The 71,218-nt window shown below is 50.6% G+C and overlaps 1 protein-coding gene across 4 annotated transcripts; it reads left to right on the forward strand.

Moving 5' to 3' along the window:
* The first annotated feature begins 2,509 nt into the window (after positions 1–2,509).
* TRIM29 (tripartite motif containing 29) lies at positions 2,510–29,729 on the forward strand. 4 transcript variants are annotated; one of them, XM_090027481.1, is made up of 9 exons: positions 2,510–3,590; positions 9,566–9,661; positions 10,559–10,792; positions 11,162–11,360; positions 16,705–16,788; positions 21,410–21,499; positions 23,345–23,446; positions 24,319–24,398; positions 27,259–29,729. In XM_090027481.1, the coding sequence occupies exons 1-9, from the start codon at positions 2,733–2,735 to the stop codon at positions 27,319–27,321; spliced, it is 1,806 nt and encodes a 601-aa protein (XP_089883607.1). In that variant the 5' UTR covers positions 2,510–2,732; the 3' UTR covers positions 27,322–29,729. The 4 variants fall into 4 exon arrangements, with proteins under 4 accessions (XP_089883607.1, XP_089883609.1, XP_089883608.1 ...); XM_090027483.1 differs by having other exon boundaries at positions 24,322–24,398; XM_090027482.1 differs by having other exon boundaries at positions 23,348–23,446.
* The last annotated feature ends 41,489 nt before the right edge of the window (positions 29,730–71,218 follow it).

A 71,218-nucleotide genomic window follows, 5' to 3' on the forward strand; every position in this document is an offset into this window, starting at 1 on the left:
CCAAGAGCTAGGGCTTTACCAGAAACAGATCCTGCACGAGCTGGCAGCATTGCGTGCCACTGGTTATGATGCCAGCAACAACCTGCTGCTGCTACAACAGTGCTCCCACGATTGCTACTGATGAAGGAGCTGAATTAGCCACGATGGTGGACGAAGGCAGAGAACAGATGTTACCCGACTTACTGGAGGGCCCCGATCCTGCTGAGGAACCATGTGGGTAGCTCACGTTGCCTTTGCAAGAGCAGGGCAGGGTCGTCTCGGTGAGGAGAGAGCACCAGGCCGGATCCTTGAACACAGTTACACTGGAGCCTGTCCAGACTAACTGCACTCACCTCGGAGGTGCTTGGGATTTACATTAGCGTAACCAGGATCAGCACCTAAGCCCTTAATTTGCTTGCACTGCCTACCGAGGCCCAGACTCCATTAGCACTGGTGACCGCACAGTGGTGGGAGCTAAATTGCCTTTCCCTGAGCCAAGTCCCCACGTGCTTTTTTTCTTCTCCCCCTTCACAAGCACTAAGAAATGCTCTGTGGATTTTCCCCTCGGTACACGTGAGTGCAGACTTACTCCACCTGGAGCATTTGTTAATCACCTCGAGATCTGCCGAGGCTGCTGCTGGGAAAGAGCAGCTCAGCTGAGGAAGCCAGGAGGTGAAGGGAGGAAAATTCAATCTTCTCTCCCTTAATAAGATTTGCTCTGTAAAAAATGGTATTGGCCTTTCGTACACTGGGGGCTGGAGTCCATGCAGGGAGGGCTTGCTGTCCCACTAATAAAAGCCTGGTATTTAGAAACCGCTGAAGGGGCCTCTTGCTCACATCCATTAAACAAAACATGGCCTGGGTTGGGCTTCTCACAGTCGAGAGCTCCTGCTCTTCAGGAAGAGGCTAAGAAGGGTGGAAACCCAGAGGTGGAAGTCTGCGACGGCAGAGAAGGGCACTTTGGGATCTAGGAAGCCTTTCTCCTTATCAAGGGAGCAACTGTGCTGCTTTCCAATGGGCTCTCCCTAGCCCCAATTCCCTTTGCATGGGCACAGTTCATGCCATGAAGCCAATTTCAGGACCCAGACCCAAAGTTTAGACCGTTCAGACCAAGGGCTGTGGTTCCAGCTGTGCCAGGGACCGGGTGCACCCTACAGACCCGAGCCCTCACTTCTTGCAGTTTGGAGAGCTCTAATAAATATATTACAAGGCACTAAAAGGCCAATCCCACTCTAAAGCAATATCCCCTTTTTATTACATAATTCAACTAAGAAAGTCTTCGGGATGGCCTGTCCTTTCACTCCCTAGCTATAAACCAGGAGCAATTCCACTGATAGCAATGGAGTGAAATCAGAGCTGAGATGGTACAAGTGCCTGTTGGCCTCTGAAAGTCACCCAAGGACACGGGGGCCTTTTGCCTTTGCAATGCTTGCATCTGCACCTAGCGGAGATGCAAATGCTGGTTGATCACAAACATGCCGGTACCTTTCAAAGGGGTTTTCATTGAAACAAGAAGCAAACTGCTCTATTTGATCTGAATCAAGAGGAAACAGTGTAGATGCCTTCACATTTTCCATCCTCCTCCTCTTTTCTAGTGGTGGGAAAACAACAGGGAAAGAGCATGGGGAAGAGAGAAGAAGCATCTCCAAATCCCCATTCCTTTTCTTTCAATTATTTTTCTTAAATTTCATTTGGGTGAAAAGGTGAAAATTAAACGGGAAAAAAAATGCTCAACCCTCTAAATGATTAATCCTTTCAATTCGCCCCGCAAAGTATTTCCAGTCGCGACCGTCAAGGTCTGAAACACCGCGCATCTAGTCACCATCCAGACCCACTGCAAAGCCCTTTTATTGGGGTGAATATGGGGGGCAAGCTGGTGTATATGGAAGTGAGAGTCTTCTCCATGACAGCAATACAGTAAGGTGGACAGGGGCTTTTAAGGTCCATTGGTCACACGATTGACGGTCACATATTCCACTGAAAAGTAAGTGGCCACCATGCTTTGGTTAATGTTTACTCTGCTTCTCCTGTGTCCTCCTGGTTGCTAAGTTCATCACGGGACACCTAAAACTGTGGACGGCTGAAGCTTGAATCATACCAGCATTGCAAGCACGTGACAAGGGTCAATCACACCCAGCGCGATCCATTCCCCTTCCCCTCCCTCCACCCCTCAGCGGGCTGGACCTTGGAGATCCCAGCTTAATGCATGTTATTCTCCATATTCGTTTTAATTACGGCCCTAATTATTTTTGTGCATGGGCATGACCCACTTAACAAGCCCATGTTGTGGATCTCACGCCTGCCAACCCTGCCTACCTCTCAACGGCGAGAGGCAATTAGGGACGACACAAGCAGCAGAACTGGTTGCTGTGGCTTAATGAAAGTTATTTTTTTAAAAAATCCCTATGCGTATAAACAACCCTTCCCCCTCGCCAAAAACCTGGTTCGACAGGAAGGTTCCTGGGTGGGGACGGCATGAAATAATTGCCAGCACAGCTGCGAAGTCTAATCTTTTGGTTACTGTCTGTCTCTGCCTCAGCCCAGCACAATTCAGGTGCTCTCCTCCCCCTCCCAGTACATCCAGGTGTGTCATTTAGCAGAGCCTTGCCTCCAATCCACCTCCCTTCCTTGCAGAGAGACAACTGGCAAGGTTAATTCAGAGAGAAGAGCCAGTGGAGAGACCTGCCCTCTTCTCAGGGGCTGAGGAAGGAGCGAGGGTGAGAGGACAAGCGGTGGAGAAGAGCCAGCTTGCAATGGAAACGGGGAGCGCAGCCAGGACCAACGGCACCGCTGTGAACCAAGAGGATGTGAAGAGCCCGTCCAGCCCGAAGCAAAATGGAGAGGAAACCAAGAAGTCCACTAGCCCCAGCAGGGCCCAGGAGACGGTGAAGAGCACCGGGGGCTCGTCTCTGGAGACGGGGCAAGTGAAGAGCTCGCTCTTCCCCGGCGGGGAATGGAAGAGGCCCATCATCCAGCTGGTGGAGTCCGCCGATGAGAAGCGGTCGAGCTACTTCAGCGTGGACTCGGGGGACGCCAAGAAGTTGCCGTACTCGGGAGTGCAGCTGGGAGACTTCAAGAAGCCCCCGCTCTCATTCACCGAAAAGGTGGACTTCAAGAAACCCTTCCTGGCAGCAGAGCTGAAGAAGAACTTCTTGGCCAGCGATGGGGAAGGAAGGAAGCCACTGTTTCCTAGCTCGCAGTTTGGGGACCTGAAGAAGCCGTCTCTCCCTTTTGTAGAGACCGGAGACCTGAGGAAACTCAACTTCAACCGGCCCGAGCGCGTGGCCGGGTCAAGGCCCAGGGCGAAGCTGGAAGATGTCCTGTGCGACTCCTGCATCGACAACAAGCAGAAGGCCGTGAAGTCCTGCCTGGTGTGCCAGGCGTCCTTCTGTGACCTGCATCTCAAGCCCCATCTGGAGGGCGCCGCTTTCCGGGATCACCAGCTGCTGGACCCCATCAGGGACTTTGAGGCGCGGAAGTGCCCGGTGCACGGGAAGACCATGGAGCTGTTTTGTCAGACCGACCAGATGTGCATCTGCTACCTCTGCATGTTCCAGGAGCACAAGAACCACAGCACGGTCACGGTGGAGGTCGAGAAAGCAGGGAAGGAGGTAACGCTCCTGGCTGCCCTCTCCTATTCTTCTTTCCCTGATTCAGTACTAGGTCACTGCCTTTCTGCTCTCTCCCAGCGACTAAGAGACTCCGCGGGGAGGCCAAGGGTGCAGGGCATAGCAATCTTGCATGGACTTTGGGTGTGGTGGTTTGGCGTTCAGGGGTCCGGGCCCTGTTGTTCTCGCTCCATACTTGGGAAAGGCAATTTAGACCTGTCGTGGGTGTGGGCGTGGAGGAGGGTCTCAAGGTGGGTAATGTGAAAATAAGGTATTTAAAAAAGCCGGGATTGCGTCTGCCAAGCAAAACGGTGGTGCAAATGGTGGTGGCAACGTTTCTGGGCTCATTTGCCTTTTGAGATGATAACGTTGAACCCCAACTATGGAAAGCCTTGCTTGACACTGTGTTAGGGAAGGTAACAACTGCACTGGAGTACGACTGCAAGGTGCAGAAGCTCACGGGGCTGGAGCTTTAATGCAAAGGCAGTCTGCCGAAGAGCGTAGTGCCCCCAGGCTAAACACAGACCCTCTGGCCTTTGATTTGTTTGCCTGCTGCTTGCTTTCTGGACATGGGTATTGTTGCTATTACAAGAGCAGTCTCCAGACGGACCAGGGCTCTCTTGTACAAGGTGCTGTATATGTATGTTGTGAGTTTAAGAGACGAGGCAGAAAGAAGAGATCACCCTTCCCCATTTCACACGTGGGCTCCCCTGGCACAAGTAGGTCAAGGTCACATACAGCCTGTGGCAGGATCTGGAGGTGGTGTCAGATCTCCCAAATACCATCGCCGCGCCTCCGCCCACCAACCCGTCCATTTTGGGAGTGTTGTTAGATCCGCCGACGCCACGGTGAGCAGATGATGATACAGATGCTTGTATGGGCAGAACAACCAGTTCTTCAGTAACCCCAAATACAGAGATGTGATTTAATCCTTCCCAAGGGAAGGAAATCCCTAAACCTTCTCAGTAGGGAGGAAGCAGAGCGGAGTAGAAGGCTGCCCAATTTCCATGCCCTCTCACTCCCATTACCAGTATACTGTCCTCATCTGCCTGCTCTTTGCAACCAGCTTTGTTACAACTTGCTCCGTATCTCTGCAGCTCTCTGCATAAAGAAGCCCCCGCTGAAATCCCTGCAGGGCTTATTTCTTCTGCAGTTAATTTCATGCCTCCTCGTTCACACGTTTCACGCCAGCTCAAGCAGCTTGGTAGCATCTGCCTTGCGTCCATCCCCTTAAACGTTGCATCTAATCTCTCTTAAATCTGTCTTTTCCAAAAAATACAGGCCACCACGTGTGCCTCTAACTCATGGTTAACTCCCGTCTCCAAACGACGCGAGACTTCCTGCCTGCAAACAGGGAGCGGGGCAGGAAAAAAAAAAGCTGTTGCTGGAGACCTATCCAGGGCTTCCTTTGATGTCTGCTCTCTTTACGTTCTTTCTTGGCTCTCATTAATATTGCACCCAAGTCCCAGAGGGATCCCAGAGGCATTCCTGAAAGGTGTTATTTCTCCTGATTCCATGCTTAAGGGGTCTGGGGCGTTATCAGGATGAATCACACACGCACACGTTTCTCTAGACTGCAGCGCCTGGTCACGTTGCAGCTCGAGGGAGTTTTGCTTGTGCGGAAGTCGAGTAGCATGGCTGTCATCCACGCACGCAGGCTTGGCCCGGGACCCGATTCCTTTGCTCCAGGGTGAACCACAACGAAGCCTGAGCATTGGAAAGTACCCACATGAGCAGTCAGCCTTGCTTGCAAATTGGAGAGGTCAATTCACTCAAACGATGCTAGGCCCATGCACTGGAGTCTGGGATGCGGTCGCATGCAACCAGGCTCTTACACCTGTTGTTTCAGGGCAAGGGAGCTCTGCAAGGATCTTCCTTTCCCTGGAATCCATTGAGACTTTATCCTAATTAACACAATCCTCTGCAACACATGGGGAGAGTTAGATGGCTTCGCTGCCAGCATGCCAAGTGGATGCTCCTCTCAGGCCAAGAGGGGGGTCAAACCCACATGGCCCACCTCTCCAGTGGCTTCCCCGATGGCCAGGCAATAACTAGGTTAGGGTGAGGACATGCTCCATCCCGACTGTGGATGTGCAGAAAGAAAGGCCAGAGAGCGGGCCTGACTCTGCCGCCCAGTGCCGAAGGCGGTAGTGAATGGCTCTTGCTCCCAACACTCTTTATGTATTTTATCCTATGACTTCTTAATGCAATCCTCAGGCCCCCCTGGGCTAATCTTAAAGTAAAGCATAAAACCTCCTCAGGGCCAGGCCATTAAAAAGAAAAATAAAAGGGCAAAGCCAAGCAGACAAGCAGGTTGCAGTGTAAAACGACGAGGCCTCAGCAATTCACACACACACACACACACACACACACACACACACACACACACACACACACACACACACACCCCCCCCCCCCCTCCAGCAAAACTGATCTGCCAGCCCAGTGCTTCCAAAACAGCTTGTGGAAAGGACCCTCCAGCTTGTGGAAAGGACCCTCCATTCATCAGCTAGTTTTGCAGGCATGTCTTTCATACAAGGAAGCGTTTGGAAACACCCTGCAGCCACAGATCTGTAAATAGCACAGCCTTGCTGTCCTCCAGCCTCACACCGGGTCATTTCTAGTGCTTTGATTTTCTTTTGTTCTTTACAGGCAAGTTTGCATTGTCTTGTAGGCTTACTGAGGTGGTTGGAACTGGACGTGCAACGACTGGAGCTGGATATTCCGAGTCTCAGCGAAAGGACTTCTGAAGGGAAGTCTTTGAATGGGCTGAGCTGGGCTTTGAAGTGAGCAGTTCACTGAGGGCCCCCGGGAGCTTCCCGTCTCTGCCCTTCCTGCACTGTTCCAGGCTGTCTGGGTATGAAGCACACAAGAGCATAGTGTTGTGCCCGGTGGAGGAGGTGGTTGTTTCCTCCTCATGGCTGCAAGGTTGGGAATGATTGTTTTGCCTCCACTGAGGAGCTCTGTGCTTCCCAAGCCACCATTGTAATTTAGGGCTATAAATACTAGCCCAGCAGAGAGACAGGGCAGGGGGGATGCATGCTGTACCAGGGCTGTTAATCGTAGCTTGAAGGCTGAGTAAACAGCACCACTGCCAATGGTGATTTGAGCAGCTTTGCTTCTCCAGAGTTTGCCCAGGGCCGAGGGGCAAATCTGTGACTGCAGGACAGACTGAGAAGCAAGGTGAAGCATCTGAGTTTCAGGGACAGGGTCCCAAGAGGATGGGATCACCTGGGTCCTATGTCTAATAGGACGGCAACATGATGCCCGCATAGCAAAACTGAGTTGCATCCTGAGGCAAGACCCACTATCCACCATCTCCAAATACAGGCTCTTGATGCTGGGGCTGCTCCAGTCAGGATGTGGGTCGATAAATTAGAAAGCCATTCTTATATCTCCCTAACACCACTGCCCATCATCTGTTTCCCAGTTCTCAACAATGGACGGATTTTCTCCCTTTCCTCCTGCCTCTTGTTGCAGCCATTTGAACTCTATGACTTAAGAGATCTCCCTCAGGCCAGACTCAGCCTTGCTTCTAGCCATTTTGTATGCCCCCCCCCCGACAAATATGCCAGACAGTGGGTTTGGACCCTAAGGAGTGGCTTGACATGAAGCTGCCCGTAATGGCATGGAGCTGGTGTATGTCCTCCCCCCCATGAGCCCCTTCTGTAAGGGAGGGCTGGGGTGTCCGTGTAGTTGGGGCCTCCCAAATGGCTCCCAAACAGGGAAGGCATGAATGCATCATGAAGCCAACTTTCTTCCTCACACTGTGCACTTTCCCCTGCAAAACCTGGACCTTTGCCTTCAGCTGAGGTGTTGTTCCAGTTCCCTTCTTTCTTTGAGTTTCTTTTTAAATTCTTTCCCCTGTTCTTGAGCATGAGCAATTTTAACATTTGCAATGACATGCACTGCCCGCCCCTTTTACAAATCCCCCCCTCTCAGAGTACCTGAAAGTACTCTTCAGTCCACTCTCCACCTCCCTGCTCATTTTCCTTGCCTCTTGATGGCATCTTCAAAAACACCTTTTCTCTCTGCTCTTGACCTTGGTGTTTTGACCTTAATCCACCTTGGAGAAATGACAATATTTGGATTCTGATGACTTAAAGCGCCTATGTAATTTCTCTTGCAAGTGGCATCCTTGCCTTAAACTCTTTTGTAGAAATTTTCTTGAAAAGCTGCTGCACTCCACCTAAAAGGTGGCCGCAGTTCATTGCTGGACGATACAACTTATATGCTGCCCTCAAAATAGCTTGGCAAATCTCTCTGGGACATATTTTTTAATTAAAAAAATGCCATATGAGCATGTGATCATGATCCCTGTTATCCATCCATTAACTTATATTCTCCCTACAGCCTTTCTATCCAGTGCCCATTTCAGCCCATCCCCACCTATAAAAGAGCTGCCCATCCTGGGTGCCCTACAGGCCTTCTCGTAATGCCAGGAGCTCGTACAAGGAAGGCCAATTTTCAGGTTCTGCTCTTTCCTTGACGAACCATTAATTGCTATCCTGGTAGTTCATGGAAGCTCCTTGCTTTACAGTTTCAGTTTTGAACTTGATGGACTACTGAGCGGGGGTGGAGTTTTGGACCCAACATGTTTTCCATCCGGTAGCATCCTTTCTCTTTGCATGGGTGGCCTAAAGCTGGAGATGACATTGCACAATGAGAAAGAGGGAGATCAAGGGACTGTGGGGAGACTCCTGGGTGGTCAGGGACTCTTCTGGTATGGGTTTCTGGTGGCCAAAACACAAGCCAAGGAATGAAGTCTCCTGTGTTCCTATGCTGAGATCCAACAAAATCTCTTTTCTGATGAGAGACTTGCATGGTTTAATTACTACTAGATCTCCCCCAAGGCCAGCCTTCTCATCTTCTTCCTTTCTGTATATGATATTATCTGGCCCTAATAGGTTAATGATTTTGATGCCCCCACCCCTAGCTACTTCACCCTTTCATACCCATGCTACTAACCCCTGTTAGATCTCCGGTTGTACCCCAGGTCCTAGGATCCTTCCAGTGGGTTTGGGGACTGTTTCAGAGGACCAGGATTTTCAGATGCCCACAAATGAACGCTGCTTTAAGAAAGACATTTAGTGGGGGGGGGGGGAAACAGAGGCAATTCTTACATACACTGAAATACTCTAGAGCAGCATTGACTTCACAGTTAGATTTAGGATCTGTGGGGTTTTGAGACCAGGTAGAGTTTGTCTGAGCTGCAGCTGGGGGTGTAAGAGTTGCACCATTGCAAGAACCTGCATGGATGCTGAGGTGGGGAAGTCTAACAGCCCTCCAATGTGCACCGAGCGCAAAGGAAGACCCGAACCACAGCACCTGCAATGGGCACATCCCAGTGGCAATCTTTCTGCAAACAAATCACATGCACGAGTGCTCATGGGAAGCCAGCCTGAAGGGGCTCTCAAAAGCAGCCAGACAAAGCTGCTGATCTAGGCTGAGCCAGTGTTCCCCCCCACCCACCCCCCACTTTCATTTTCCACTGTTCAATCACAACATGAAAGCCCTCAAACCTGAGCAAATTAATCCAGGATCCTGTCTAAACAGAATTCCTGCCGGAGGCACCATGTCCCAGTTGCAACACGAGTTCAACGTCATTCCTTAATTACATGCAAACTGTTATTGCTGCAGAGGCACGCCTTGGGTTGGGCCCTGCGTTACAAATGCAGCTGAATTTTGAAATAGGCCTTCCAGCTAATCGCTCCAGCTTGATTAAAAGCAGCACCATTCCCAAGCCCACCCTAAGCCAAGCAGAAGCTGTGCTTAGGAAGCTCCATGTCCCGACCCAACTGGAGGCACTGGGATCTTGTCCAGCTGCCAACACGGGATGTCCGTGAAAGCGATGCCAGGAACCTGTAGCTCCCAGCCATTATGGTTCAGGGCCAAGCAGATAAGTAAAAGCAGAGCATCTCTTTGAAGTGGGCCACCAGCGCTGGCTCTCATGGGTCTCCTTCTCTCCCCTCCCGCAGGCCGAGCTCTCGCTGCAGAAGGAGCAGCTGCAGCTGAAGATCATTGAGATCGAAGACGAGGTGGATAAGTGGCAGAAGGAGAAGGACCGCATCAAGGTGAGGACGGTGCAGTTGCCTCGTCCTTCCCCTCCACCCCCATCTCCTCACACCCTGTCCCCATCTGTCACTCTTTTCCCCTCTTCCCCACCTGTCTCTGTCATCCTCACCTTTCTCTCTGCCTTTGCCTAGATCATATTTCTCTTCTAGCTCCACTCTTCTCTTCCTCTCATCACCTGAGCGACCGTGTTCATTTTGCAGATGGGAGAGCCATTCCCACTCCAGGTCCCTTGTGACAAACCCGGCAGGAGACCAAGGGCACGAAGCATGAGCTGTGTGTCAGGGGCCTTACCCACTTCCCTGCCTCGGTTACCATGTCCTCACCTCATCCACCCAAAGCAAACCTCCACTTCATCTCAACTCTTCACATTTTGATAATGTTACCCAGGACGTTCCTCACCAGATGAAGCCACCACCCCAGAATGGGTGCAGTCGTACCATTATAACAGCGCCTGGTGTGGCTTATTTCTGTGGAGGTATAAGGCACCTTTTACAATGGCACAACCACGTGACAGGATGCAAAAGCTTAACCACATCATTTAAAACACAGCTGTGCTCACTGAAATGTACTGGTACCAATCTAGTACACCAGGTCCAATGATTGCATAAAGCCTCCTCTAGTACAGGTTAAGAATATTTTGAGTTGATTTTTCCTCCTTTCATTATTATTCTGGGAAAACTAGCCTGTACAAGGAGGGCCATTCTCTCCATTTCAAAAGGGACACATTTGTAAAGGTTTTGATGCAACCTGGGTGCATGCATCTCTATTCGGTTTTCAAATATCATTTAAGGGCTCAAGTCTCTTTGAAGGGAGAGGGAGCTTCAATTTTCACGTGCCTAAGATATGCTTGCGAAGGGGATTCAAGGGCTTAATTAATTGTGCCTCCCTCCCATTAGAACTTCACCACCAATGAGAAAGCTACGGTGGACCAGCATTTCAAAGAGCTGGTCCGTGACCTGCAGATGCAGCGGGACGAGGTGAAAGCTGCCTTGGACCAGAGGGAAAAGCTGGCGAGTGAGAACATCAAAGAAATTGTGCAGGAGCTGGAAGAGAGAGCCAAGTTGCTGCAGGAAGACAAGGACACCAGGGACCAGATACATCAGATCAGCGACTCGGTGCTCTTCCTGCAGGTAAACCCTGCCATGGGGGAAGGGACAGAACAACTAATAGCCGGGTCTCTGTCAAAGTCCCTGAAGATTACACCAGGTGGATCTCAACATTTTAGGGTCTCCCAAGAACAGACATTGCCTCGTACCCCTGATATGAGCAGGAGCTGAGCCCTCGGCAACCACTTGCTCCAAAGGAGTTTGCATGATGTTGCTTGTTGCCTGGGCATTAATGTAGCCAACTGGCACAAAATCTAACCCCCAGCCTCTTCAGGGCCCTGATGGTCCCTATAATCCATGGCCACTAAGCCCAGTCTCCTCTTCGCTCCCTCTGCATCCTGGCCCTTCTGTTGCGTGCCTCGCCCAATAACCTCCACCTTGTCTTGTTGGCAGGAATTTGGGACTTTGATGAGGAACTACGTCCCCCCGGCATCTCTCCCCACCTACAGCGTCCTGCTGGAAGGAGACGGCATGAGTCCGTCCATGGGGCTTCTCCGGGATGACCTGCTGAATGTCTGCATGAGGCACGTGGAGAAGATCTGCAAGGCAGACCTCGGCCGAAACTTCATCGAGAGGAACCACATGGAGAACGGTAGGGGTCCGGGAGCTCATTGACTCCGATTGCATTCAGATCGGGTCCTACATCGAGTCGTAGGGGAAGGAGCTCCAGCAGTCATTCCTACCATGTAGGAAGACCACTGGGAGGGAGGAGCGGGATCTGCCTTTGTAAATAGCCCTGGGGTAAACTAATCTTGTATGGTCAGTGATGGGAGATGGGGGCTGGGGCTCGTTAGGCAGCTTTGGAAGAATTTAATGCATGTTTATTGCAGGGAGGCTCAGGCAGCTGGACTGCTTCGAGCTCCCTTGGGTGGTAGGTAGAGTTAAAATTTCCGTGCCTAATTAGTTCAGTCCCCTTCCCCTCTGCAGTTCGGATTCAAGCCCTTCCCTATAGACATCCCAGGCTCTGAAATGTCCAGTGCCCCATGTAGCACAGGTGCATAACTTCTCAGAGGGAAGCCAGGACGAGAGAGAAAAGACCGGACTTTGTCTTTTGCTCCCATGCTTCATGAGGCAAGCAGGATCAGACCATGCCAGGAGCCTTTGAGGGGGACTGCTAGTTGGGATCTATGGGTGAGTAGAACAAGCGCAGGAGCCGTAGCCATATACCGTGCGAAGAAGCACTGAGGTCCTTTTCGCTGGACTCAAAACTTTTCTAAGGGGAGCGGTGCTAACCTTGGCGTTGTTCAAGTCCCAATTCTATTTTCAACAAGCCGCATGCCGTCTGATCAAATTACTCATGAGATACATAGGGGTGAATGCCTTTCTCCCCTAAACAGCGGTGAGGCTGCTGTTATATCTAACAGTAGGTGCATTTCAACAGCACCACGATCTCCCAGGATGAAAAACCAGCTCTGTGTGCAGAGCCAGCATAAAGCGAGTAACAAGGGACTTCCCAGGTCACCAAGTCCATTCCCCTACTATTGCAGGCAGCTACACCGCCCTCGAGTCTTAATGCACCCCAAAGTGAGCTTGAATGCAGCATGCACTTTATGCAAGGTAGAAACGATGGGCAGACCATTAGGCTGGGAACCCTGTGCTCAATTCCCACCTCTGACACAGACACCGAGTGTGACCTCAGCTGACTTTCAGTCTCCATGGTTATCATCTATAGTACGAGGATGAAAGCACATTCCTACCTCATAAGGTCTTGGGAGGCTAGAATCCATTACTGACTGAAAGGCTCAGAGACTAGGATGGTGAAGATCAAGTACTGATCTGGATCTCAGAGAGGCAAATTACTCCTCATTCACACCGAATAGGGTGCAACACCAACAGTGTGGCACTGGGCTCCTACCCGCAGCTTGTACAACGGCTCGTGCAGCTCTTTGAAATGACTCCCAACAAAAGCTTCCATATAAATGCAAGATCGTTATTTCATTAAGATCGGTATCAAACGGCCAACAGGCCACCTGCATTTCTGAATAGTCTTTGGCTCTGCCAAAGGTCGCACAAACCTCTCCTGGCTTCTTTATAGCAAGATGCAAATTATCAGACGTGCCGGAGATTAAAGAAACAAAACAAATGCGTGGAATTGAATCACAAATCTTAAAACAACACGGGATCTATTCCCCGATCATCAAACAACATTTCAAGCAGCTTCTGTTTCATGAATCAGCCTTTCTGACATCCATGATTTAGAATAATAAGAATGAAGGTCGTATGGGACCAAGGTAAAACTGGAGCTAAAATGAAAGTATTTATTAAACATCAGCCTGCTGGCTTTGTGCATTAGAGAAAGACAGTCCCTGTTCCCAAGCAGCCTACATTTAAAATGATTAATTAACATTTGTATAGCACCATAATTTTGCATTAGGCACAAATAAAGTGGATAATACAGTTCAGCTCCATGGGATCAGACGTTCAAAAGAGCTCAGGGTCAGATTTGGAAGTGATTGGGACTTGCACTAAGGTCTGGTTTTTCAAAAGGGCTGGGAACTCACATCCACAGCCTGAATAAGGACCATAATTTTGAGTGTTCAGCACCCTGCATCACAATACTCATAGCCAGACTTTCAAGCCTGTGCTGGTATCTTTTACATATCCCAGGCAGAACACACCAGGGCACCAGACAATGCCTCAGATCCAAACGTCAAATAGCTTTTATGATTTCTTTCTTTCTTCTTTTTTTGCAAACAACTTTTTGAAAGAAATGTTCAAGATTTCCCAACCAGCTTTGCCTATTTGCAAAACCTCATGAAAGAGATGACACCTAAGCCAATAGGATGTATGCTCCCATTTGCACAAGTCATTTTTGAAAGCATGATTTAGCTAAGTCACATAGACACAGACCCTCAAAGGCATTTATTTTGGTGCTGAATTCACATGGAGTCACTAGGAGTTAATCACCTAAGCATCTTTGATGAGCTGCGCATCGGGTCTTGCAGGGGTTGCTTATCTGTAGCAACCCCAAAGTGCCTTTATAAACAGGTTTAACCAGTACTGTAACTAAGGCAAGTGTGTGCAAAAATAGCAGCTACTGCACCACAGCGGGCAGCCCAGCTGGGGCAGTTGCCCTACATGCCATCGCCACCCAGGTGCAGAGCAGGCCCAGTTACCAACAGCGTAATGGGCATCAATCACTGATCAGATACTGGATAGACAAGAAGCCTAACAGTGTCTGGGGCTGTTGGGAACAGTTATTTAACTTGACTCTAAATGAATTCACAACCCTCAGTTTCTATGAGCCACGGTTATGCTTGAAAGAGGACACTGTTTTTTACACTGAGCAACTGCAAGGAAACAATGCCAAAATTACTTAATTAACTAGGGCTCCTTCTGAGTCATCATGAGAAACTCGCTTGCAATCTGTTTGATCTTCAAGGGTAACATTTGAAAAAAATTCCCATGGAGAAATATTACATTAGGGGGAATGAAACCTGTTTAATAGCAGACTCCAAAGAGACTCCATTCTCTTTCAGTTGTTATAACAGGTGCCTGCTTAATAGGCTGGCAGACAGGCAAGCATTCAGATTGTTGTTTGCAAGGTTTAGAAACACGGAAATGAATGGAAGCAAATAAACCAAAAGTTTATTTGCCAACTTAGGAGTCAAATGAATGTAACTAGCTGAACACAGGGGTGGAATTCAACTCTCTGAAGAGCTCATAGGAAGTTTATGCACCACTTAAGGCCTTAAAAGGAAGCAAAAATGGGATATAAACAACACATAGGTCTATACTGCCTCTGCAAAAGGGTCCTTTTCACTGCTTTAGAGCTAAGCCCAAGCCATAACTCCTGAGCTAAAGGACCTCTGGAACTCAGAGCTGTTTGCAGCCCGCATCTAGGCATTGCATTTGTTTTCCTAATGGGACAAATTTATCCCCCGTTGGATTTGAAAAAGTCTCTTGCTATAGAGTGCTTGCAAGTCCAGATCTGGCTCTGAATGCCAGTAGCTCAACACTGCAAACAGAAGAACCATATTCTAAATCGTTAAGCATTTTTCAATGTACTTGTAGAAAAGACTCAAACCCAAAGGTTGGATGTGAATATTTCATGCCAGGGGCTTGGTCTTGGCCCCTTGGTACATGGTTGCAATGCAGTTTACACAGCTGCCCCAGGGAACAGGGAGATAAGTGGCTGCCTACAATAGACCAAGCTATAGTGGAGGCGATAGGAAATCTCACTGGGACTGCAAGTTTGCCAGCTGTTGATACAGGTGACTGGAGACAGCAGGTGGTCATAAATATAGGCTGGGCTGTAAAACGTCAGCTTCCATAAAGTGTTGCTGCTTCCTGATCAGTGAGATTTCTGCACAGGGACTCATTAAACTCAATGCAGAGGGACGTTCCTCATCTGCCGCGAGAGCCAAACAACCAACTTTTGCCTCCTTTGCCGGAGCATGGCACCAGCTTGGCAGCTCCAGAGAACAAAGGGCTTCGTTTTCCCGCAGAACAGATTGCCGCAGGCTGAGCAGTCAGTCAGCGCCTCACCCCATGCCGCCAGCATCTTCTCACCCACCCTGTACGAGCCCAGGCTTTCTGCCTTTGGAAAACAGGGTTGAGTTCAGCTGCTGCTGCTGCTCTTGTCACTTCTTTCCCAAGAGCCCCAGTGGTACAAGGAGCTTTGCCCTTTTATGGGGACCTCTTTTGGGCAGCTTTTTGCCCTAAAAGATGCACAGGTCATGACTAGATTCAGAGAGTTGCATGGAGTTTAAGTCCAGAAGTGACCATATTATCGCATCTAATCTGAACATCAGTAGGTCACAGGTCAATAGATCCCTACCCTGTAACTCCTCTGCTGAGCCCAATAAGACAAGGTGATCACAGAGGAATTGGCTTTTGGAGATTTTGAACCTTGGGTCCAGGCCTGTAGGACTCTGTGGGAGCATCCTCCCAGTGCCCTCTGCACCATGTCCTCGGTGTAAACTATACAGCTCCTTCAGCTCCACCTCCTTCATTGAGCCCTGCCACCAGCATAGGCTCAGTTTGAGAAACCAGTCCAGTAATGAAAGGGTTTGAGCCCAAATCCATTCCCTATGGTTCTCACCCTCTCCTTGTGCTCAGCTTCATCCCCAAACCCAGCCCTAAACTCCCTTGTCCCGTCCTCCCTCACACATCTTCCCTTCTCCTCCCACGGATCCTCATCTCCCAAACTCTCCCCCCCTGGAAAACAGACCAGGAACCAGCATGCCATTTGCTGCCACCCTGTTCATCACTTGCCTTTGGGTTGTACCCTCCTTCCCCACCCTGGGACTATGCAGATGGCAAGTTCTTTGGGGCAGGCACAGTCTCCCACCACATTTCACAACAATGCCACAGGTCTTGTTTTGTCCCTAGGCACCACCACGATAATCACAGTTAGTAGGTCAGCCCAGTGCATGCAACCCCCGGGGAGGTGTGGTAGGTGCAGAGATAGAGGGGTATGCAACGGTGCCAGTTTGCAAGGAGTCATTTGCTATGCCTCCTTCCAACATCAGGCCTCTATCATGGTGCCAGGCTGGTTCTCCGGGGCCTTGTCTCACACCCTTGAATCTCTCTGGTGTTGCCTGCAAGGGGCCAAGTCACTGCCTTTCCTCCCTGTACCTCTTCCCCGAGGACCTCCTGCTGCCTCATCACTGGGCCTCTTAACCTCCCACAAGCTGCATTTTGCAGCTGTGCAGCAAGCACAGCTGGACTGGGAGCGATGCAGCAGGGCAGACGAAGAGGGAGGCTGCTGGGCAGTCAGGGGCTCAGAGATCACAAGCAAGTGCATCGCTCTTCTTGATGAGGAACCCCAATTCCAAAGGGCCCTTTACTTTTGCAATTTCCACGCTAAAAGGGCATCTCTCCTGGGGGAATCGCCTCTCCCTCCAGGTATGGGGAAGCATCCCGGGCGGTGCTGTCCCCCTCTCCCCACTGCTCTGACCCCCTGCTCACTAGGCTTTGCTCTGCCTCTCCAGGTGATCACCGCTACATGTTTAACAACTACGAGTGGAACCAGCCTGACAACCTGAAGAGATTCTCCATGTACCTGTCTCCCAAAGGTATTGCGACTCCCTTACGCTGTCTGTCTGTCCTCCAAACAGTGCCATTGCTGGGGATTTGCTTTCACGCGCACATTTTCCGTGACACTCCTGTCCCAGGAGAGCACTCAGGCCACTCATGCCATGCATCAGGGCTGCCAGATGCCACTGCTCACAAGCCTCGCTGCTGTTGCAAGGCGATGAACGCAAGGGACTGGGGGGCATCATGTTCATTAACAGGAAAAGGTGGGTTCTTACCTGGTGAGATCGTGGCTGGCGACCAGCAAGAAGGAAAGCTGTACTGAACCAAGGCACTTGTAGTTTCTGCACTCGCACAGGAAGTCAGGGTGAAATCGATTGTGGAGCAACGATACGCCTCCACCTGCTAACCTGTGTTGAAGCTACAAACAGCCTTGTCTTGAGACATAAAAGGGAACAGTGAGCATGTGGGAGTGGGAGAGTAGCATGCCCGAGTTCTTTGCTCAGGTCTGCCACTGACGGTGGGGCCTCCAGTAGGCCCGTACGGGTCAAAGGACCTTCGCATACTGAATATTGAACTCCTTGAGGTAGGAAAGGGTGTGAGACTGGGCCTCTGTATTTCACTGTTCATCAAGATGGTGCCAGCGGGGAGGGTTGGGGCAGTTCTAGGAGCTGCGCGACAAGGGTAACCCATCACTGAGATGTCCCCGTGGAGCTGACCCGGTTGGCACAGCTGCCTATCGGGCTCTGCTCTGGAGCCTGCAGAGCTACCCGTGGGTTTGCCAGACGTTTACAGCTGCTGCTGGGCAAAAGCAGGCAGAGGGCAGGCGTGGGCCTGCAGCTGCCACCTGCAATGAGCAATGGCACTTCCCTGATGGCCCACACAAGTGGCCAGGCCCAGCGTGTAAGACTGCCTGCATGCACATGGGGCTTGATGCAAGGGTGGAAGATGAGCTGGATTCCCAAAGTTGTCTCAATTCCTGCTATTCCTTTAAAGCGCATTCCCCTTCTCTCTTCTCCGTTCCAACCCCGGGCTCCACCCAGGGATGCACCAGCTGATCTCAGTGTAGGCAGAAGGGAAGCACGTGGCTGGACTGTATTGCCGAGAGGACAGGGCTCCTAGGAAGAAACCAACTCCCTCTCCCAGAGCAGCCTGCAAATCAGCCATATTCTTTCTCGCCTGCTGCCCTGCATCCACCCCTTGGGAAGCATATGCAGCAAGATGAGGGTGTCGGAGAGCTCAGTGCCCGGCATCAAGCTGCAGCTGGCACCTGGGACAATCCACCAGCATGGGCACATGGGGCCACTGGGGATCTGGTACTGTGTTGCTGGCACATGCCAAGATAAAGCATGCACCACTGTCTTCATTGCCATCGTTACCCAGACCTGTGTTTGGCTGTGCAGACGCACTCTGGTGAGCACGGTGACTAGGACAGGAGACAGGCCGGGGACCAGGCCCTTCTCACCTTTTAAAACTCCATCTGAGTTGTGCAGCCTGAGCCCACCTCCAGCCAATTAATGATGCTTTAGTGGGAGCTGGAAGTTCCCCACTGGGTACCCGAATACCTGTTCCAGGCAGCACCCGGAGAAGAGCAAGGACGGGGCCTTCCTGACCACTGGCACTGAAGCATGAAACTCAAGTGTGTCGTACGGGGGCAAGACGTGGGGCAAAAGCCCTGCACTCCTCCCAGGGCTGCTGAGCTGTTGGCTCATGGTCGTGGAATCCAGCGATCCTCCACGATCACCATCCACGTCCTGCCCTGTGGTCACAGCCCTGGCAACAGCAAAGGCAATCTCAGCCTTTTCACCTTAGGCTAAGCCTGCATAACAAAGCTTGAGTCTCATCAGGTCCAAGTGCAACCCTCTCCATGCCCATAGCTGTGCTGGTGAGGATGCAGCGAGAAGAGGGCTGGTGCCAGCTTAGCTGGGGTGACAGCGTCAGTCCCTGAAGAGAAAACCTCCCTTAGGCACGCGCTGCTGCATCTCCACCAGTGGGGCTTTGCCACCACGTCTGCACTAGCGGAGGTGGCAAAGCGCAGAGACGCCTGTGCCGCAGCTGGGGAGCGACTGGTATTGCTACCATTGCTCCTGGCAGGGAACAAAGAGCTCAGCTTCCAGAAGGGGCCTTGGGACCCGCTGCAGGGGCAGAAGAAACTGCTCCTAGGACACAGAGGAGAGGAAGCTTATAACTGAATACTACAAGCCACAGCGTTACCCAGCCCCTGCAGGGGTAGGCGGATTTATCTTGGGCCGTAGAGGCTGCAAGCTTGCAGCCTGGGTCACTCCCAGGTGTAGCCTCTGCTATTGAGAGCCATCCCAGTGAAGTCAAAGGAGACACCTGTTGTACCCAACCCTGCACAGGGCAGGGCACAGACCTGGCTGAGCACTGACGAGCCACATCTGAGGCCAGCTGTGTCCACTCTGCACAGCTCCCACCTCTTGGCATTTGCCATTTGCACGGGCTTTTGTATTTCTAAGTATCTGTGGTAATATATAGATATCTATACGTACCTATAGATATCTATGTAATATATACGTATCTGCCCCTCCTGCCAGCTCCCATACTTACATGGGAGAAAGGGGTTCATTCCACAGCCCAGTTCCTCATTCAGTATTTGCTACCCTTACGTTATTTGTGTCCTTACGTCAGTGCCCTGATTAGGCACGGGACCTGTGGCCGTGTGATTTAGGCACCCAGTCACCTACTTCACAGAATGAGCATCAAAAAGCAACTAGGCCAGGAATGAGTATGTCCTGCCAAAGACGTAGATCAGAAAACCGTCCACACAGAGAAGCTCCATCTAGCACCCGTTGCAGGGATCACAACCGGGTCGTCCAGGACTCACTAACCCCAGATGGGGTGGATTCGTAGCCACCGCTCCTCACCGCGCAAAAGCCGACAGGAAGTTACCAGGCTGCGGCAATGGAAAGACCATAGCGGGCAATGGAAAGTTTGGGAGCCCCTTACACAACGGGTGAAAAATGCAACAAATTTGACACTGGGCTTTCAGCTTCACAGCACAGAGCTTTCCTGCTTAATGGAGAGGAGCTGCTCCACGAGCTAGCAGCAGCAGTAGATCCTTATCCACTGGGGATCTGCTATTACTGGGAGACAGGACACGCTTAGTTACCTTATTACACGTTGCTGGCTGGCAACAGGATGGTCCCAGGGCCGCAGCGATCCACCCGGTACCACTCAGCTCTCCCGCTGCAGCAGCGAGTCAGGAGGGGAGCAGCGCCCCTGCCTCTGACTGCACCCTGATGTGGACTCCCAGCTCTGGGGGACGAGGGACTAGCCTGCCCCACTGGTAGTATCACCTGCATGGGCCAAGCCCTTTTCTCTTTCAGATGCACTCATGCCTGTTGGGCTGGGTCCCAGAGAGGCTCTCTTCCTTGAGCTGCAGCAAGGAATTTACTCCTTCCATTGGGCAACCCTGGCCCTGGCTGCACACACCTGTGTTAATTATGCTGGCCATCCATGTGGGAGGAGGGGCAAATGGAGGCTGAACTGGCTCTGGCAGTTTTGAGGCCCTGCCTGTACTTGCAGTGTGTCACCACCCTTCGAGTGGAGTATGGAGGGTGCTGGAGCCCAAGGCTGTGCTGCAGATGAAGAGGCTTCACGCTTTGCTGTGAAACCCAGCCATGACTCCCCACGGCATCCATGTCAGGCCATTGCTCCCTGCATTCAAGCACACAAGACTCTTGGAGCCTTGCATTTGCCTTAAGTCTTTACCAGTTTGCAACCAGGCAATCAGTAGAGCCCCACAGCTTCGCTAAGCCCAGCCCTCCAGGGCTCTAGAGCAGCTAATGAATGAACCCTCACAACCAGCCCCAGGAGCCGGGTGTAATTCTCCATATGCTACAAGCAGGGAAACAAAGGCACAGAAAGCAAAATGACGCACCCAAGGATGCCCGGCCAATCAGTGTCAGACTGGGGCAGGGCTGAGAAATTCCTGGATCCCCGGCTTGTCCCCCCCGCCCCTGCACACACCACCAGTGCTGCTAGTACAGAGTAATCCTAATGGATGCCAGAGTGCCAAAGTTAATGGAGTCAGATGCATTTGCAAATCAGCCGTTTGCTCTCATTACATGGCAATGCTCCAGCCAGCCAGGGGCAGGGCCAGGTCTCACAGATGAGCATCAATGTGGAGGTTATTGTCCCCACCTCCGCGAGCTTTGCAAGAAAGCAGGGTGGGAGGGGGCTGGCCATCAAAAGGAGCCCACACTCCTAAATAAAGGAGCAGCCCACTGGGTGGCAGCAATGTATTTCGTACCCGCTGTTCCCTCCGATAGAAAAGCAGTGCAGGAGCAGAGCCCTGCCCTGGGCAGCCTGTCCTAGTGACCCCCAGAGGGGCAAGGAAGGTTCCCCTCTTTTTCACACCTCCCCTGAACCTCTCCCTCCAAGTGATGGGAAGTGGAGTGTGAGTAGGAGCTTTGTTCACGCAGCTCACGAGGGAGAGAGCATCCCCCTCTGCCCTGCAGCCTGGGGGAAGGAGGGCTGGAGTGCCCTCCTGCTGCCTGGCCCCTGCTCTCGGGGTGGCTTCGTCCCGATGCATATGGGACCGGGTCTGCTTCTGAACCAGTTTGTGGAGGAACACGAGGCACGGGCCTAGCTGGAGATCACCAGGGGCTGGTGGCTGAATGGGCTTCTCTCGTCTTGCAGGCAATTTCAACACGCGATCCTGGGAGTATTCCACCCTGCAAACTACAGAGGAGGCTCTTGGTGCTGGCAACCCTGCCTTCTCCTTGAAAGGTACCTGCATCTCCTGTGCTTCACCCTGGCTTCCCAGCTAGCCCATTGCAGCTCTGCCACCTGACATGTGCTTCTCCCATGCTATGAACCACCCTATCCAGCTCGCCCATCTGGCTCGGACCATGCGTCTTTGACTCAGCTCCTACAGCTCCTTGCTCGGATAATATTCTCTGCATCTCTTTCACTGCAAGGCTGGGGTGCATCTTTCCTATGGTTACAAACAATGCAATGCATGGGCCCAGTCTTAATTAATCAAATAGATTTGCCATAGTTCCCCTCCCTTCTCTCCCCCTCCACCCTGAGATGCAAGCTTGTCAGGATTGAGTGTCCCTGGTTTAAAATCACCATCATTTCCACTATGATCAAGATCAGGGCCCTGTGCTAGGTGCTGCACAAACGCACAGAGCGTCGCTGCCCTTGTAATCCAGACACGGGGACATGGGGGACTGGTTTTTCCATCACGCAGAGGGGAAATTCAGGTGCAGAGAAACTGAAGATGAGGTTTTTAGGAAGACCAAAGCCATTAAACTCATTAAACCCAGCACCTCAACATCTTACCAACTCTGGGCCTGTGTTGTGGAGCAAAGAGCCTGGGGGAGGATCAGGATTTCTGAGGCTCAGGTGGGTGCTTTCCCCACAAGGCTGTCCTTCTGCTCTCACGTGCATGGTGTTTTTAGCCTGCAAGGTCCTTGGGTCAAGGACTCTCTAATGGTTGTGCAGCACTTGGCAGAGCAAGGCCAGATTTCTGTTCAGTCCCAGGACAACACAGAATCATAGAAAATGAGGGTGGGAAGGGACCTCAGGAGGTCACATCTAGTCCTACCCCCTGCTCAAAGCAGGACCAGCCCCAACTACATCATCCCAGCCAGGCCCTAAAAACCTCCAGCGATGGAGATCCCACTAACCAATTCCAGTGCTTCACCACCCTCCTAGTGAGCAAGTTTTTCCTAATAGCCAACCTAAACCTCCCTTGCTGCAACTTGAGCGCATTGCTCCTTGTTCTGTCATCTGCCCCCACTGAGAATAGAAATATGATAAGAAAGACTATGAGTAATAATAAATGAGCTCTGCCTTGCAGGCCTCTGCCTTTCCTTGCGCTGCTGTTGCCCTGCAGCAGCTGCCCATCATGTGCTGTAGCCCTCTCTGAGGTGTGGTACCCTCACCCCCATCTTCCTCCTTATTAAGGAAGCCGACTAGCAGCACCTGTGGGCAGCAGGGCCAGTTCAGCCCATGGGGATGCTCAATCCAGGTCATGCATCAAAGCCATCCCTGTTCACCTTCTGTGTCAAGTCCAGCCACTGGATTTGCTTCAGCAGCAAGGGTCTGCCTGCTCCAGGGCCCACCAGGAAGGTCCCCAAGCCTCAGATAAGACCTTTGGTTTGCCTAGTCAGTCTCGTTTGTGATGCCCCAAATCCATCCCCAACCCAACACATACGCACCCCAATGCTTTGGGAGGCTCCTCCTTCCCCAGCCAGAGTGCCGAGGCCTGTCTCCATCCAAAGACTCCAAGACTGAAGTCTGATGCTACTGGGAGACGTTGAGTGTTGGAGTAAGCACCTGGCGTGAGGTGTCCTCATCCCACCACCTGCAAACCTGCCTGTTCTTATGCATGGGGGGTTCTGCAAAGGTTTCCACAGCTTCCCCCCACCCCATCCGTCTGGATTTCAGATCCCCTTGGCAGCTCTGCAAACCCCACTCTTGCTTCGGACTACAGGGATATGACACAATGAGATAAGACGCTGTTGACACATTAGTTCTGCCTCTGCAATGCCCACTTGAAGTCTCTCTCTCTCCCCCCCACTACTTTTGAGGCCCTGAAGTAACCCAGACTCTTTTCTCTTCTAGTAGGCAATGGCACCAAGCTGCCATTTCAGTTCTCCTCGATGGGACAGAGCTCACCTGGGGACTTCAGCAAGCAGTCTGATGGGAGCCTTTACACCAAGAGTGGTACTGGGTTTCTGGGTTTCTGTTCCCCTTGCCACCACCTGCTTCTTCTCCCACCCCTTTCTTATGGGATGAGGTTGCAGTGCCGGACCCTGGGATGACCTCCCCACTGCTGCCCAAGTGCTACTGCTCTGTGCTCCAAACCCACATGGCTCTGCTTCCCTGCTGTGCTCTTCACCCTTTGGGAAGGGAAGTGCACTCAGGCAGGCCACGGCAAGGACCTAGTCCAATGAGCTGAGACAGCTCCACCGGTCCCTTTCTGGGTTTTTCAGGAGGAAGGAAGCATCTAAGTGTTCAGGCAGTTGGGAGGGAAGGATTCTGGCAAGCACCATTCACTTTCAGGGCAAAATCCCAGCACTCCCAGGCGCTGCTGGAGCAACAGTTTGCTCCTCACCATCCTTTCGCTGGCTACTGTTGGTTCAAGGACACATCAAGTAGGGACAGGGCATTGTGATGGCCTCAGCACATGCCAAGCAGAAGCAGGTCTGGTTGATTCGTGGGTGAAAGAGTTCAGGGACAGCCCATCACACGGTGGTGCCGGAGCTGGAGCTGGTTCAGCGGGGCTGCTGTTGGCTCTGAGTTGGACCTGGACTGACGCTCCAGTACCGTTAGTGCTTGTGAGGTTGCAGGGAGCCCTCTCTCATCTCCAACACTTCAAACTAAAGGTGGGACTCTGCAACGAGTACAGAGCCCACTGCAAGCCTAGTTATAAGTAGTGGGGTTGGTACCATTCCAGTGCATCCCACCCCAAAAACTGGCTGCATTTTGGGGTAAGGCAGTGTGTGAGTTAAATGAACGCAGCTTCCACTCCCTACTTGCAAAAGACAGATCAACCTGTAATGGCATCACTCTTAACTGGCTATTTTGTATTGCAGCAGTTTACCCTTCAATAGTGAGGCACCAATCTGCCAAGGTGACACCCCAGACATGGAAATCCTCCAAGCAGTCTGCGCTGGTAAGAAATAAAACCCAGATTTACCAATTCCTGGGGCTTCAGCAGAAGTACCACCTGTGGGAACACACAGACCTTTGCTGGCTGTGGCCAGGGGCTTTTGGATTTGGGGAAAGGAGAAAGGTTACACTTTCTCATTGAAGGTATTTGTTGTATTTATGGGCAGGCATGTCATACAGACTGAAAGATCTAGATCTGGCTTCACATGTTTCTGGAAATCAGAACAACAAGAATCTAGGTTTCAGTTTAATACCATTTCAAAACCGAATTGCATGGAAACTTCACTCAAGAGCTTGGTCCAATAGCTCTCAACTAACAATAGAGCCATCACCTGGTCCTCTGCCATATTACGGTTCCCTGTATGAGTGTCACAGATAAGTCATCTGCAGGATCCAGAAAACATATGGTAGGGCCTCTGCACTATATAATCCAAGCATGAAAAGATCTCCCTTCCTGCTCGCACCCTTTTGTAGGCTGATGGAGCAGCACAGATCAATGCATGGCTTCCTGGGCTGCATGTATACGTGCAGATATTTTGCCACAAGACAATACCAGTGTTGTAAATGCCCAACACTGATAGCCATGAGCACAAACCAGCAGCCGTGCCCCATCAAAAAGACACAGGCACACTCCCCCGCCATGAGAGGTTTTGAAAGCAGGATTCTCTTTAATGGCTTGCTGAGCATTGAGTCTTCAAGGCTGAGTCCCAGATTCACAGCTGGGATCTGAGGCTCTATAACCACCACCAACACAAACAAAACGCCTGTCACAAGAGCTAGCCAGGCTGGACTAAGCCAGATGCAAAGCAAGCCCTGAATGCCCACCCCTGACCCTGCAGGGTTAACAAACCCTTCACAAAACCCTTCACTTGAAAACGAAGCAGCACCATGCCAACCTGGCTCCTCAGCCTCCCTTACCTACACAGCATCTTAACATCTTGCAAGGCTTGAATAAGGATCTCAAAAGGAGCTTCTTATTTTCAGTCTCCCTAAAGGAGATCGCCTGGGGAATGATCATGCATTTGCAAAACCTAGCCCTCTTCTTAGGAAAACAGCAAGCCAAGAGCACTTACCAGCTGGAAGACAGGAGAGCACCAAGCTGCTACCATTACAAAATGGCTGGCCTTGGCTCTGCCCAATTTAAAGGTTTTGCTTCAGAAAGGCTTGTTGAGAGAAACAACCCCAAGAGACACACCTGCAGTAGGGTGAGATAAGAGGCACCTGGCAATGACTGTTGCAACACAGTGGGATGGGGGTCTTGCTATGAGCTGTGCTGAGAGCAAGGGTGACGTTTTGGTTGACAAGGAACTGGGCTTATTTCTTTATCACAGCTCGCACCTTTATTTATCTCTATGAGGCTGGGAAGTTTCCCTCGTACAGTCCCCGATCTCTGTCCCCCTTATGCATATAGTAGTTGGGGCTGTTTTCTTTTTACAGCTAATATTCACCAGATAGCCCTGAACCTACCAATTCAGCTGATAAATATGAGCATTAAACAGTCCCCAAATAGATGTACATACTCTGGCCTGCAGGAGCTTTTATGGTCGACTGGGCCAATAATTTGGCTTTTAAAACAACCTTAAATATGCATTTAAGTAATCTACCTTCTAAAAGGCCTGTAAATATGAACGCTCACAACAGACTGCATTGCTTAAGGAGTGCCTGTCCTGTCGGCCCATAGACTTCTTTAGAGAGAAGCTTTTTCCCCTCCCCCTGTTTTGAATTATGCTGGAAATTGGAGCTGTAAAGCAATAGGAGTGCAAATGCAAGGCAGCATTGAACAGTGGGTATCGGGAGCACGAGCAGAGTGTGATGTTCATTGATGTGAAGCACAAAGATGGACCAAAATGTTCCTATTCTGTTTCTACTGAACCCTGCCCGCCGTGGGGCTGGAGCCAGATCCCCTACCATGATGGATCTAAACCAGGATTGGCACAGGGTTGCAAAGCCATGGCTGGCATTATTCCTCTCCCTACCCCAACTTTGTGAGGTGCCTGGTGTCTCACTGCTCAGTGCATTTTCAAGGTGGCAGCAGTTTGCACAGACTTTGTGGTTTGTGGCACAGTGGTATGTGTTTGAACGGGCTGGGTCAGCATGTTTTAGAGTACATCTCACAAGACACAGCTACATAACTAGGAGGGAGCCATTTGGTTGACTTCCAGATGTAATGCGCTGCCTTGTGGGTTGCAGTTAAGAGGACTGGATGAACTGGTTGGTTGCATGATTATAGGTGGGTCTGATGTGGTGTGAGGTGTGACAACCAACTCACTGGCTGTTGTGTTTTACAAGTGTTGCAACCTCAGGTCATTCAAGCCAGTGTTTCTTCCAATACACCTTAGCCAGATCTAGATAGAGGGGAGATGCTCACGGAGCTAACGGTGGGATGACTAGGAGCTGGGCTGGTGGGAAGTGGTGCAACTGGAAATAGTGGTTCATGGAGCTGGAGAAAGGCTGCAAACAACCACACTGATTATCTGTCAATGTTGTCTCATACTTGTACATAAGAGCTGGGTCATCCACCCAGCGAGCAGCCACACACTGCACATAGCTCAAGGACTCTGAACACCCCAGAGGCCGAGTTTTGGCTCTCTGGATAGCTAGGGACAATGAAGGGACCCGTGAAATCCAGAGGGTGACATTCAGCCCTGATCAGAGCCTGGCACCAGGTGGAGATACTGCTGCAGTCATGTCTGGAGGGATTGAACATGGGGCGTTGCTCCGTGAGCGGATGGCAGTAGGCATTAACCTGGGGTATGTAGGAGGGTGAATTGGATGCCTGTGGTCATGGGAAATGAAGGTCGGTCAAGAACTGGCCACACACTTGGCCTTGCTTTTACTCACATGCCCCAAATCCTCCCTTGCAGTCCCAGTACCGCCCCTTTTATGTCAACAAAGGCAACGGAGTCACCTCCAACGAGGCGCCTTGATTCCTGGGACCCAAGGGAACAGCTGGAAGCACCTGGAGCCACGCATCAACAGAGGATATTCATGGATGTACCTGCTACTGTATTAACCTTGCTGCTGTAATCTCTGGGGGGCAGGGGGCGGTCTGCGTGAGGGGAAACGAGGACTGTTCCCAAATCCTAGTTGCCACGGGGCCATTTCGCGTTTCCCTCGAAAGCTCTGCCGCCCCAGAGACCCATAACCAGGCAAACCCTCCTCTGCGCTAGCCTCTGCACTGCCTGCCATGCGCCACCACCCTCCCCGCTCTGCTTCTCTTGGGGAGCCAGGGACCTTGGGTGGCGTGCACACGGAGCCCGTTCCCTTGCATGCTAGCATAGCCCATTGCTTCCTGCTCTCCCGAGTGCCTCTGCATGAACATAAACGATGCTGGGTGAGTTTTCAGAGCTAGCATAGGAGCTGAGAGCCCTGCAGCCTGAAGTCAGTAGCACAGGGAAAAGCAAGCTCCCTTCAGGTCCCTCTACACAGATATTTCCCCCTGACCTGTGTTTCTATCTCTGGGGGGTGGAGGGGACCAGCTCCATCCTTGGCCCCCTTTCAGCCTCCTTGCCAGTTTTCTGGGGTGAGTCCTGGCAACTCATCTCCTGCCGGCCGCTGACCGAAGAGCCGTCGCTCGGGAGCTGCTTGCAGTTCCCGTGGCTCAGAGCCGGCTGGCGGTTGATAGCAGAGAGGCTCTGTATCCCATGAATTGCCACCTTTTCAAATTCAAGCCACTCCGGCCACCTTTTCAAATTAAAAAAACACAGGGAAAATCCATGCTGCTAATGGAAGATTGATTAGATGTCGCAGGTGACATTTTTTATTTTCTTTTTTTATTCCCCGTAGATGAAATTGGTCTGTGTATCTGAGGGCAGTTCTTTTTTCTCTGGGACAGGAATTCATACCACTTGCTTGCTTTTAGGGTAATTTTTCAGGACTTTATCCGTCCTCTGGATCACGATCACATGGGCACTGCCAGCCAGGAACCGGGGCTAATGCTCCGATGATCTGAGTATTTCCCCTCCAGACGGTGGGATGGGACCGGTGCTGCTCTGTGACCATCGGAGCCCAGGTAGCCAGGCACAGAGCATCGCCGCCTGCGAGGGGCCAAGCAATCTCAGCTCTCATTAGCTTCAATGTCTAGTGGGGACTAGCAGCATGGTGCCTGGCTCTCTGACTACAAAAAGCAGCTGCTGAGCAAGGAAGCGAGGGCTCGCAGACTCCTCTTCGTGCTTTGTTCAGCTTGGGTCGCTCTTGGAATCGCCTTCCCCCAACCCACGGCTGTACCCCCACGCCTGGCTGGGAAAGGTTGCACCTCCTGTATGCTGAAAATGATTTTGGAGCTAACCCTCTGCCAGCCACGGCACTGCTTTTTAATCTGACACCTCCAACAAAACTTCGGAGGCTGAAAGATGCCAGCTCCTGAATAGGTGATATGCCACTCCTTTTCTAGGCATGTTTTAAATAAAGAGGCCAGGGTGGGTGTGTGGCGTGGAAGGTGCTGGGATTGGGGATGTGGCTGTTTGGAGGAAAACAATCCTAGGTAGGCATGTGCGTGCACATGAGAGCGATGCTAACAAAAGGCTGATTCGTAGCTCCTCCATCCAGGGGCCGTGGGGGTGGAAAACACACAGGTGCTGATGCCACGGGCCCAGGCAAACAGCACACGATAATGGCATTTGTACAGGGAAGGGGCCGTGGTGCACTGGCTGGGGTGCCAGGACAGGGTACGCGAGAAGAGGATTTCCTCACCGGCAGGTCGTAGGGATGTTCATGCTATTTTTGCTGAGCTGAAAGTCACTTAGACTATTTTAGCTCCAAGTTAGGCTTCCATGTCCTCCTAGGGATTTGTTGTAAGAAATGGATGGGATCCATCCCCCAAGCCCATTTTAAAAAAACACACAAATGCTGGGCGGGGGAGGGAGGGAGCTCAGATCTGAATTGCACTGAAAGACTGGACCTCACCTGCCCCCTCCCTGAGCTCCCCCAGCCTATACATGCCCCATTCCTGCCCGCTGACAACCCGCCGTGCCGCTGTCCTCTAGGGGCCTGATTCTGTAGGGCCCTTGGCTGCAGGGAAGCTCCTCCTGATCCACCCCCACATTTCAGCCAGCAGCCCTCGTTCGCCTGGGGCCCAACATGGGTCGGGTCGGGCTCTCGGTCAGACTGACCCTTGTGGGCTCGGGGAGATTTGCACGGGGGCTTCGAGGTGACTATTGCACGAGCCGTTGTATTATTTCGCCTGCCTCGATCAGCATAGCAAGCAGATCCTCCACTACGCGTTCTGTCAGGCCGGGCCCAGGGAAACAAGGTCCTTTCAGGGTGCCACTTGTGCTGCAGAAATAAAGGCAAAAGCCCCCTGTCTGCCCAAGGGCTGGGGATGGGACTCCTCCTGCTTCGGCGTGTGTGTGTAAGTTGCTCAGGAAAGTCGGAGAAGCAGACTGGGGATGCTTGAGCTTGGTAGACAGCAGAGTGGTCACACCTGCTGCTTGCTCACTGCCTGCCCCATTTCCCAAGCCACCACCGCATCGAATCCTGCCCTACAGCACTCTGTGCTGGTCTAGGCCCTCTCCTACCCCAGGCCCATCCCACCTTCCCCCCAACACCCGTTTCTAGGACCCCGCAGTGGCATCCACAACGTGTCTTTCCTACTCCAGGACTGAATCCCAGCCACACCGAGTGGGTAGTACCGCTGAACGGAGAATGTGGCCTTCCAGGAAAACTAGACTGGATTGTAAGGGGCTTAGGTGCATGGGAGCTAAGTTGCGGACACTTTGCTGCTCACAGCCTGTGTTCATGTCTGTCGTGCTCAGAGGCAGAAGGCCGATGCATTCAGCACGGTGCTACCCAACGGTGGGTCTCCCACAGTAGCTCATCTTTCATAACCCTGGTTCCCTGGCAGAGTTTTTCTCCAAAGCATTGCCCATCACTGGGAAAGCCTGCCTGTGCAGTTGGAGAGCCAGGTAGCAGCACTAGCACCAGCATGGGATCCGTGGCAGGACGTAGGGGGCTCCTGGGGAAAGCCGCTCCCACTGGAACGGTATTAAGGTGCCTAAGCCTCACTGACTTCACCTAAAGACCTTGGTGGGTCTGGGCTTCAGTTCTTTGCTGAGGATGATGGACTTCTCCTATGAGGACAATCTCCAGTCCCATGACAATGATGTCCTGTAGAAACTCTCAGAAGACACCTGGTTCACTTCATCCCAAAGGCAGTGGATGCCTGCTGGCTGTTTTTATGCACACCTCACTGAGGGTCACTCTAGCTCGCAGGAAAAGCAAGGGTAGCAGCACTTAAGAAGCCAATAATTCCCATGTGTGAGCTTATCGCAGTGCACATCTCAGCTCTTCCCCATCAATTCAACAGCATCCATTACTGTTATTACTGTGATTAAAAAGCAATCAAAGGAATCTTCTTCCGGTCCTGAAATTGCTGAAAACGACTCGGTTCCAGCTCCTAAACGTGAGGGGAGGAAGTTGTGGTCTCAGTCTGTGCTCCTGTCTCTGTGACACCATGAGAAAATAATGAACCTCGTCGCCTGGGAAGTCAGGTCCTGCTTACAGGACAGACTCTGAGCCAGCCAGCGCGGTGGCCTGGGGATAGAATAATGAACCTAACAGCTGCAGGACCATGCAATACCCGCTTAGAAAATCTAGTCAGGCCCAGCCCTGAGACACAGAATAATGAACTTCACAGTCTGGAGTGTGAGCTGTGCTTATTGCATGGCTACATCCCCAGCTCGGCAGCACAGAGACAGAGCTCAACACAAAGAGAGGAACCCGGATCAAAGCCTTGGATTGCAATAGCCCTGAAGGTCGGGGAAGTTTGGGCCTGGATCCAGCCCTCGGTTCCTGGTTGCAAGTGTGATCTCTAGCAATGGATCACCTCAAATAGGTTCTGGAGTCCAGTTCAGCAATGGGATTTGCTAGGAATCGCTCAGCGAGGCTGGAAAGATACCAGGGATTTCCAGTGCCCCCAGAGCCTTTAACCATGCATTAGCTCAGGAGATGGTAGCTGGGGACTGGGGTGGCATGTGGGGTAGTTACTCCGTAGCCTCCAACTTTTGGGTGCATCCATAAGACAGATGGGGAACCCCCAACCTCCTCATTTTGACTTGCTCCTTCATGTAGATGTGAAGGGAGAGAAGGGAAATGGGCTGGAAGGAGGACACAGCCAAGGTAACTGGCTTCTCAGGGCCCATCACAGCTAGGGGCAAGGAGGGGTACTGGGAGCCCTGCGACTTTGCTAGCGGAGATAAGTGTCAGTGAAAAGACTCAAATCCAGGGGCGCACTGAGGGCCTGTGGCAGTCGCCGTTACCATCGAGACGTGGTCACAAGCAGCCCTGCCCTTTCCTCCACCACCTTGCACTATGCTGGGTTGTGGCATTGTCGCTTTACGCCAGCCCAAAGGTGCAAAACGCCAGCGGGTGCCAGGCTCTGCTCTTGCTGCTGCAAAATGTGCCGACCTGACCTTAAGGAAGAGGGTGGGGATGCCCCAGCCACAGGGAACAGCGGCAGGGGAGGAATAGATTGGCACCTCCCTCCTCCAAGTAGAGAAAAAGGAGAAAGCCCCGGCTATAATTCCCCGAGCACGGAGGGAAGAAGCTTGCAAGATGCAAGCCTCCAGCAGGTGTCAGTGTTAATCCGCACTTGGGACAGTCCCTTTCCCGTGCTGCCCCTTCCAGGGGATGATCTTCCACTAGCATTTTCACCCCATCCACATAAACCCTTTGATGCGGCTTATGCCAACACCACGCTTGGAGACTGAGCTGCACGGGCAGCAGGCGCACAAGTGCACCCTTGCAAGGTGCTCTGAGCCCGTCTTCCCTGGCTCAGGAGTAGGTGGCAGCACGTAGCTGCGTCTCCTTTCTCTCCTGGGAGATTGCAGCATCCGTGGTGCAGGGCTGAGTTTTCACGCGCATGGATGCATGCTTTAGATACATCGCACCCTCCTTTAGCAACGGGGCGTCCACAAATGACCCCCATGGCAAGCAGGGAAGAAGCGGTGCCCAGCAGCCATTGTATCCTTCTAGGATGCAGGGCCAAATCCAGCCCTTGGGAAACCAACTAATGCAGTTAAGGCCTAAGCCATGCTGTGAAGAGTCCTTTCCAGATGTCTGTGCCCTCCACCGCTCCCAGTCAGATCTCTTGTTCATCAGTCGCATGAGGGTTTTCCTCCGCCTCTGCAGCGTGATGGGGAGCTGTTGTCTCTAGACTCAGTGAAATATCAATATTTTCACCTGTAGAGTCAGGGGCAGCAAATGATTTAGAAAGGCTGCAACTAATGGCCCGCCTTTTGTTCATGCTAATAGCCCCTACTCCACAAAAGGGCAATGCCGGGATGCCAAAAAGGAGAGAGTTCAGGCTGTGTGCCTGTTGCCCCTTTAACTGCTGGTGTCCCACGGCTCTAGTACTTGGGATCTCTCCCCACAATGATATTTTTCTTCATCTTGCAAGAATTAGGTATTTTTCTGAAAGCCTCCATTCTCAGGGACATGGGCTTGCGGGAGTATCTTTGCTTTCATTCAAGAAGTATCGTAGTGCTCACTTCTGCAGAAAGCAGCAGACAAATAGGACTGGTGTCCCTACATGCCTTGGACACCAGCAGTAACGGATGGTGCTTTTTCAGACCTCATGGTTGCTGACCCAAGCTCAGGCTTTCTTGGGGGTGATTCAGATGGCAGAGCACTGCATTGCTACACAACACTAATTGTCTTCAGAGGGACTTGCAGGCAACGCCACGTCTCGGTTTGTCCAATGGCTGACTTGGGGCTTTTAAACCCGTAATCATTTAGGATGATCCCAGAGTGAGCTGTGATGAAGGCTACTTCAAGGAAGCCTTTATTGGTTTTGCACTGTTGCTTAGTGGCAGCTGAGAGTGCATAGGGCTCCAGGATCCGGCCCCAAATCTGCACTGATAAAAGAAAAACTGACATCCTAATGGGCCTGACACTATTCACACTTGTATTGGGCTTGAATTTCTCTCCCTACATTAACTGAAATGCAGTTAGACCAAGTGGGGTGCCAGTGTGATGGATGCCAGAATAATATTAATATCGGGCCAAACGGTCTGTTGATGTAAAGCTGGCACAACTCCGTTGAAGTCAATTTTCATCCGTCAGGAATCTGATCTATAGCCTAAACGCCCCAAATCCTGGTCCCCTTCTTAATGAATCCTCCCATACATTGCACCCCTTGACTTCTGTCACCAGAACGAGTCAGCCCAGAGTTTTATCTTTCTACGTATTGACTATAAAGTTTTAAAATGAACAATTCTTTGGGAGCATAAACAAGGCTAATAAAATCTAATTGCATGTGAATCTTTATGTTCTTGCAGTATTTTTGCAACATAAATTTGCCACTTTTTTTGCACAAAGATAACAGAAGAATAAAGTGTCTGAATTTGCAAATTAGCAAGTGTGAAATATGGGGCCAGGCTCGTGGTAAAACGACCAGCCTGTTACAGCAGGTGGCTGGAGAGCTTCCAAAGGCTCTGGCCCCAGGCATCCTCTTCCCGCTTCCTCAGTACGAATTTAGACAAACACTTGGAAATTGGGGGGGTTCTGGACCCAGGCTGGAGAGCTGGCTTCATAATCAAATATCCACTGGCAGTTAGGTTATGGCAATCCAGTTTCTGTAGCCACCAGCACCAAGGGAGAGACAGGTCTAGCACCACGCCGGTCTCTGACCACCCAGCCTGTATGACAAAATATCCTTTTACAGTTGAGTTGGTGGCCTCTGGCAACAAGGTTCAAACTCACATCTCCGATGCTAGAGCAAGACCCCTTAACAGTTCTGCCACCTTGCCCCAAACAGCCTCATAAATACAGGAGCTAAAACGGTGTTGTCATCCGTATTGAGCCCATGGAGTCAGTGGAAGAGATCTCGTTACCTTCAGCCTCTAAATCTTTGCCTTGAATATTTGATAGTCCAGGCACTGGTCCTAGGAACACCTGTGACCATGACTTCAGCGATCAAGGGAGTGATCAAGGACTGGGGAACGTGGTGGGTACGTTTTTGCAGAATCAGAGCCTGAAGTTATCCGGAGTCGAGTTAAGCATGCAGGAACCAGCAGCCCCATGCAGCTAGTGATGTGGCACATCTGCTTACCCCAGCATCGGAGCCAATCCCAGGCAATAATGGCGTCACCCTTGCCCTGCCTTGTGAACTAGAAAAATTTTAACCTTTTTCTGTGGGATGGGGGAGCACAAAATAATGACTTGCCCTGACAGCTCTACTGGTCTGCACTCATTGCTCCCTTGTTCTCCTCCTCATGGTGGCCATCTCTACCTCTCGTTTCCCGTTGCTCCCTTACGTTATGAAGTCTCTGGGTGGAGGCCACCTCTTAATTCCTCACTTTGACAGCATCTAAGCCACCCCCTGTGTCATGCTGGGACTCCTAGGCGCTACCACACGACACATAACCACTAACGCTAGCGTCCTCGAATGCTGCGTCACCGCGGGGAGGGGACTTATTTGAACAAGGTGACACTGTGTTGACGGGGCCCTAGCGTTTTTCAGGCCTGTGCCGCAAGAAGGAGCTTCTCCGTTTTGGACAGCCGTGTATTTAATGTTCTCTACGCACAGCCTTGAGTGCTGCTAATTAAAATCATGTCACCCGAACCTTGGCAGAGAGAACAGACGGTGACAGGGTGGAAATCAAGTCCTGTCAGTCCGCAGAGCAAGTGTATTTCATGCTCCTCTGCTCCGGTCCCGTCAGCAGGGAGATACGACGGACGGAGGGTCCGAGCCCGAGCAGCCCTGACTCTCGCTGCCAGCCTGCCCTCTTCCAGCACCGGAGTTGGAGAGAGGCAAGACTGGCTTTCTCACCTGGGGCTTTCACTCCTTCTCTGTCCCCTAAACGCAATGCCATCTCTTCCACCACTGAGTTCCCCTGCTCCCTCCTCCTCTGCAAATGCTGGAAGTGATGCCCCCGCCTCCGAGACCCTCACCCTCTGCAGTCCCAAGGAGGAGCTGGGTGTCTCATGACATACTTCCCTCCCCTTGTATTCCCTTGGGCAGTGACCCGGAGGCAGCAGAGGGAAGGGGGCATGTATTGGAAGGAACCTATGCCAACTCTAGAAACCCCCTCTTCTCCCTCGGGCTCCAAACCTATGGATATTCACCACTTCCCAGGTGAGATCTCCCAGCAAATCAATGGTGTCCCAAACTGCTGAAAGGCCTGTCCTTCACCCTCTCCCCTCCTCATCCCATGCTGAGGAGCTCGCTGACTTTGTTTTGAACAGTAATTTTTAATTCAGTCGAATTTATCATTGTAGCACCTGAGCAGAATGGAGCCTCAATCCCATCAGGGACCTCTGTGCTCTTCCATAATGTACATGATTACTGGAAATATAAACATGTTCAATACATTCATTCACCACCCTGACTCCTACCTCGAACAGGATTTTTTAAACCAACTCTCAATTAACCTTAATATCTGAATAGAAAAAACCGTTACCAGAGAAGGGCTTATAGGTTAATATTTCCCATAACCCAAGAGTAAACATTTGAACCAGATAAAACATGCATGGATAGTTGTGGTAATTAATTTACACGTTTTATCCCACTTAAATTAATAATCTTACAAACCCTCATCAATCATGTATATAGCCCATAAATAGCATCTCCATGCACCGTCAAACAAATCAGCTCGGTACGTTAGAAGGAGAAGTGATAATCCCGTGCCCTTTTCCAGCACCTGCTATCAGCGCATCTTGAGGTGTTTTGCAAATATTAATTTTCACCACTTCCATCTGGGGAGGGAAGCATGCATCGCTTGGTTTTTGTTAGCTGGGAAACTGAGGCATGAGGCAGGGGAAATGAGTCGCACAGTCCTTGTGTGGAGCTTGTAGGTGAGGGAGATTAAGAGTTTAGCAGGACTGGACATGTTTCAGGGTAACAGAAGTAGCCCGAGTGACTTTAATATAGAGTTAAAAATAACCCAGGGTAAAATCCCAGCCCCGCTGATGCCAGTCACTCGACTGCACACCCTTTCCAGAACGGGGCATGGAGCTCAGGAGTGCGGGCGTGCACCTCCTTTTGCACTAACCCGAAGACCACGTCCGCCCTCCCCGGTGGGGCCTGATTCAGGACAAGGTCTGCTTCCCAGCTCAAACTCTCTTCTCAGGGCAGCATGTGGGAGCTCAGACTCCTGGTGTCCTACCTCTTTTCATCCCATTTCTTCCAGCTGCTGCATTACAAGCACACCTCCTCTGCAGGGTATACTTTAAAGGCCACAGCCCGGGAATGCGCTTCTCCCTTGGACCCCTTTCAAAGGAAAGGTTTACGTAAGACTGTCTCTTCTCTCTCAGGACCTCCAGGGGACGATAGTTCCTTGGCCCTGTGCTCTCCCGCCTACTTACGGATTCTGCGAGTACTCTCCGATTGCAAATCCTGCAGGATTTAATATCCACTCTGTAATCTACTGGCACCAACAGGCATTATCTAACTAAACCTTAAATTGAAAATGCTAGTCTTTCCATTTTCCCAGGCTGTCGAGAAGGAGTCAGGGGCTCTTTTAGCCCAATGTAATTTACTTTCTCTCTAATTAAAATACGTCAGTCAGCTGTCCCCAGCGAGATACGCGGGCGGCTAATGTTATGGGTGCTGAAGGCATGTCAGTCCCTGTGTGGGACACTGGTGGCCCTGCAGTGCAAAAGGCCTCCCAGGTAGAAGACAATTTCATGCTTCCATCATGTCACTCTATGCACTTGCAAGAGTGGCTTTGGTGTCCTCCCCATCATGTCCCTTGATGCACTTGCAAGAGTGGCTTTGGTGTCCTCCCCATCATGTCCCTTGATGCACTTGCAAGAGTGGCTTTGGTGTCCTCTCCATCATGTCCCTTGATGCACTTGCAAAAGTGGCTTTGGTGTCCTCTCCATCATGTCCCTTGATGCACTTGCAAGAGTGGCTTTGGTGTCCCCTCCATCATAGCAGTTGATGCACTTGCAAAAGTGGCTTTGGTGTCCTCTCCATTATGTCACTCTATGCACTAGCAAGAGCAGTTTTGGTGTCCTCTCCATGCCCCTTTCTGTGGCATGGATGAGGGAGGGAGCGATTTGTAATATATACAGGTGAGAAAAGGTGTAACATCAAAGTTGTCCTGCTGTTGATGAGGACAAAGTGTCTCTTTTTCTGGTTTGCCCTGCTGCTTATTGCTTTACTAAGGAGCCCATCACCTTCAGAGAAATACGTATTGCAAGAGGCTGCTCAGAGCAGGAGAAGATTCAAACTCAAAGGGCCTGTCTCTGTGAGATCTTATAACTCCAGGCACTGGTCAGTACCATTTGGACCCACCAGTGAACCTCCATCAGTGCATCTCCACCAAGGGTTGTTCACCAGTATAATGCCACAGCAGTAGATAGTTGGATGCAAAGTTGTGCTGGCCTAGACAAGCCAAGATAAATCAGGATTTGACCTGTGCCTTGAGTTTTGCTGCAGACTAGAAGAGAGCATTAGTGCTAAATATTAGAGCTTCTCTCCACAAATGTGCAGAGCAAAAGTTCAGATGTGACTCCTGTGATCCAAGGTCCCAGGCAGGAAGCAGCTCATGCCCCTTCTGCATGACCCCAGGGATCACAGGTCTCCTTGCCAGTGTCCGTGCCAGCCCACTGTGAATCCATCTATTCATGTGCTGAGAGGGGCTAAGGCTGGGGTCCTCCAAAGTGCCTAAAGAAGTTAGGCACTCAGCTGCCATTGATTTTCAGTGCAGTTCAAGCACCTCATTTTCTTGGCCTCTTCCAAAAATCCCAGCCATAACCAGTTTCCCATGGCTGGCCCAGGCTTGCAGACAGAGCTGGGCAAACCCAGCCGTTCTCTTCTATGGAAACAAGTGTTTGAAGGGTTCAGAGAAATGTAATGCAACATTCAAAACCTCCAGTTTCAATAATGCTGAAAAGCTCCTTTCCACTTTTCACTTCTTCAGATGTTATATTCTGAACAAGTCATCGCAAACTGGCGAGTCACTTCCAAATGAAAATGGAAGGTGCCGACGATATCAAAAGGGAATTCATTCCACTTCACAAAACATTTTTGTTTCACTTTTTTCCTCCCCCAGAACCACATTTTGCCCAGATGCACGTCCATAGAAAGTTCTGATTTCACCAAACAATTTTCAGCCAGCTGTACCTGGAGAAACTCTCCAAGGAAGACAGCTGTAGGTATTTCTTCTAGCTAGGGGGCAATGCTAACCCTTTTTCTGCCAGACTCTGCACTGAATGGAGATACACCCACATACAGCACGAATTGCCCTGGCAGGCCTAACTATATTACGGTAAAACACCACGCACAATGACAGAGAAATCAATTTGAGTTCAGCGCTGATGACTGGTGGCACGGCAGGATGTCTCCATTTAGGGCAGGCGTGAGACGAGGCAATAGGCTCTATCTACCTTCTTGGTGCGTGACCTATCTATAGAGATGGCCAAAAAGGAGGCCAATTGGTGCCAACAGCAGAGGTCGTTTTTGTAAAGCAGACACAGGGAACTGGACCGAGTCCAATCAATTCATTCCGCATCCATCCCCGATCAGCCATCTGATGGCAATGAACATTGGCCAACTGGGAGGGTTGGCAAGCAGACTTGGCTGGGGTTGAAGTGGTGACCTAGAGGTGAAGAATATACAGTGCTGACTTAAGATGCACGTTCAGTACATAGAGGTACAAACTAATGAAAGAGATTATTAACCTTGCTCCCTTTGCCCAGTCATGTGTTTCCAAGAAACAGAAGCAAATTTCCTGTAACTCTTCCTACCTCTCATTTATCGGACGTCATCTCGCTCGAATCGCCAAGGCCTAAATGCCAATGAGCAATGTTCATTTTCTTTGATGATTTCCAATTTTATTAAAAATAAAATCAAAAAAGAGACTCTCAGTCAAGCTTTTTATGCATCACATTTTCCACATGGATGGGATATGGATTCTGCTCCTTCATAATCAATCCCCACTCAACAAAGGGAAAATGCAAAGTGTGAATGTGCAGCAGGCTTGGGGGATACAGGAACAAAGACAGGGCTAGAGCACATCAGGAGAGAGGGTACATTTAGTCCAGCGTCTCATCAACAGGCCCATGTTTCAAGGGAAGGTGCTAAAAACACAGCAGACAATTAAATAACCAGTGCATAGTTTTTTCTTTGGACCCCCATCACTTAGTGCCTGGGTCTGCCCCTAGTCTTTCTTACATTGAAATAACTAGATATCTCTAGTGGTTAAATGGAGCCCTATTCCTACAGTAGATGGACGTCTCATAGTCTTTAATGTTTGTATTCCCACACCACACTCTGGGGAGGTAATATCCACGCATTAGGGATGATAGGAGACTGAGGTACAGAGACACTAAGGGCCAGGCTCTATGTGGTCCTTAGGTGTGCAAGCATCCAGTACAGTCTTCTTCCACCCTGAGTCCCTGAAAAATTGCTAACATGCCTCCTTTTGTCACATGCTTTCATCTTAGCTTTAAGATTAAATCACAAAAAGTGGCCATACACTTGGGTGACTAATCTAGCCACTGGCCCATCCTTCCTAACGATGAATATTCTTGTTGGCATTGAAGGAATGCCGCTTCCGCTCAGCTCTCAACACATTTGCTGGTTGCTAGCAGAGACAGTGGCACAGCAAGTTCCAGAAAACCTGTGGCTTCCTCAAATGAGTCTGCAAACCTGGTCTTCCTAACGATGCATATAATAGAAGTCAAAGGGCAGGTGCTCATGGATCAATTCCACCTACCTGCACGTGCCACGAACAGCGGATTTACATGAGCTAGCTTTTGATCAGAAGGAGAAGTCTGGCAGGGCAGAGCGAGATCACGGGGGTGGCTGCAGCTTTGGAATCGCCCTTTTGAGCTGCTGTCTAAATTCTCTGATAAAAGCGTGTTGAAGTGTTACCACTGATGAACAACAGCTGTGTGGGGCCACTAGCATCCTACTGAACTGAAGAGCCTTGGGGGAGTGGGGAAATAATCTGAAACATCATCGCTTTCCCCAATTCTCTCTCAGGGGTAGATGCTACTAGGAACATCTGCCCCCACTTAACTGGGAAAATTCTCATTGAGCTCATTTACATGTGCACATTTACTGCACCGTATAGATGCACACCCGTTTGCACATGCACGCCCGTACTGAGCAGTAACTATGGCGACTTATGCTGATCTGGGCATATATTTGATGCCTATATGATGAAGGTATCAAATTTAGACCCAATTAGTTACTGCGCAGTAACACTGCGTGTGTGGACTGACTTGGGACCACACACAGCGGTAATGCACTTTAAAGCCTGCATGTGTAGACGCTGGCCTATTTCTGCTTACTGTGCAATAACTTACTACACAGTAAATTTAATGCAAAGTAAATGAACGTGTGGACCCGCCCATTGTCTTAATGAGTGACCAGTCCTTTTGCAAAATCCATTCAACTCTTTGCACGTAGTGGGATGAAGTTCCAAGGGCTATTTATGTCTTCTGTTAAAAAATAAAGAGGATGCAGTCCAGGCGCAGGCACCCTCTTCCTACCAGTCCTCAGTTTCCAACTAATTTGCAAACCAGCCCCCTGTATGTTGGCTTTCAATGCCACAAAGAAAGTTTCAAACTGTTTATCCTGCAGTGAGTTCTGCTACACAAAATGCATCTGACAGTCCTGTAACCAGGCTGTGACTGGCACTCTGCCACTTATTTCTGACTCCTCAAAAGTTAATGGCAGCTGCAGGGATGAAACTCTGGCACTGGGAGTTAAGTGCAGGCTACACACACATTGCTCTGGGGTGGTTTAGCCAGGGTTAAGCTTGCCGCAAGCTGGGTGTTGGACTAGATGACTTCTTGAGGTCCCTTCCAGCCCTCTGAACTCAAACCCTCCTGCTCCAAAAGCACCTGTCACTTGAGCTAAAGATTTTCCATTTGCTCTTAGCAGTACAGGGCTGTGACACACAGTTGAGCCTTTATGCTTCCAGCCAGTACAGAGCAGTGCTCCAAACAGAGGCGCGAGCCAGTTACTTATAATAAACCCAGTGGCACATGGCAATGGATGTACACAGAAGCCCTTGTACCTGAGAGGCCTTGAACACTAAGGAGCTGTCTTCCTCTCTCCCACTTCAGGCAGTCTCAAGGAGTACAATAATATGCCAGGATCCCACTTTTCCTTCTGGGCTTTCAGAGAGGCCTGTCTGAAAGGACCCGACTGCAGCAAAGATGCAAAGTTCTTCTCCAAGGCGACTGCATATCAAATAAGAAATCACACAAGCACTCTTGATAAACAGCAGGCAGCCCTGCTCCTGCCAGCTAACAGGATTAATCTAAATGCACACAGACGCAGCTGGGCAAAATCAAAACATCGAGCAGAGCCTAAATTACACCACTTAATGGCAAAACGTCTCAAAGGCTCCTAGATCCTCCCCTGCCTCTCACGTTACTGTACTGCAGCCAGGGAGCAAAGAGGTGAGCCCCCTCCTCCAGCCTGGGGGCAAGAGCTGATTTCAAAGGGCAGGGGATGCCAGAAGCACATGGAAGAGACCAGCCTTCCCCTTCACTCCTGGACAAGGCGGCAAGGATGTGTGGAGGAGGCTGTGCAATGCAGGCATGGTCTGGAGGAGGGGTAGGAGGTAGACCCTGGGGTGGCAGGAAAGGCAAGGGCTTAGCACAGGCTGCCGTGGTATTTGGATGGCCTCAGAGGCATGAAAAAGCAGTGATGAGTGCTTTCCAGGTACGCACGGGAATGGCTCAGGTTAGCTCCAACCACGGAGCTGTCTGAGCGCAGCTGCTGCCAACTGCAGGATCCCTGATAGGGGCAATAACTTCCACATGCAGGAAGGAGGGCCCGGGAGAGTCACACGACCCGGGTTTGAGAGCATGCCCATGAGCGAGTCCCGTGCTCATGACAGGAGGTCCTACCCCACCACACTTGGGCAGTCGAGGGACAAAACCCGCTAAGGATTGCATGTGGTGGTGATCACGAACCCCAGAGGCACGAAGGAGAATCTCCTTCCCATGAGCTTGGTTTATGCCTTTCCAGTGTATTCCCCCTGCAGTAAGAATGATAGTTTACCTTAGTGCCCCTCGGAAAGTTCCCATTAGCCATGGAAGATGCCCGGCTTCTTCTGAATTCAACTAAGCCCCTGGCTCACTAGACCCGGGCCCAAAGGCCACCTAGGAAGCGACTGCATGACTCCGACTGGCCTTATGTGACTGTCCTGAGCAAGCAGACATTGAACCTCAGGGCACCAGACAGACTTTGCTGTTCCTGGGCACCAGGAGAAGGCCACAGCAAGCTTTGACAGCTGCTCCTTTGGGGGTTCAGAGCACAACCCTGGCTTGCAAAAGCAACTTTGAACTCCAACAAGGGCTGACTTGGAGTGCTTATGGTACTAATAACGCCTAAGCACTTAAAGATAGTGTTCTACATTTTCCAAAGCACTGTACAAACATTAGCTAACTACATTAATCCTGGGATTTCTGTGGTCCAAGTCAAACATTTTAAGCAGAGCTAATAAATATGCTGACGGCTGCCGAGGCATTTACAGCAGAAAGGGTGCTAGGCACCAAACAGTCGGTGTTGCACCAAGACCCTGGTACTCCAACAGGCATGAAAGCAAGCGCGATTTGCAAGACAGATGGTGACACGGAGGATTTAAGGTCAGAAGGGACCCTTTTGACCCCCTGGCTTGACTTCTTGCATAACACAGGACTGCACTAGTAGTTCCTGCATCAAGTCCATACCTTGTGGCTGAGCTCAAGAGTGCGAGTCCCCACTTCACATGACAGAGAGTCTGCCATGTCCCTCGGCAAGCAGTTCTAGTCATTAATTCCACCATACCTTATATTCAGCCTGTATTTACTGAGTTTCAGGATCCTGGTCTGCTGGATTAAAGGACTCTCCACTATCCGAAACCATCTCTTTCCCGGGCACTTGAGGACTGTGACAAAGCAGCTTCTTAATCTATTTCCTTGATTGGTCCAAATGAATTGATGACTGTATCGGTGCTTTCTGCTGGATGGACTCTCAAGCATTTCACTGCATGGCATAAACCCTATACTGCTGAAAGCTAAAGCCGATTTTAACCCAGGGAACAGGACGTCTGTGCTCGCAAAGCAGGAAGATGCAAACTTGCTCTCTCGTGTTGCCAGGAATTCCCTTCAGCAAAGTGACACCCCTGCATCCCCAAGGAGAAGGGCAATAATGCAACACTCTTAGTCCAGACAGAGCCCCGTATTCATGGGCTGTTCCAAGATGTTCACAGGCCTTCACCCTAGACAGGAGCAGAGGGCGAGAAGCAAAGAGGCATGAAGATGCAGTCAGCTGGGGGACGGGAAGCAGGAGGGACAACTTTCCCCCACTGCAGCAATTGGAGGTGAGGACTGTCTCACTCCCACAGGACATGAGAAAGGGCCAAATGGAGACTGGTGCTAGCTGAGGAGAGATCTGCAGAGCTCATCAGTCATGGAGGCATGTCAGAACAGAGGTGGCAAGCTTCGAAAAGGAGCCCGAAGTGAACGCGGAGCGCCGGGGCCGTTTCCGAAGGGGAGGAAGGGGGGACTCGTGCTTCTTGCCGCGTGTCCTTCAGACCCTCTTGCTGCGTGGCACAGCAGGTGACACTCACGGTCAGTGTGCAGCAGTCCATTATCTCTGGGACGTGATGCAGCAAATGGCTCAGCATCGATACTGGTCAATTCTCAGGGTCACACGCGGGCAGCCGTGGAGCCCCGCTGATCCGTGCACCGACGGCACGAGGAAAGTGTCGGTCCTGGTCGTTCAAGTCAGCACCAACCCAGGTGAAACTGCTGGGCACAGACCAATTAGTCTTCAAAGCAGCCAGGCTGGGGTGAGTTTAACTGAGTTACACTGAGATAAGCCAGTGTCACATGCCATTTCAAGCAGCAATAGATGACTTGATCAGGACTCCAGCAGCTGAAGAGAGGCAAATACAGGTCTATCATGCCTACTGGGCCTCATCTGACCTCGTTCTGAGAGGGTCCATTGCCCCAGAGGGGCAACTGATGTTTAATAGCTATTAGCTGGTCTGAATTAAGGAAGTTCCCGGGAAGAAGGGAGAGATATGAACCACTGTGCAACAGACTGCAGAAAAAGGATCTGTACAGCAGGCAAATTAAATATGTTCATTGAATCATCTTCCCTCCTCTGGAGAGCAATGATGTTTGTGATTGCAGGTAGCAATTTCCCCACTCCTCCCTGTCCCTATCCAGGCAGGCGCCCGGTAGGCAACGGAGACTCAGCTGGCATTCAGGCCAGTGGGAAGCCTTTTCGCCCAATACCTCTCTTGCTGCTAAAGTAAGGCTTCAAGTCCCTGTTTCATTGCAGGAGAAATGAGGCTGCTTTCTGCCTATGGTTCAGGAGAGGAGGAGGAGGAGAAAGCAAGGGAGGAAGCTTCCCTGGGAGCTGCCAGGATGTGAAGGACGAGAAGAGCAGGCGCTTTGGCAGACAAGAAATTACACGGGGCAATTTGTACTAAGGACCATTCTGACTCCATCTTAAATCAATTCTTGAGAGTATCCCCCCAGGTGCCAGTGTAATTTCCTTCAGCCTTTACTTAAAGGCCAAACTTTGCTCCAGGCAACCAATTTCTACAGGCTCCTTGGCGGAGCATGGGAAGCAGATAGCATCACCAATAAGACCAGTTTCCTCATCTTCTCCAATCAACACACTGCCGTTTCTCTTGCCTAGTGTTGAAAACAAGCCCCTGCCTGGAGCTGCAGACTCCCAGGATTTTAATGCCTGGAATCTCTTGTAAAGTATGGGCCCGATCCTCAGCCCGTGCTTGGGCCTCTGCTTCTGACAGCAACTCTTTTGGCTCAAATGCCAATATTTGTCCTTTTATTTTCCCCTTCAAACTCAACGACATGAATTAGGACTTTAAATCAAAAGCCAGCATTGTTTGACAGTGTGCACGAGAGACAAACACCTCCTTGGGCCCCAGGGACATGCCCCTCAGTTCCTTCAGGAGGGCAAGCACTCCTGCAGAGCAAACATCGCCTAAAAACCCCCCAAACCTGTCTAATTAATCATGATATTTGCATATTTTCTCCCGTTCTCCCCATCTAATTAGATCATTAGCCCCAGGTTGTTGTTCCCCCACTGGTAATCCTCTCGCTTGCTCTCCAGCCGGCATGGTGAAGACATCAGACGATGTGCTTGTGTGTGGAGCCTAGGTAAACTCTCAAACCAAGGGTCATAGCCCATTGCAACCAAAGGAGGTCTTTCCATGGGATTTTGGTTCAGGCAGTCAAAGACTAAGCTAAGCTAGTCTATTTACAGACTAATTAGCACTGCTTAGTGCTTGCACTGTAAGATGAGCTAGTGAAAAAGGTGGGTGATGTCTGGAGAAAGGGCTACCGAGCACCAAGAGATCAAGAAGGCTGGCAAAGCCCAGGGAGGATGGAGAGATGTCCTTGCCCAACCACCCTAGAGTAGAAGCGAGGACAGTTTTGTGTGAGGGATTAGCTTGTTTGTAGGCTGTTCGCTGCAGCGAGTTTCAGTCTAAGTCTACGGCAGGAAGCCCCAGGGAAGATCAGTTTGCGTGCAGGTTGTGTAACACGCTTGCACAGATGGCGCAACGGGGAGAAAGCCACCTTCCTTGTTCTGGGAGCAAGACCAGAGTTCGGCTGGCCTGACTCTTCCTGGCTGTGATTGATGATGGGCTCACTGAGAAGTGAAGGCGCCCTGCAGGAGGAGCTCCGAGAGATGCAGCCATGGATGCACAGATTCAGTGATCAACGCAAGCCGGGTTTGGCAGGAGAGCCGTACAGTTGCATTTATGAGCGAGCTCGGGCCAGTCCTATGGTATCAATCATGTTGGCAGACAGATGCTGCCAGAAACTGGAGAGTTACAAGACCATCAGCGTAAGGACGGGGTGAGAGGGCCGAGTTGGCTAGTCAAGGTGCTGGCGCTAAAAAGCAGGAGAAGGGTTTTCTCCTCACATCACAGCCTCGATGCTCCCACGCTGGGTCAGCCATGCAGCAAGCAGTCCACACCACCCTACCCTGGGATGCCTCGCTGTCCGAGACGCCCTGGGATGCCTCGCTGTCCGGGACGGCTCCCATGCTTTTTCCAGAGGCAAGTGCAAAACATGTTTGCAGGCTACACCACTTATGTCGATTAAGGAGGAAAAAATCTCCAAGCCAAGAACAAACAGCTTGTGTCTCTTTTGATGGATTCATACAAATTGCTCACTGGGAGAAGTTTCCTGTAATAAAGATCAGCAGCAGAGCAGCCTGGGGCTCATCCTGAAGAGAGGTTGAGCAGTGGTGCTGAGCTGCATGGAGAGCAGCCAGTCAGCTGTTCTGAATTTCAGAGCTTGAATTACTGTCATCGAGGTCACCCAGGTGCGGGCGGCCTCCTCTTGTGCCGGACACCGTATGGACACATAGCAAGGGACCAGCCCTGCTCCAAGGGCTGCTTGTGAATGCAGCAAACTGGACTCGGTAGATGGGGAGCCCCTATATTCCTATCCCCTTTAAATACAAGGGACAGAGGCCTGCACTCCATTACACATATCTAACTACTTTTATTCTTTTGATAAACATGGTCCTTTTTTGGCACCGAAGATCAGGGAAACAGAGCTGTCAAATGCACAGAGAGGACTGTCTCAGGTACAATTCTATTAGCAGCTACTATTTTTTTCCCTTCAAAACGGACCCAAAATAGCTTTTAACTAAAATGATTTTTCTTTTTTCTTTTTTTGCAGACAATTACTCCAGTTAAAATGCTCTATGGTGCTGAAGCAGCTGAAAGATCTACCGCGAGCTCGGGGTTTCAAACTGATGCTTGCGAAAACACAAAACTGAGATTTTGTTTCTCCATGCTTTAAAGAAAACTAAAACAGGTTTGCAGGGAAAGAGGGAGTCAGGGCTCACTGCATCACATCGCACTCTCGCCCTCCTTCCCTGTAGACAAGAACACCCGTTCTCCAAGGAGTAACAGGAAGATCCATTAATTAGCATTTGTAAAATCATTGAGATCCCTGTAAGAAAGAGGCTATAAGATATAGTATTAACTGAGTGTTCGCCTGAGATTAGGGGGCTGGGCAACATGAGAAGAGATGACTGAGGGGAGATTCAATAAAACTCCCCCTAACTCCCTGCAGGGTGGGTCCAAAGAGGCTGGAGCTGGATTGTCTTCAGTGGGGGCAGATGACACGACAAGGAGCAATGGGCTCAAGTTGCAGCAAGAGAAGTTATGGTTAGATATTAGGAAAAACTTTATCACCAGAAAGTTAGGAAAGCACTGGAACAGGTTACCCAGAGAGGTGGTGGACTCTCCGTCCCTGGAGGTTTTTAAGCCCCAGTTAGACAAAGCCTTGTCTGGGATGATATAGTTGGAGCCGGTCCTGCTTGGAGCAGGGGGTTGGACTAGACGTGACCTCCTGAGCTCCCTTCCCACCCTCATTTCCTGTGAGTCTATTAGCAGCCCCCAGTGCAAGATTTTCAATCTCTATTAGGATAAAGTCCAGCTATGCGGCTAGTGATGCGGACCCAGGCTGGCATTTATCTATTACAGGAATAAACACATAGACTTGGATTTTCTATCTGCCGGTGAACTCAAGCTGCAGTTGGGAAGGAGCCCCGATGCGCAGTGAGATAACCTGAAGGGAGCCAGCGGCTAAAAGAGCTCTGACTCCTGACCTGTTCTGTCTCGACCTATTTGATTTCCAAAACGATGGAGCCAAAGTCCCACTTTGATGGGGAAGTGGGAGTTACTCAGGGGCTTGGATGGCTCATGGGGTGGATAACAGGTTTCACAGCTCTTGCCAATTTAAATCTGACTCAGGTTGTGACTGGCTGCAGGTCTCTGTGGTCAGAGAGCTGGTTGGTTGCTAATGAGAAGAGTGGGTGGTCCTGGCCCACCAAGTGGCCCCCTTACTGGGGGCTTTGGTAGCAGGATTTTGGATTGAATGATTTCGGGAGATGGCAGATGTCCCTAGCCTAGGGCTACTTATTTGAGTGTTGTGGAAGAGGTTTCCTCTCCGCTGCGTCGGGCACCTTCCGGCCTTGCTAAGTGGACTGAAAAAAAAAGAAATTAGATTCTCCCACAACCTGAGCCTGGGCTTTGCAGTGTCTGGACAGCAAGGACTCCTCTGTGCTGACTCCTGTTAAGTGCATTAACTGGGCTTCACGCATGTAGCAAGAAGGAAAGCTATTAAAGGCCATGTCAATCAGCGTGCACTGGGATCTTGTCTCCCCTAAAGAAGTAAAAAGCTTCTCTGGTATAAAAAGCCTCATACAGTTTGGACCAGAGGGGTCTTCAAAGAATACAAAGCTCCTTTTGACAGCTGGGCTCTGAAACACTATCTTGTCACCATGCCTCCCTCTCCCTCGCTCACTGGGGGGAATCGTAAAGGATGCAGCAACATTAATTATTGATCCCAGACAGAATTAATATAGAATGAACATTTACTACAGCTGATAAAATGCTCCATGTGAGATCTTTACCCGGAGGTCAGGAGCAAGAAGCGACGCTGGCTGGAAACCCCTTTGTGGAGAACAATGCCTTCTGCATCCTAATCGGGCCTTTGCCCTCAGAAGGGGCTGCAAAGTGAGGAGCAAGCGCGGGCAGGATCCTCAGCAGGGGATGGGAGGTCCGGCCCTGCGTATGCAGGATGCTATTTAGCTACGGGGCTTTTGTGGGTGCAGTGAGGTACCATAGAGCCTGCTGATCTCCTCTGCCACCTGGGTGGGCACCAGGGCCAGAATCCATGTCCCAAGCCAGCACCCGAACCAGGCACCCTTCCTTCCCCTTGCTGCCATGTTGCTCGTCAGCGATGTGTGGCTACTTCTGGGGCGGAGCAGGACAGCTCTGCTTGAAGTACAGCAGCTGTGTAACATTGCCTTCAGCACCTAGCAGAAGTACTAAACAACCCCTGGGTGGGCATGGGGGTGGAGGCGAGGGGGCGCAGGTGGGGTGTAAACTGAGGGCTTTGATCTTGAACTTAGGTGCTCCGCCCTGGGAAAAATGGGCTAAGTTTTGCTTGAGGGCAAGGTTGATTCTGCTCCCGGGGAGAGGGAGGGTTGCAGCAGGCAGGACCTTTTAAACAGTGAGAACGTTACTCAAGTTGCAATTCAGCGGGATGCTGCCCTAACAACTCCCATCTTGCTAGAGAATAGCCCAGAGGCTGGATCTTACCACCCACAAATTTGGGGATCTTTCTGCTCAGCTTCTGCTCCAGTTTTGGCCTGGCACAACATAGCCAACACCGGCAAAACCATAAACTGGGGGCAAGCAACGAGGTTTCTGCCTGCTGATCCAAAGGCATCCCTATCCCTTCAAATTCTCCCTTTTCAGATAATCCCATCTGGAGAGGCCCCGGGCACAGACCCCAGGTGGAGGGATATTTGGCAGGGCAGCTGCCAACGCCATGTCCACCAGGCAGTGGAGCCTAAGGAGCTACTTGTCCTCTCTCCACACCTAAGTGAGCCAAACTCCACGCCGAGCAAGGCAGGGGGCACAAGGCGGCAGGCCAGCTTGGGTTGGAAACCTGGAGACATGCTGCTGACCCAGCGAAGGGGGGCTTGCAGCTGTGCTATGTAGCCAAGTGTAATTATGCCCCCCCAAAGGAGGAGCTGCAGGTTGCTGAAGACTGTAGGTTTGCTGAGGGGTTTAGCTGCCACGTGTTGCAGAGCCGCAGCGTACAGGGTGCCAGCAGCAGAAGGGGGCAAGGATTCTCCCGGGCAAAAGGCCTATGCAGGATGCACCCACCATCTTTCCAAGCGCAGCCCTTTCACACTGTAAGCAGCTCCTCTGTGCATTTAGTGATCAGAGTGAGCCGCAGCCCTGGCAGATGCTGGAGCTCCCAGACCCGACCCTGGTGCCAGCCACATCCTCAACTCCTGGCCAAGCACCTGTTTAAAGCTCCCAGGCTGAATGCTTTTCCAGTGCAGCACAGCAAGGACCTCAGCATTGCAAGCTTACTCTCCAGCACCCAGGCAGCATGCATCAGCCTGGAGCTGCCAGGGTCTTTTCTAGGGGGCAGGAACAGGAGGGAGACTCTTCAGCCCTTTAATTTCCAAGAAGCTTCCAGCCAACGCACCTACCCAGCCCAGGCAGCCATCGGGTAGCTGCTGCCTTTCAGCCACCGGAGGCTGGAGTCCAACAGGCATTGGTGGTAAGAGCCTCTTATCTCTCATTTCCCATCCTTAAATGCATCTTGTTCTAATGTAAAAGCTTTCATGTCCAGGCAAGGAGCTGACTTCAGACATAAGGAGAAATAGGAACAGCCACTTTGACCAAATCCAATTATGGTCTCAGGGCATGGTGGCTTCCCCAAGATGCCTGGTTCCAGGACTGCAGGGAGATTAGAAGAGTGGCTCCCCACATAGGACCCACGCTGATGGGCGTTCATTGGGAATGGAAGTGGCTTAGATAAAGTGAGGCTGCTCTGACTTTACTCAGGCAAGGTTCTCTGCATAGACGTGATATCTTGTATTAGACCGACTAAACAGTTGGAAAAATTGTTCTTTGCAAGCTTTTGGGTGCAAATGCCTTTCTGCAGGCATAGGGAGACTCTGCAGAGATTAACACCGGAAGAGTCTCTCTATGCCTGAAGGAGGGCATTTGTGCCCGAAAGCTTGCAAAGGACATTTTTTCCCAACTATTTAGCTGGTCTAATAAAAGAGATCAGATTTACCCAAAGAACCTTGCCTGCCTCTGTCCTTAGACCACCAGGGCTACAACCAACCACCCTGGCTTGACTCGGCATCTTTGTCTCTCTCTTGTCACCCCACAGGCGACAACATATCCCAAACCCATTTTCTTTTAACTGGAACATCACCCCCCGATGCTGATAGCACTTTCCCATCACACCTAAAAGACAGGCCATCTCTCTGAACGCTGCTCCCCAGAGGCATTTCTGTCGGACGCCCCTGAGCCCCAGACTGATACAGCATCATCCCAGAGAGCTAACGTGGCATCCCAGCAAAGAGAGTACAGAGCTTTTCCCTACCCGGCCCTCAAATTACCACCCCAACCCTGCGGTTACAGCCTTGATCTGAGCTGACAGTGGTTTTGACCACACAGCATTTCTCACATTCCAGGAACATGAGACGATTTCTTGTTTAGCCTGATTAGAGATCTGCTTACTGGGTAAAGACCCCTGGAGAGGCCAACCTCGGTTTATTATGGACCTCTCTGAGGCCAGCGCATTCTCCCCCATTGCCTCTCTGCACGCAGACACCTACATAAATATCAGCATGGTGCATAAATCTACATAAATTAACCCCCCCCCCTTTTTCCTTCTCATTTCTCAGTGTTCAGTAAAGCAGAGATCAGCAAAAAAGGGGAAAAAAAAAGAAGATTAAAGACAAAGGGCTAGTGTTTGGGCTTATGTGAAACAACTCGATTGGCTTTGATGAAGTTACTCCACTTTACACAACCTGAGGATCCGACTCAAAGTTTCCCTCCCAGAGGCCGTGCACATGAAGTCCGGATGGTTTATGACCTAGTCCAATTTATTTGCTCCAAAACTAACCTGCATTATAAATTACACTGAGGGGTAAAGAGAGAGGATATTCCCCTCCCCCCCCTTCCAGAAATCTTTACATTAATCAGAGTTAATTGTAATCGGCTGCTAAGACCCATAAATAATCAAATATGTTGTCGAGACATGAAATAAATCCACCCAAATTATGCTAACGAGGATGATTAAACTCAGTAAAATCCAAGTTTCGATATGGAATAGCAATCAGTGGCAAATTCCAGTCCTGAACATGCCCCTTTCTGTAGGTGGCTTGTTAAGTCCCCATAAATGATGACTAAAATGGTTTCACTAGGTCGATGGAGCAGGCTGGGAAGGGGATAGAGGCCCTTCTTCTGCTTGGGGGGACACCTACTGATGACTTGGGGGACATCTTTACTGCAGTCAGAGCTGTGACGGCAGCACCTCCCACTGCAGGGTAGACGTAGCTTTAGATGGGGCCTTTGAGGGCACTAGAAATAGGTATCTTTAGCAATGGCTACGCAGACTGGTGCATAAAGACCTGGGGGATCTTACCAGCCTTGTGAATGCCTCATCTGAGCACCCTTGAGTCATGCATTGACCTATAAATACCATGAATCATACAATAATAGGGATCTCAGGAAGTCATCCAATTCAACCCCCTGCCGACATCATCCCAGACAAACGTTTCTCTAAGCTGCACTTAAAAACTTGCAGCGACGGAGGTGCCATAACCTCTCTGGCTCATCTGTTTCATGCTTAATCACCCTCAGAGTTAGGAAGTTCTACCTCAGACGTAACTTTGTTGCAATTTAAGCCTATTACTTCTCATCCTGTCTCCTGCAGACACAGAACAATTGATCGCCCTCCATAATTAACACCCGCGCAGTCTTGTTTGGGGTTTGCCCTGCTCTTCTAAATGGAGAAGTGCTTTCAGTATTAACACAGAGGTCTGTTACCTTCTGTCATTGTCCTTAGAAAGATGGATGCTTCTGGACTAGGTAAGGTTTCATTTCTCTCCGAAGCACCAGCAAGGACTCGTTTAAAGGGGTCCGCATTTCCCATCCCTGCCCCATAACGCAGTGGTGCAACTGGAACTCGACTGGATGTTTATGGCAGCATCTATGATATGCAAAGCATGTCTGAAGCAGTCCTAGATCTGAAGGACAGGCAAAAGGAGAAAGGTGAAGGGCAGCACTGAGCCATTTCTAGCCAAGTCATCTTGATTCATTGCAGGCAGCACCGGGTGTCTGGGAGGTTAAAGGCCAAGAGCGGAGAGTACATCGTGCTCACCCTCCACATTGGCAGACACAGCAGCTTTAGGCGTCCAGACCTCCTCTTCGACTAAGGGCAACCTCATGTTGCAATGCCCAGTGAAAACCCTCCTCACCGGCGGTAAAGCTGAGTTCAAAATACATTTGTAGCTCTCCTCACTCCACAGCTTTCCTCCCAGTCATAGCCCACCCATCCCATGCTAAACAGCTCGGTAGCCTTTTCCCAAAGCATTTGTCATTCCCCAGTCATGCCAGACTGGGGACGATGTCTCAGTCTCCTAAATGAAGGAATGCCACGGACAGGCCTCAACTCAAGTTGACCCTTTTTGCTGCTTTGTCCCGGGTCTCTCCCTTCATTTCTTGCATCCCCACTACCTCCTGTCTCTTCTGACCTTGGAAATGTTTCTCTGCTCAGGGCTGCCAGCTCTTCAGAGGGTTTTTCCCCACAGCCCATTTTAGATCATCACAGGTACTGATTACACCAGCAGGAAGAGCAGGATGTGGTGCAAAGAGCTTTCTACAGGCCTGGTATTGCTCTCACATCAGCCGTAAAACACGACTCCCAACAATTTTGACGTAGCCCCACAAGCCAGGTCTCATTTCCAGTCCCTACCATGGGCGAGTGACTGGTTCATATAGTCCCAGCGCAATCAGGTGCATCCTAGACTGCACCTCCAGTCTGAGCCTCTGTCCTGCATTACCCAAAATACTTTTGATTAGGACTGAGGCCATGTCCAAGCTAGAGTCCATTTAACAGGGGCTTTCTTTCTCACCGATACATGCTTCCCCAACCCCTATCTTTTCCATTTCCTTCCTCCCAACCCACGTGTTCAGAGAAATTTAGGACAAATGAAGCCTTCATTCGAGGCGAGATCGCTCCCTCTGCAAGCAGAAGGGAAGACACAAGGTAAATGCCAGCCGATGGCAGCAGATTGCAGCGTACCTATCACTGACTCCTTCTTCCCCCCCAACCCCAGCTGTCCTGGTGATAAACCCACCGTGCATTATTGTATGGCTATTGTTCATTAGCACCGTCATGGTTGCTCCTGCCAGACTTGTAGGAAATGGCCAGCGTCGACAAGGCTCACAAACAATCTCTGTGAAGTGGGCGAGGGAAGGAGGAAATGGTAATTTCATGCGCTATGTTGTCAGGAAGTCACATAAAACTCAATTAAAACTTGAAGCCAGGAGGTGGGGGGAAAAAAAGCGTGCGTGTATCTGTGTCTGTGGCAAGAAAAAAAAAATCATGATTGAAATGTCCCTGCGCTCCAGGAATAGAAAGTGTCTGCGTGTGATGAGAAACGGAGACATCTGAAGGTGCCGAGAAACAGGAGGGCGGCCGGGAAAGAATCCAGCCAACAAATTACATTGAAAAAGATCTGTTCAGGCATAGGGGGCCACAGAGGCCCAGTGCTGATTGAATAGACTTGTTAATAAAAGTACATTAAAAAATGAAATAGAAAGAAAATCCCTTTGCATAAGATTGGCGCCCTGCCTTAAATCCAGGGCTTTATCTATGAGTTCCCATGTCCACAAGTACTAAGCAAGATGGCAGGAGAGCAGGACAAAGAAAGGGGTATCCAGTGCCCTCCTCACCCGGCTCAGAGATTAGCAGGCCCCTCCTGCCTTGCATTCAAGGTCAAAGTTGGGGTGGAAGGCATCCTAGTGATTTGAGCCACGTCTGCCTTGGGGCTGCTCTGAATTACTCTTGGCTTCTCCAGATGTAGAAAGTTACTGTAGAGCAATGCATCCTGCCCACGGCCTATCCTCAGCTCTGCACCACTCCTTCAAGACAGCATCTTTACACCAATTTGACACCATCACCTAAGTGTCCACCCAAGCTAGGTGCCCTGTAGGACCCCGATTCTCCCTAACGAGGTCATTCGTGTTCTCCTTTTCCTTTGGCATTACCAGTGGGTAGGAATCCATCTACTTTGGCACCTCTTTGCAGGACTCCAGCATCAGGGCCAGGGGTGGCTGAGCAGAGCAGCTCTGCATTCCTCAGGGATTGCTCCTACTCAGCACCATGAACAAGGACGTCTCATGTTGCCCTTGCATATGTCTCAGCTGTCAGACCAGTCACCATCAGTGGCACCAAGCCAGTTTCACGACAAATCTGGGCTTATTCGGACAGCTGCCCAGGGGCTTGATCCTGCTCATTCCCCCCATGACCTCTTTGGGGGTTTAGAGATACTCCTGGCTCCCAGAAAGGCAAGCAGGATTAGAATCAGGCTCTCAGCTAGTGTCTTGAATTGCCAAAGGGCTGCAGAGGAGGTGTAATAATCTAAGGGTGTATTATACCCTCCTGCTAGCTGCTATTCCTGATGCTCCTCACTCCGGGCTTCTTGCCATATGACATCCCACAGCATAGACAGCCTTGCACCCAATTATCAATAGGCAGCATGCATGGCACCTACTCTTCATGTGGCCCACGGGCTCAGGGGCAGGAATCACGAATCATCTTCCATCGCTGAAGCAAACAGCGGGAAGAGACACGACGCATTCCCAGGCTCTCGGTTCCCAAATGGGCCTCGCTGCAACCTACCAGGGTCACGCCAGATGCGAGGGGTTGGGGATGGGGCTGGGGAGCTTTGCTCCGTGTGACCGATTGCTGTTTTCCTGAGCCCACTTGTCATCTGCACATCACTTGGTCTGCAAGTCCATTAACCTCTTTCTGCATGTCCTCAGGGGCAGGGAAAGAAAAGCCTGAGGGGATTTCAGCATTGCAGAAAATCCTCCCTAATCTGTGTAAGTCCTTTGCCCCTGTCTCACCTGCATCTCCTGGGGCAGGAAGCGGGGTGCAGCACTCAGTGCAACAAGGGCTCTGTCCTGATGGGAGCCTATGGACACCACTGCAATACAAGGAATACCCAGTCTGCACCATTTTGCAGTATTGCTCTTGGTCTTTGGCCCTTTACACAGCAAAAAATATCAGCCATACTAGATACAGCACCTCCATGAACATGAAAAGCCTAATTACCTACCTGCTGCTTTGGACAGCTTTCTGCCACCTTCTAAACACAGGAACGCACGGCCAGAGGGCTCACAAGCCATGTAAAGGGATTTTACCCTATTCCTGTACATGACTGTTACCGTTCTCCAGTGTCCCAATATCATAACATTTAAATGCTATCAAACTTGGGATTTTTTTTGAGCCTTTAGGGTTCAGGTTTTGATGTTTTCCGCAACAACCATGACAGCTAGAAATACATGCGGATTGCTAATATTTTTAACCAAGGCTGACATTTTTTAGATAAACACAGGGCTTCAGGCACTGGGGCTTTAAGAAGAAACACCAACTATCATGAGACTTGACTGACACGTCTTCCGGTCCAGTCCAGCTCCCAGGGAAGACGGAAGGGGAAGGTTGAAGCGAGAGCTAGTAGGAAACACCCACACCCACTGGGTGGAAAAGAATCGAAGTTTTTTGGCTCAACAACAGTTTGATCCAAACCATTGCGTGCTAAAACGAGGCCCAGAGTTTGCAAGGCCAGATCAGGGAGGGGGCATTTCAGGACGGAGGATGTTCCAATTACCACGTCCCTGCTGAGATCACGCTTTCCCGAGCTGAGGAAATGCAGGGAACTTAGGAGAGACAGGCTGCTGCCAAGTGATAGGGATGGCCTTTGGTTTATGCAGTTCACTGGATGCTGATGAGGAGGTGGGAAAAACACCCTCCTCTCTGCTTGGGGATGGTTCCTGGCCAAGCCAAGCAAAATACGAGTGGTGAAACCAAGTCGTCCCCTAACAGGAGAGAGGCTGAGAGAAGGGCAGATTTCACTCCCCGCGGATTCTCGCGCAACAAAGCCAGCTCAGCCTGGTTCCTCCCTAATGAGGCATTTTACAATGCTGATGAGAAATTTTTCTGGTGCAACGGAGGTGCTGGGGTGGGGAATTTGGAGATGTCAGGAGTCGTAGGCAGGGAGATGAAGGCAGGCAGAGGGGCTGGGGAACAAAGGCCAAACCTCACCAGGAAATCAAGGCGAGTATGTCTGTCGTACAGACCTCAGCATTTGTGCTGTCCCAAAAAAACCTGACGCGCACACACACACACATGCACGCACATGCACACCCTCTCTGCCCTTCTTATTTACAGGGACCTGGTATCCAATTACCCAAGTCTGACAAAAACCTGCTTTTATTCCTGGGGTCAGAGTAGCCCTGCTCACCCTTCAGGATAGCAATATTAATGTAATCAATATTAATATGCCCAGGAGAGAATGGCAGGCCTTGCAAAATTAATTCAGTCAAAGGGATCTGGTAACATAAGACACACACACACACACACACACAAAACAAACCTCAAGAGCAGGCCTTTGCATATGTGTTTGCACTGTGGAATAACCAGAGCAGGATACAATCTTTCCAGGGCAAACTTTTCGCCTTTGGAAATTGCAGTATCATGAAGCAAGACATTTAAGTGAAATGTTTTTTTTCTTATCAGGAGAAGCTAAAGGAAAACTGCCAAACTGCAATTTGGATTGACAGGATCAGGACGTTCTGCTTCCTACTCCACGGGGAGCTGATTCCAGGCATTCAATGAGCATCAAAGCGATGCTTGTAGAAGTGGGCCATTGAGGCCAATGGGTGAATGCCACTGGTGGCAAAAGAGGATGTGGTCCAGGAACTGAGCAAGTAGGAAGGGTCTAATCTGCATTTTTTTGGATGGGGAAAGCAAAGTCCAGAGACTTCAAGTAGAGAATTGATCAGGAACTGCTCAGCAAAACATTTCTTCTGCTCACAAAAGGTCCAAAACATCTCCTGGGAATAACATGGCTGAGATGAAACAAGGTTTTTTTCAAGCCCAGCATGAATCTGTGCCAGGGTTTGGACACTCACCTATAGGGTCTCCCACATCCAAGGTGCATGATGATATGACCACGGGGCTACAGAGTCAGCCCTTGGCTCACTGAATATTTAACTATTTCTGCAAAACAGAACAGCCCTCAGAGAACAGAGCCCAGGGCAGTGCCCTAACCGCAAGCTATCGGGAGTAGGATTGGCACTTTCTTATATGTCTCAGCCTCACCCCTTCGCGAAGTGACGATTGCTGTGATCTCCACTTGAGAGAGGGGATTAGCGTTCTTGAGCTCCGGGCGCCCGCTGTGCCATGCTTGCAGCCCAGGCTGGATCTGCCGAAGCAGTCGCTTGCTCCCACCAGGGCAAAAGCTGGGCTTTGCATACGAGAGCGCGGCAATGGTTCAGTATATTCCAGAACCGAGACTGGTGGGAGGGTTGGTCTCCAGCTTCCCCATACGTGAGCTTAAGGACGGGATTCTGCTCTGTGCTACTTACATTCATGTTTTGTGTCCACCCCCATGGCACCTGCCCACCAACAATATGGCTACTGATGGCAGTCAGCATGGCGGGGGGACTCAGGGTTCATGCCCCGCACTTTGCGGGGGCCAATGTTCTTCAGCATAGAGAACCTGTCCCCTTTATCTCACATTTCTGTTTCTTATAAAAGCTCCGCGACGGTCCCCAGGGGCCATACAAGAAAACAGAAATTGAATGAAGGTTAAAATGCTGATCGGGAGCTGCAAAACCCCCTCAGGAGCTCTGCAAACATCTACTTGGAATGAGTCCCATCTGGATAACAATGAAAAATGTTCAAGCACAAACCTTGAAGGTTAGTTAATGTACTCGCTCCTTCTCGTTCCCTTCTGACTTTCACCCCATCCCTCTGGCACCGAAGGCAGCATCGTGTCCACTTACAATAAAGGTCTGCCATGTGTTGCAGAAGTTTAACCACAGAAAGCTGCCCTTGGTGGGGAAGGCAGGGTGGGCTACTAGACAGAGAACTGGGACTCCAAAGACCTGGGCTCTTTCACCAACCTGTTGCTTGACCTTGGGCTAGTGGCACCACCTCTTTGGCCCACTTTTGCCATTCCCACCCTTCATCTGTCCTGACTATTTGGTTTGTAAGCTCTTTGGGGCAGGGCTTGCTGCCTACCTGTGCGTTTATACAGCACCAGCACAGTGGGGCTCAGGGCTGGTTGCTGCCTCCAGGTACTACTGGAGTGTGATAATGGCCATGGACGCTGGCTCCTACTCATTTATAGGTGCAGGATCAAGGGCTACAGCTGAGTTTCAGTGTGGACATATATACAGATTACCCTGGAGTGAAAAGTGCCCCCTGCGCTAGTGAGGGGAGGATAAACTGCAGCAGGCCATTGCAGCGTCAGAGCAAGGTCATGGCCAATTATCATGGGAACAGGCAGCATGAGGTAGAGCCCTTGCCCCTTTTCTCCGGGGCTGAATTGTTCACCCATATCCCTTGAAAGCGTGGGCAAGGGCCTGGCCAGTTATGGGCACGGGCTGTTATCCACGAGGTTGTTCCAGGGGAAGCTGAGAAATACCCGTCTGCTTTCGGGTTGCTGTGCCTCCCTCTAGTCCTGCAGCCGACAGACGCAGCGCTGTCTTCAGCCACCCTGCTCACCGGTGCGCGGGACACACCGGCGGCACGCTGCCCTCACCCAGCTCCCCAAAATCACTCGCTTTCGCTTGGGGAACCCCTTCCAGACCTCGCCAGTCCCCCTGAGCCCTCTTCGCGCACACAGCCGTCTCCAAAAGGCAGGCACAGCTGTTGCAGCAGGTTCGGACCAAGAGCAGGCCAGATCCTGAAGCGGCTGAGCTGAATGACACCAGCTGAGGATGAGGCCCTGAGCCTGTCGATGCCACAAATAGCTGTTCTGGCTCGGGCACCCGGGGCTTGCAGCTCCTATTGCACTGCTCAGCACTCTCTCCCGCTTGCCATTCGATAGTATCTGTAGGCGATTAGCTATTTATTTCATCCAATTCATTATATTCCCTTTGAACTCCTTTGTTGTTTTTCTAATGGCTGGGCTGGAATCTGTTTGAACGTTTAGCCCGAACGGGCCTGTTTTATTTATTCTGTGTTGGGACTCGCGCTTCACCCCGAGGCTGACGTTGTATTAATTGTTTCTGTTTCATTATCGTTACTTATGAGGAGGGGAAGGGGAAGGGAGGCATTGGCAAACGCCTCACACGCCTCGCAAATGTGTTTATTTATTTCGCCTTTGATTCCTCTCAGCTGGCTCCAGCGCTGACACCGCATGAGCCCGAACCCCTCCGCTCCTCCCGTCTGCTTCACCGCTGTTCGCCTGCCCCCGCCAGCACCCCGCTGCATCCCTCGCCTGCTCGGCCACCCTCGCCCCACACGCCTGCTCGGACAGCCCTCCTCGGGGTCCCCACCTCCGTGCCATCTGCCCTGCTGTAGCCCTCCGTGGGCCTCCCTTCATCACCGAAACCTCCCCAGTGTGCAAGGTTAACTCTGAATCCTGCTCATCTCCCCTTCCCCTGCCTCTCCAGTACCTGAGCTGCATGACCACCTGGTCAGATGCTAGATGTGCACCTTGCTGGGGTCGTTTGACCCCAGTACTCTTTCCTGCCATGGCAGGGGGTCGGACTCGGTCTGCTCAGGTCCCTTCTGACCCTAGAAACTATGAAACTATGACCCAGCCATTGCCAAGCCCCCGGCAATTATACTTCGACCACCGCAAATCTTGATGGCTGTATCTCTGCACATTTGAAGGGAACAGCTGAGGCTCTCCCTTCTCTCTCCTCGGCTCCCTGCATCCACCGGGCCTTGCTTTCACATATTCCTCAGTTTTCAAGACACTCCCTTATGCCATTTTGGCAGCATGCAGGCTATGCCATTGCTAGGAACCATCCCCTTGATTATCATCCTAGGTGCAGATCAAGGCATAATCAGAGTCCATGGCACGGTTGACCATCTCTTCCTTTCCAGAGAGGTTTTTGGGAAGTAGAACATAGGATAGATAGATAGATAGATAGACAGATACTGGGAAGTACAACATAGGGTAGATCGACATTACTTGCAGAAAGCAAGGTAGAGCCCTGCACGGTCACAGAATGGGAAAAGGACCAGGTGGTTTAAAGCTATCACACAATGCAGCAAAATAACTGAGATTCAGCGTCAGCAGTAGCCTGCAGTGTTGGCTCTGGGATATGTTGAGGCTCCCTTGTTATGGGCTAGGGTTAGCCAGCTGTTTTCTTCCTGCACACTTGGGAGCCAGTGGAATGTGCCTGGCTGTATCTAAATCTTAGGTTTACACACAAAATCCCCTATTCATGGGGCCATGGAGGTTGCCTGGGTTAAGTAGAAACTGGAGATGAATCTGCCTTGACACAGCTGCCCATTGCACCGGCCTGCTTGCCTCTGCTCTCTCCGGAGTAATAAATGAAGTAGTTACCAGGTGCCTCTCTGCCTTTCTGTGCTGGCAGGTTATTTATATGCAAATTTCCTGTCTGTGGTGGCTGCTCATAAACATGATAACACAACCTTCTGTGGAGATGGGACGTGACTGAGGCGTAAGAGGGACTTTTGATCCAGCTGGGAGAGTTAATATAGGATTATCCCCAACCAATTAGATGCTATCACATGGAAAGGGATACAGCTCCTTTACTGACGCACAGATTGTTAAACCAGAATCACGGCCAGGAGATGGGGAACGTGTGGGAGAAACACCCCCACCAATTTATTCTGCTGGGATTAGACTCTGCCGAGGCATGAGGCTTTGTCCACATTAAGGTCAGCTGCAAAGTCTCGCTTCTGTGGCAGTAAAGCCAGCACCAGTCAGATTCCTGGTTGGATCCTAATGCAATCCACTTCACACCACGTCTTTCCACAGACTCCAGTATTTTTTTTCCTCCAAGAAACCCCTGGGTCGGGGTTAAGGCAACCCCAACCTATTGGCTCCATCTCTTTGCTCTCCTGGCTGACACTAGGAAATAACCTGGTGGCGAAGGAAAGCAATTACAAGTCTTTGAGACGCTCGGTGTGTGCACGACACAATCGGGCGTGCTAAGTTGGGGTGCCAGGAAATAAAACCTCTCCAAGCTGGATTAACTAAAAGTGCCGAAAAGACTTTTCAAGCGGCGGGAAATCCCGATCGTGCCAACACAAACGCAGTTGCGGCGACTGAAACGGGAAACGGTGTGTCGTCTACAGATTCCCAAAGTCCCTCATTTGAAGTCACTCTCTGAGTTTGAGAAAGAGGATGTTGTCTAGAAGAAAGACCAAAAGGACTTGGAAGTGGGACTCCTTCGGTCTACTGCCAGCCTATGTCTTGCCCTGTGAACCAGGACAGTTGAGCCATCTCTCTGCCTACATAAAATAGATCTGCTCGTTCACCCTGCAAGCCTGTTTTTAGCTGTGATTAGCCAAGGCTATTTGCAAAGCACTTTGAGATCTTTGGACAAAAAGCACTAGAGAACTGCACAGGGCTATGTATTATGATCAATAGTAGATTTGTAGGCCAGAAGGAACCATTATTATTATTATCTGGTTCGAGCTCCTGAATACCACAGGCCATAATTTCTGGCTGGGCAAGAACATATCTTTTTAGAAAGACATCCAATCTTGATTTAAAAACTTCAAGTGATGGAGAACTCATAATGTCCCTGGGCAATTCATTTCAATGGTTAATTACCCCTGCTGCTGAAACGGCACAACCTCCTCTCAGCTTCAATTTGTCTAGCTCTCAGCATTAGGTGATATCTTATTCTTACGAAGGTAGGGAAAGCATTCAATGGCCCATTTTACAGGCAAAGGCATAGAGGAATGAAGAGCTTAAGACCTGAGCTGTCAGCCGCGAAAGCTCAATTTTGGATCCCTCCGTGGGCGGGTGTCACGAGCGCTTTGAAAACAAGAAGCTGCTACAGAAGAGCAGAGCTGAAGGGGTCCCCTCCAGCATGGTGGTGGCTTATGCTTGTGGACTCCCAGCCCTGCGGTCAATGAGGTGGATCACAGCTGTGACCGATGGCCCATTTTGGCCTTGCCGCTTGTCCTCTTAGGTCCTTTCTGTCCGCTGAGTCACTGCAGACCCTGTTCAGCCTTCGAGGCACAGGGCTGGCCAGCCCACCTTCCCACCCAGCAGACGTTGGGACCTCTCGCACCCCAGAAGAGAAACCTCCCCCCGGATTTGCCCCCTTGCAGCTGGCTCCCGGCTCTCTCAGCACTCAGTAGACCTGCGCCAGTCTCCAGATGGGAGGACGATGGGTCCATGGGCATCAGGCCTGCCGCTCGCTCCCTTGGCTTCCCGAAGAGGACGGCTGGAGGCGTCTCCTGTCAGGAGGGGGTAAGTCACAGTGACAGGCACTGTCAGCTCTCACTTCCCCTACCCTGACAGGACGAGGAAGCTCTAAGGCCTTGCGGCGCCGCGGGCATTTAGACCTGTCTGTTTCTTTTCAGAAGCTGCCACTGCTCAGTAGGCAGGGCATGTCGGGGAGGGAGCGGGCGCCCGGAAGAAAAGCTGGGCAGAGGGAACCAGCTATATATAGCGGCATTACTTCCCTGGCACCTGACAAGCTCAGCCGTCATTTCAAAACACACCTTTCCCCTCTCTGATCAAGTGTTAAAGCGATGTCTCTACTAATAAGCACGACACGGCATGGTCTCTCCCTTTTTCCCCACTCCACAATTGTCATTGCCTAAGAGGTATCAGTGAACTCGCACTCAGATAAATGCTAGGCTGGATCCTCCTCCCGCTCACACCAGTTGCAACCCTGCTGCGGGGAGCTCAGCTGTACTGGGGGCAGCGAGAGGATCCCCAGCCCCTTGTGTAGTCCTTGGGCTCTCAAACTGTGCTCTGTCCACCCCGCTTGGGTGGCTCGTGGGTCTGGAGCTGAGGGGTTGCCTAGTGGGTTTTGAGTGACTGGATGAGGTGCAGAGTTACTGGGGGAGTTCATCAGCAGGCACAAGCTGACCTGGCTCCGTCGATGCAGGGTGATCGAAGCAAGCACCCCCCCACAACTCCAGGAGAAGCCCAAGAGTCCTGTCCCAGCCTGGACACAGGACAGCTGCGGCTGTATAGCACCAGCAGAAAATCTTCCCCTTTGCTTAATGCTGTATGGATAGAAAGAGGAAGCGATCTTGCCCTGATCTTAAGGTCAGGCTCATATGTCTGTGCTGGCCACAGCTTTCTACTTAGAATTTGCTTTCAACTTCCTCTTCACCCAGGTGCTCATCTCGTCTTACTTACTACCAAGGTCTCGGTTCACTGCTACCCCCAGTTACCCAGTGATGCCAGCCTCACCCACTTTTTAGCAGCCACATATAACCTCCCTGTCCATGGCTGCCAGTGCACTTTGGTGTCCTCCTGAGAACATTTCCACTAGGATGCCTATAAAAATATTTGCCAGTGGATAGGTCCAATATGCTGCCTACAACACCAGCAGTACGGCCTCATTGTTTTCATGTGCTCCCTCTCTGTAGACATCGGTTACCCCTTGACATTCGGATTGCAGACTCTTTGGAGCTGGGATCATTTTTTTGCTCCAAGTTTGTTCAGCGCCAAGCACAAACAGACGCAGTCCGTGGATGGGGTTCCTGGGATCTCAAGTCAAGTCAAGTGAAGTCAGTCCCGCGGCTGCTGACCGTTGGGGCACCTTTGATGTAGCAATAACTTTCCTCTATCCTTCCCAGTCTTTTGCAATCCTTGCACAATCAATCAGTTTTAATCCCATCCAGTCTTTGATGTCGGTGGTCCAGCTTGCCCTGGGTCTTCCTCTTCTTCATCCATGCAATGCACCCTGCGGGATGGTGTTGGTAAGGATGCCTTCTTGTTACATGTCCAAACCACTGCATCGCTCTTCTTATGATTTCGAGCAAGGTCCTAGGGTCTAGCACAATGAAAATCAGTAATACTAGGCTCAAATTACCACATTTCTGTCTGGACCTAGATTTCTAATCGTGCTCTCGTGCACAGCTTGGACGTGCCCAGCGCTGGGGACTGCCTCAGAGATTTCTCAAAGCAGAGAGAATATTTTAGCACATGGGACTGTTCCTTCTAACAAGCAATTATCTTGTTGGTGAGGTCATGCGAGTAATTAAGGGAATGCTTATTTGAATTAATATGCATGTCAGTGAAAGTGTGTGTGTTGTGGGGGGAAGGACTCTGAGCTTTAAGTCACTTTCTGTGATGTCAGAAAACATCTCACCCCTCAGCCTGTGAACTTCAGCGAAAAGGACGTCTTTGGCCTGGCGGACGATGGCCCCGGGAGCCAGAAGTTGGCTTCCTGAATTGTAGCTCCAGATTTCTTTTCAACTCAGAGCTTCATGGAGTGACACCGAAAACAATGAACCCAGCATCTCAAGGACCTGCATGCAAGTCAGAGGCAAGGCCACTAACAGCCAGAGAGTTAGAGCAAGGCAGAAACCAGCGTGAGCACGAGCAGAGTTATGCCGAACGGGTCCATTTGCAATACTGGTGAGTGACTTCCCCCCGCAGAGACCGGCACTGAGCTCTCTTGAGTAACCTGTCAGACAACACAAGACGTCAGACTTGGATTTATGCTGGCAAGGGCACAATATTTCACTTTGATGACACTTGCTTTCTTAATATTTGAATCACGCTGTTACCTTCAAGACTTGAGAGGCAGAGGCTGCTTCCGCCCTTCCGCGCTGGGCCTCCTCTGGGGATGCCGGGGCTGCAGCAAAACCCGCGTCCCGGTTCTGTGCAGAACCAGCAGCTCCACTCTCCGAAATTTGCCCGGGACATGCATCACAATAACCCTAGAGAGTGAGGGCCTTGCTTTCTTACACGCAGGTATGATTCCACCAGCTTCATGGGGATGCTTCTGATTTGGATCAGGAGCATGTTTCTGCGACATGAAGCCACAGGAAGCAGGAGAAATTCAGGAGGTTACAAGACACAGGCATTGCAACATAGGCAAAATGATGGACTAATGGACCATCCACTCCCATATCCCATATCTCAGAGCAGACAATAAAATGCTTTGGAAGAAGGCCTAAAGCCCACAGCATATGGGGCTCATACTATTATATCATACAGAAGTTGCCGTTGATCAGACAAGACAAACGTCTTCTGAAACAACCTATCCTGTCCCCAGCCATGATTCACATACCTCAGACAGATCAGCAAATCATGTGCAAAAGTGGAGAAAAGTCCCTTGGTGGGAAGACAGGAGAGATGTGAGGAGTGACTCTCCTGCTTATACAATGATTTTGTAGGCATGGAGGTGTCTAACGGGATGAGCTGGCTCTTGTAAGTCTGGCTTACAGCTTAGCACAATCCTGTTAGGAGAAATAGGGAAAGTCTTGGGGTTGGATGCAATAAAGTTTGCCTTGCTTTTGGGAGCAAGAAGAGAGCTTGTAACCCAGGAGGGCAACTTGGAACAACTTGTTCAGCCTGAACTTCTCATACGAGTTGGAGAGTAAAGAGGCAATTTTGTAGCCTAGGGCTGCGTATCAGAGATCTAGCCTCTATCTAGATAGAGACGAGCGAATTCAATCTGTGCTGCCTTCAAAGTGCGATTAGAAAAATCTCCAAGCATCAATCCTGCCTCACACAGCCTGACTCAGCCTCTTAATAAGCCCGCTTCAGAGATCAAACGCAGACACACAGACCCTGCACCCTTTGTCAGCCAGGAGAGGTGAAGCAAAGTGCAGGGCAAGAGGACCAGGGAGAGCAGACAGGATGGAGCTTCAGGAGAAGGCAGTCAAAACCAGGGGCACGCAGGAGGTGATCTTCTGAGCACAAGGAACCATGTTCTCCAGGCGACTGACCTGAAAGCCAGGTCTTGGAGATGGGCTTAGCCAGGTGCCTTGAGTGCAGGGTCTCGAGCTAGTATCGTGGACCTATTTTTACTATTGTCATCACGTGCCATATTGTGATATATAAGCCCTGCACAAATTCACCTGGAAATGTGCAGAGTAGCTCCAGGATCTTCTCTACACCTGGATGCTGGTGGAAGCCTCGCACTTGATGAAGCTCTAAGACAAGCCCTCACCTCCTTCCTGATGGGCCTTTCTAGCTCATCTCAGGCAAAGGCCCCAGAGCCCAGAGGTCACCAACTAGTCTGGTAGGGAAGGTGGGGAGGTTTAGAGATGTTGGTCCACCCTGAGACTATATCACATTTGGCAGAATCACATGGGAGGCTGACATAACTTCACTGAATGGTATTACCAATGCAGCAGCTGCAGGGGCTGTCCTACACCAGAGATGGGGTGAAACGATTGCCTCTTGATAACTGCTTATGCCCCATCGGAGTATATGTTGCTACTGGTCGCTGGGAGATCTTTGGGGATAAATGGAGACTATCTCCCCTTCATCTGGAACACACTGCAGCCTTCACTCTCCTTTTATTCATTATTAATATCAAGGGCTATGGAAGATACAGCAGGGCCCAATGGCTTTGGGTGAGATCAGGGCCCCAATTGCCAAACAGAGCACGAGAAAGACTTTCCTGTGAAGACCTTACAGTCCAAAAGGAGAAGACCCAGCAAGGGTTGGATGAAAGCAGCATTACTGCCCCCACCCCCAGTTGTGAAAATAAGACCCAAGGAGAGTAAAAGACTTTCCCCCAAAAGTATGTGGAACAGGATTTGACCCCAGATTCTCAGTGCCCCCTTCCATCTGCCACGGGACCAGAGGGAAGCGCCATCCACTCGTCCCCCAACTTCCTCCACAACCACCAGAGCCACAACATATCTTCCCACTCATCTCGAGAGGACTCCTACCGCAAGGCCCTGCAGGACTTAGGAGTCTTCTTGCAGCTCCTCAGCTGCCGTGGCAGGAGCATTAAAGCACGCGGGTTCTGGGATGGAGCTAAACACAGGACTCAAAAGCCGGGGAACAACTTCAATTTGCTGCGAAGGACAAGTGCCACTGAAGGTCACAGTTTCCCTGGCTGTGCAGTGGAGGGGGCAAGCCCCTGCAGAAACAGCAGGTGTATGACGCATCCAAGAGTGCAGCAGCTGAGCTGTCCCAGGTTGTGATTCCTTCCTGACAATGGACTGTGCACAGTCCTATCTCCATAGGAGGTTGCAGGCAGGTCCCTAGTCACAAGCCGACGCCTATCCATGTATTTGGACTTAAAAAACTGGCAAGCAGAGCAATCAATCCTTCTTGCTGCTGACTGCACTTTTGCCCTTCACCAGCACAGTTTGACAGAAAACGAATGGAATATTGCCGCTTACAGACAAGGAAAAAATTATAAGGTTCATTTAGAAAGCAGTAAAGAGGGGATTTTCAATTTCCTTTTAAAATCACAACATAATAATTCTTTCATATTGGCTTCAACAATGGTGCAGGAACAGAAGGGATCGGGGCAGCATCTCAGCTGCACAGTTTGGATGCGAATGCAAGCTCTGGGCGAGCGTATCAGTGGGTGAACACTACAAGTGTGTGGGAGTGTGTGTCCACGATCACATGAGGTACGAGGTTCTGCATGATAGGATTGTTATTTGCATTCTGCTGGAATCTGAGGCCTCCAGCTTAAATCAGGCCTCACTGTGCTTGGTGCTGCACATACCTGTGGCAGGAAGCTGTTCCTCTCCTAAAGAGCTTATTTTCTATGACACACACACAATACATTATTCCCATTTTGCAGAAAGGGTACTGAGCCCCAGGGAGATTAAATAACTAGTCTAAGTCTCGGGTGCACAAGCTATGAGCACATGCACAGACATGCAAATGGATAAAGGGACTTGCGTGCACATGCACACAAAGGTATTTGCATCAGAAAAGCACACATGTGATCTTATATGGGCCTGACCACACTTGCATATCAGTGATGTTGTGGGCCAAAGGCTGCTCTCAGTCCCACCTGGCATGCCCATTGAAATCAAAGGGTATGACAGAGAAAATGGGGCCACAGCCTACATACACAGCTGGAGGGTTACCTACCAAATACGCAGATAAGCAGAGTAGGGGTCTGGAGTAAATGGCCTGTGGAGGTCCCGTCCAGCCCTACTTCTCTTTGATTTTATGACTGACTCTATGGGCTTGCCCGATGATGAACAGTTACAAGCTCTTTCAGCTAAGCTTGTTCCCCTTCTCTTCTTCCCATTACACAATAAAGAGCCGCATAAATACTGCTGTTGCATCTGAAGTTGTATAATTGATGCAGTTAACAGATATGCAATTAGCCACATAAGAAATGAGGGCAGTTACATATCTTCAGCTAGGATTTATTTTGGCGTCAACAGGTGTAACTCCACTGAAGTCAATGGAGCGATGCCAATTTGACAACAGCTCAGGGTCTGGAGACCAGAGTCTTTTATTTGAATTACTGTATTGATCCCGGGAAAATGGATTACAATTAAAAATAAAAGACAATTAAATGATGTGCAATTAGCACTAAACCTCAAAGTGAACAAAGATGATATGAAGACAAAGAACATTTCTCAGGAATCATTTTTCAAGGGATACAAATCCTTACATTTCAGGTCTTAAATCAACTTCTAGCTGATGGTGGATTAGAAAGCTGCTTTCCCTATGGCACTATTATTTCACGGTTATCTACAGCAGTGCTTCTTGTTTTTTTCTCTGCTGCATCTGGTGTCAGGCCCTGCTGGAGACCGGATACTGGTTAAAATGGATCAGTGGCTTGACCCACTGGTCTTGTATGCAAGTGTACTTCCGTGTAAATCTGGCATAACCCCAGTGGCTTGAATGAGGATGGTGTAAAACTGGAATAATTCCATCCACTGGGGTAAGCTAGCAAATGACTTGAATGAGAGTGCAGTTTGGCCCCAAAGAGCTCAAATCTGCAAGGAGCACAACCGGGAGTGACACAAACAGACAAGAGCTTGGCTGCCCCTTCTTCCACCCACGCAGACCGAGAGAAGGCCAAGACACGGCATTTCTTAAGCAATGTTGACCCCCCACCCCCACCCCTTGCCTGGCCGCCTTCCCCCTACACGAACCCAGAGCTCTGTCAGAGAGCTCTATACATCTCTGCACTCTGTCAATATGGTTAATGATTTGTGACATTATTGATACAAGGGGAAAAACAGAACCTGATGGTAATTTATTGCTTTGGAAACAAAACTATAAAATCAAAGATAAAAGAAACCAGCCGTTTTGCACGGTCAGCACGTTCTACTTGGCATGCAAAGATTCCTTCTCCCGTGGGCCCAGCTTCTCTCTAAATACTGAGCATCCACCACAGGGGGGTTGAAAGCAGCCCCCATCCAATGCCCTACTGAATAGCATGACGGTGACAAGACAAAGATGCCAGTGGCAGGCATCAGGCTGGGTCAGGCCAGGATTGACCTATGGCCTAGGTTACTTCAACACAGTTTGGAGACCAATGCAGAACATGGCAGCACATTACAGGCCCTTCATCCATGAGATTCAGACACGCCTAGGTGCAATAGTGACTTGTTAGGCAGTGAGACCTTACAGTGGTGCTCTCCACTGGACACGCTCAGGACATCAGCACAGTCTTTCCAGACACAACCAGTTTTTTTGCCTTTTCATGCTGTTTCCAGTTTCAGACTATTTCTGCAGGGGCAGCTCTTACTGGAAGAGACCTAATGCTCTGCTTTGGGCTTCATTAATATTTGATCGGGTGCTACTGAGCTCCCCTTGACCTCCCATCAAAGGTTGTTCTTCCATCTCTCAGGAATTTTCCCTGGCAACAACGGGTACAGCTAATCTGCTTCAAGCAAAGCATGATTCAGTTAGCAGGGCGAATAGAAAGATCCATGTGAATGCCTGGGAAATGGAGGCAATGTCTGGGTCTTAAAAACTCTGAGTCATATTTCCAGACCACCTAGATTACTTATGCACATAGGAAGGCAGTGAGACTTGAATGCCCAAGTAGTTTTTACACTGTGCAAAAAGCCTGGGTTAGAAATCCTTGAGCTCTGAGAACCGAATGGTACTAAAAGCACCGGGATGAACTCTCACGCTGGGTTGGACAGCTGTCTGTCTGATTGCGCGGTTTCCTCCTCCTCCTCCTCCAAGTGTGACTTTTCTGTCCCCAGGCAGTCACACATCTGGAAACAATGCCATTTCGTCTCCCTTTAATAGCGTGCTCTTGGGGAAGGAATGACACATCGCATCATCCTTCGGGCTGAGTAATGGCTTCCATGGTTTGCCCTCGGCTGGCAGTCACAAAGCCACCTCCGCCCTCACAGGCACAAGTGCTTTTGCTATCTTGGCTTTTAGCACCTCTGTTCAATTTGAAAAGTAGGGCTCCTTCTTTCCGGCTTCCACAGGCAAACACACATCTGGGCTGATTACACTTCAAAAACTGACCTGCCTCCCCCCTTCCCCATGATCGCTCTTTCTTCCAATATCTGGCCCCATCCGGTATTATTCTTTGAGAAAAGCAGCACAGGTTCTTAGTTATATTGATCCCTGTGGTGATGGCATGCGGTATCTAT

The sequence above is a fragment of the Crocodylus siamensis genome, chromosome 14 (assembly GCF_052110815.1).
Source record: "Crocodylus siamensis isolate JL-2025a chromosome 14, ASM5211081v1, whole genome shotgun sequence".
Classification (NCBI taxonomy): Eukaryota; Metazoa; Chordata; order Crocodylia; family Crocodylidae; genus Crocodylus; species Crocodylus siamensis.

Excerpts from the sequence above, each read along its gene's own strand:
- TRIM29 (XM_090027481.1), top strand. The coding sequence starts at position 2,733 with ATGGAAACGGGGAGCGCAGCCAGGACCAACGGCACCGCTGTGAACCAA. Across the intron at positions 10,793-11,161 it reads ACTCGGTGCTCTTCCTGCAG|GAATTTGGGACTTTGATGAG; the intron begins GTAAACCCTGCC and ends TCTTGTTGGCAG. Across the intron at positions 23,447-24,318 it reads GAGCCTTTACACCAAGAGTG|CAGTTTACCCTTCAATAGTG; the intron begins GTACTGGGTTTC and ends TTTGTATTGCAG.